At 38.4% G+C, this 60,948-nt stretch overlaps 5 protein-coding genes across 6 annotated transcripts; 3 read left to right on the top strand and 2 right to left on the bottom strand.

Moving 5' to 3' along the window:
* The first annotated feature begins 2,452 nt into the window (after positions 1–2,452).
* On the top strand, positions 2,453–28,335 carry LOC105040776 (uncharacterized). 2 transcript variants are annotated; one of them, XM_010917460.4, is made up of 17 exons: positions 2,453–2,789; positions 3,214–3,584; positions 6,316–6,437; positions 6,545–6,633; positions 6,705–6,740; positions 7,203–7,296; positions 19,989–20,031; positions 20,111–20,211; positions 22,019–22,083; positions 22,244–22,740; positions 22,833–22,920; positions 22,994–23,104; positions 24,910–25,478; positions 25,574–25,712; positions 25,789–25,857; positions 26,891–27,019; positions 27,798–28,335. In XM_010917460.4, the coding sequence occupies exons 2-17, from the start codon at positions 3,373–3,375 to the stop codon at positions 27,909–27,911; spliced, it is 2,478 nt and encodes an 825-aa protein (XP_010915762.1). In that variant the 5' UTR covers positions 2,453–2,789; positions 3,214–3,372; the 3' UTR covers positions 27,912–28,335. The 2 variants fall into 2 exon arrangements, with proteins under 2 accessions (XP_010915762.1, XP_010915761.1); XM_010917459.4 differs by having other exon boundaries at positions 2,461–2,789; positions 22,994–23,134.
* Positions 28,336–29,503: 1,168 nt separating this feature from the next.
* On the top strand, positions 29,504–31,176 carry LOC105040777 (probable methyltransferase At1g29790). The gene has a single exon (XM_010917462.3). It carries the CDS (start codon positions 29,610–29,612, stop codon positions 31,053–31,055), a length of 1,446 nt encoding a protein of 481 aa, XP_010915764.1. The 5' UTR covers positions 29,504–29,609; the 3' UTR covers positions 31,056–31,176.
* Positions 31,177–34,468: 3,292 nt separating this feature from the next.
* LOC105040778 (reticulon-like protein B3) lies at positions 34,469–36,373 on the bottom strand. The gene is made up of 5 exons (XM_010917463.2): positions 36,074–36,373; positions 35,395–35,575; positions 35,164–35,305; positions 35,000–35,069; positions 34,469–34,892 (listed from the first exon to the last, which is right to left on the bottom strand). Exons 1-5 carry the CDS (start codon positions 36,276–36,278, stop codon positions 34,726–34,728), a joined length of 765 nt encoding a protein of 254 aa, XP_010915765.1. The 5' UTR covers positions 36,279–36,373; the 3' UTR covers positions 34,469–34,725.
* Positions 36,374–47,389: 11,016 nt separating this feature from the next.
* LOC105040779 (probable membrane-associated kinase regulator 2) lies at positions 47,390–49,234 on the top strand. The gene is made up of 2 exons (XM_010917464.4): positions 47,390–48,819; positions 48,923–49,234. Exons 1-2 carry the CDS (start codon positions 47,583–47,585, stop codon positions 48,997–48,999), a joined length of 1,314 nt encoding a protein of 437 aa, XP_010915766.1. The 5' UTR covers positions 47,390–47,582; the 3' UTR covers positions 49,000–49,234.
* Positions 49,235–54,808: 5,574 nt separating this feature from the next.
* On the bottom strand, positions 54,809–55,989 carry LOC105040780 (late embryogenesis abundant protein At1g64065). The gene has a single exon (XM_010917465.3). The coding sequence runs from the start codon at positions 55,984–55,986 to the stop codon at positions 55,216–55,218; it is 771 nt and encodes a 256-aa protein (XP_010915767.2). The 5' UTR covers positions 55,987–55,989; the 3' UTR covers positions 54,809–55,215.
* Positions 55,990–60,948: the final 4,959 nt, after the last annotated feature.

The following is a 60,948-nucleotide window of genomic DNA, read 5'->3' as shown; positions in this document are numbered from 1 at the left end:
TTTTTTTAGTTTAATTAAAAAATTAACTTAAATCAAATCAATCTGCACATATATGCTACCTAACTTGGAACGAGTGAGGTAGTCCAATGCACATATCGTACCTAAATTCATAAGCAAATTTGATCTAAATTGATAACATGAGCCACTTACATGTCCCTATTTATCTTGCTTTCTTTAATAATTTTTTTTTTAAATGAGAAAATTTTGTATAAATAGGGGGACTGAATAGAACCAGTGCCTTTTGGCCTTTTTACATTCCATCCCTTTGATCAAATCAACGGCCATCGATCAATATACTCGATATATCTACTTTCACTCATTGATATAGTTTCATGTTCTCACGCTTGATGGTCATTAGACCACTTTATCTTTCGAAGCAATATCGGTCATTAGATGATGGAGCTTAGATTATTGAAATGTGTAACCATAGATGGATGAAAAAAAGAGAAGCTAATTTACTTAGACTTGAGCACAAATATAATACAAACCTAATAAGTAATAAAGTCCTCTTGTCGCTCCATCTCCTATCATCATTGGTCATTGTTGCCCCCTTGGCCATCCTATTCTCCTCCTATTAAAGTCCATCTTTCCATTTGCCGCCTCACCGAGGCCTCTGACACTATCAACCAATGCTTCCACTCTAGCAAATGTGTCGGAAAATTTATTTTTTCTCTTGCCCCATGCAACGCCAACTGCTGCCACCACTATCAATTGTCTATCTATCTCTCTCTATCAATTGTCATTGCTACCATCACCTTAGAACACCGGTCATCCATTTATTTCATGCTTGGTCCATAATCTTAGTAAGCTTTTTTTGTAGATCTCGAAGAAAATATATGGTATTCTTTTTTTTTTCTTGAGAAAAAAAAGAAGTACCTCATACAATTTCATCTTTCGATACCCACACCACCAATGGGCTTCTTTATCCTCTGTACAATTGCCTGTCAATGGCACCAATTGCAGCTTCGGTGTCAACGAGCCTAAGGTGATTCATTTCCTTGGAGAATGTTTGTTGTACAGTCGATTGATTTTCTTTATGGGCTGCGGAAGAGGGTTTTGACAAAGGTTTACTCAATTCAATAATCCAAATCAAACTTTTTTTTTTTTTTCGAGTTGGTTTAAATTAATTTTCGTATCAGGTCAGTTCGGTTTTGGTTTCCAAAAATTAATTTAATTCAATTTGGTTTCAAAAATACTCTTAAACCAACCGGATCCAAGCTGTGCATATCCCTAATAAGTCATCCATGACCAAAATCGTCCTATTTTTATTTTAGAACAATAACTAATTGTGAGGCTAATATGCTACCTAAGGTGAACACTATCTAAACTTCACCTCCGTTTATAAAAGGTGCAAAGGTCAGGGCACTCATAGATGCAGCAGTGCCGACAAACTGACATATGTGCACTTTCAAAGGACTGAGCCAAGCAATTAACGGTTGAGGGAGATTCCATGGTAGCAATTAACTAGGCCTCTCGGTCTCTTTTTTCTAAGCAGGTTAATCTCTTTGTTACAATATTCAATTGTGGATAAAATATGTTTCTTTTGTGGATAAAAAAATTATTTAAATTTTTATTTTTTAAAATAAATATTTTTTAATAATATTTAGATAAAAAATAATTTATTTATATTTTTTATATATAAAAAAATGATTTCAAAGTCTATTATTTTTTTTTTGAATAAATTGTTAAAATTTATCTATATTTTTTCTTAATATCTTTTATATTTTTTAAGTTCGAAAAAAATGGATAACTGAGTTATTGGATATTGAATGATGAAGATATTAGAAATGAAGATGAAATATTTTAAAAATAAAATTAAATATCCACTTTATTGATTGATGAAAAAATAATTTTTTCATCTTCAATATAAATATATTTTTTTTATTTTATATATAAATAAATATTATTCATGAAAAGATAATTTACTTTGAAAAATATGATAGTATAGATAAGTTGGTCTATAAAAAAATTGATTAATTTTTTATTATATTTATTTATAAAAAAAAGGACCAGCAGATTGATTGGCAGCTTAGGTTTGTCTTGATGGTTTTTTTCGTTCTAAAGATTGATGGGCTTCTCCAGATGTTTTATTTAGCACCATGGTTTTATTAGCGAAGTTTCCCATGCCAATAGGCATGGCATCTTTCCAGGAACGTTTGCATCCTCCCCCTCTATTAAAACAAAAAAAAAATTGAGCCGAGCCGTCAGAAAATCGTCGATAGGAGTGGCTCGGCGTTTCGGCTTCCCCAGCGACAGTTTCAGGTGATCCCACCCCTGGCCCTGGGCGGCTGGGCCCTCGTTTAAAATCCAAGCGTCAAATCCACGTCACGATCCCTACAAAATACCAACCGTATTCTCCGCAACTGATATGAAGCCAGAACCCGCTCTCGAAGGGAAGGCCTCCAAGAACCGAAACCGACTTCAAGGTCCCTACAAAATACCAACCGTATTCTTCGCGCAACTGATATAAAAGCCTGAACCCGCTCTCGAAGGGAAGGCCTCCAAGAACCGAAACCGACTTCATGGTTCCGGCCATATAGCCGTTGCTACCGCCGGGAAGTCGTTCTCCGACGCCCCCAATCCCTCCAATAATATTGTAGATAGCCCTCTTCTCCGCTTCTTTTTAGGGTTCGGATCCGGAAAAAACTGCTACTATAAATAGCAGTTTGCAGCGAGAGGGAGGAGAGGGTGAGAGAGAAGCGGTCGAGATCTCTTCGCAACCCTCGGAGGACAAGGAGAAAAGGGAAAAAAAAGTAAAGAACTCGTGTCCGGAGAAAAGGGAAAAACAAGTAAAGAACTCGTGTCCAAATCTCAGACATATTGGTTTATTCAAAAAAAAGCTTTCTTTTTATTTTTTTCCGTCCCCTAGTTTCGATTTATGGTTAGCATTCCTTTCCATTTCCACAAAAAGCTGAACCGATATTCGGAAAACTGACGTTTTGATGTTAATTTTGAATTAGAATCTTGCTGCGGTTTTTCTTTTATCCGTATATTTACTTTTTTTCAAGAAGATGATTTTTCTCATGCACTAGTTTCGATTTCTTGCGAATATATTTCTTCAGTTCTTTTCTTCCTCATGTTGAACAAATATTTGAAAATAGGGCGTTTGTGGTGGTGTTCGTTTGAATTGAAAACTCGCTGAAGTTCTTCTTTTTATCCGTTCTGATACGGGTTGGCGTTCAAGATCGCATCTCTTTTGTGTTCTTTCAACAGATTCCTCTGTTTCCTTCGGATTCTGGTGTTCATAGAGCGCGATGGAGGAGGAAAGATAGGTGCTACCTTTCTGAGGCCGGGATAGGGGGGAGGCGAAGTTCCGGAGCGGCACAAAGGGGTAGTCTTTAGGGTTTGCAGAGGAGTTGGTGGGTGCAGGAGATGGAGCAGAAGCATATTCTCATGTCAGCGGTCGGCCTTGGGCTAGGCGTGGGGCTCGGTTTGGCCTCTGGACAGACGGTTAGCCGGTGGACAGCGCCGGCCCGCTCCTCCTCTGGCATGCTGGCTGAGAAGATCGAACACGAACTCATGAGGTTGGTCGTCGATGGGAGGGACAGCAAAATTACCTTCAATGAGTTCCCTTTTTACCTCAGGTAAGAAAACTTTAAAAGTTACCATTTTTTAACCCTCAAATTTACAGTGGTAACCTAGTTTTTCATGGTGCAACTTATAGTTAAGGAATCAAGATCTCTTTGGAAAGGGAGTATATGTGGATCTCAGTGAAAAGATGAATATGTCTTGATCCCAAGATTCAGCTAGCATGCCGCTTTTAAGTATTTTATTCTCTATGAATCAAGTATCAGATCGAGCATTTAGTTATAGGGTTTCTGAAGCCGGTAAAGTTTAGGTACCATCATGATGCTATCCATTGTTTATGGAACTTATTTTGGAGTAAGCTGACTCCAATGAGGGACATCCGTCCCAGAAATTATCGGTTGATAACTATTAATTAGTTTTCTAATTTTCAACGAAATGTGTCAACAATCGAACTGATGCCTTGCCCAATTGGCAGCATTTGCATAAGGGTAGCATCGTCAAACCAGTGTGCCGAGCTAACTGCCATATCACTGATTGTCTTGTTCTGCTTTGAGGATTACAGTGATGGATTTCACATTACTTGTCTATAGTCTTTCCTTTTTTTTGTTAGATGGATTAGAACTTCTTCTCAATAGGTAAAGTATATTTGTTTAAGGCATACACAGCAAATCGCTCATCTTGTTCTAAGTGGGTTTGGAAATAATTGGAATTTGGAAAGCTAGAAAACTTGCTGCCATGCCTATTAGCAATGTGGACCATGGTCTTATTCGACCAGACAACCTGCACCCTGTCCCATCCAAACCCCAATTCCCTGCCCCTCTCACCTTCTCTTGTCCTTCAAAAGGGGCTGGATAAATTTTGGTATCTGATACCTTGGCGGAGATAAATTCCTGCAGAGGTTTAGGGTTGTCTTACACAATTTTCTGGTTACTCCTAACAGGACTTAGGCATGCTGGGTGTCACTCCTCGTCGTGGATACATGAGGGATATGTTATGGATTCAAACTTGGGAGGTGGCACTCCCATCATAGAGAGATGGTTACTGAAACTTTCTGGTATTTTCTTGGAAGACTGAGGTGTTGACCAACTGGAAAGCTGCTGATTTTTTCTTCCTGTTTGTTTGTCAGCAGGTTGGGAGTTTCAGTTTCAAATGATGGATTTGGATATGGGTTATAAAGTACCCAGAGTTTAGATAGGGTATTTTTTTTTCTTTTAGGGAAGACCGAAGGAATTTGATAAAGGAAATAAAAAACATACAAAATACTAGTTACTATTTGAAGAAAAGGATAACTACATAGGGTCATAAATATCCATGTCTGCATTTTTCATCATGTAGCTGTACCATGGAGAAAAATACAAGTAACATAGAGGAAAATCATTGAAATCTATTGAAAAATATAAATCAATGTCAGATACTTAAAAAGAGGAATTCTATACACACTCAAACGAAACTTCATTAGCCATATAAAGTTTTAAAACTTATGTAATAACTGAAATAGTCACGTGTCATCTTAAACATAGCATACTTGATATGATAAATAATTTCTTTTGAAGTGGATATGATAGACTTAATTGTTTTAATAAAATAAAATAAAAATTCCAAAACTATCCTTAGACTGCAAGAATGTATAACTGGAAATGGAATTATTAGTCAACAAACATGTTCCCCTTAATCTGACTATCAAAAGACAATCCTGTAATGAAATTTTGACAAACCAATATGTTATTCCCCTCGAGTTAGTTACATGATTACCCAAAAATGTGATGCAAATTGATCAAAAATATTTAAAAGTTTTAGGTTTTATTGCTTGATACTCATTTGGTAGGCAAATCCTAGATCTAATTCAACCTTTGACGCAGCATATTATATTGCAGACTAGTCTGGTTCACTATAGATTTTGCTGGCCAATATTTTGCTATGGTTCACAACAAGGAGCTCAAGATGCTCTTGAATACTAATAACACATGCTGTTGATTATTTTAGGATTCACTCCTGTATGTGGGATGCAACAAAATATATGTTTGTTTTATTTGTCACTCTGCAATGATGTGCAACCATCATATCCGTCAGTGCCATGATAATTATTTCTCAATGTACTTATGCGGGGGAAAAAGCACTTGGAACTTCTAGTTTGCTGAACTACATTATCTGAAAGTCAGGGTTCAGTGCTATGCCAATTTTTTCTTGAAACTATTTTTTTTTTTTTAAAAAAAACTTGAAACTTGTAGATTGCTGAACTACTTCTGAAAAATTGCTCCAGTATATCATTTTCTCCTTACAGTTTATCTTTCGATTTGAGGGTATGGACTGGGGTCAGATTTAACCGAGTCTAACTCAAATATACTGAGCACCTATACCTATAGATGGTAAGCAGTTTCCACATATTATAGGTCCATACTTGTCTGAATTGTGAACATTTGACAATCACTGGGATATAGATTTAGGGACCTATGGCATGGGTTGCTTCGGGAATCTAGCAAGGTATCTTATGATTGCAAACAATTGGATAGAAACGAGGTTGTTAAACAAAAAAAAAAAAAAAAAGAAGAAATATCGAGAGTGAGTTTATGTGTGAGCATTCAATCATTGTGCTTGAGACTAGAGGCAATCTAATGCTCTTTACTCACTGAACATCTTGGGAGCCTTAGCTCAGCCTTTTGTGGAATATACATATGAATATGGTCTTCTTTTTGATAAGGATACAGATGATCTTCTAACGTTTATTGTTTTTCCCCTCTTTTATCTTACTGTTTGTTTGATGGCTTAGCACTAGCATGTTGATGACAGTGAGCAGACTCGAGTGGTATTGACAAGTGCAGCTTATGTTCACTTGAAGCAAGCGGACTTTTCTAAGTACATGAGAAATCTCTCTCCTGCAAGTCAGGCTATTATACTCTCAGGCCCTGCAGGTAGTTTATTTCGAAAATATCATTTAACAGAACAGGCTACAAAGTGGTTAATGCCTAAATGTCCATTATGTGATTTATACTAATAAAAATAAATCTTCAATTTGAAGAGCTTTACCAGCAGATGCTTGCAAAGGCACTGGCGCACTATTTTGAGGCCAAATTACTCTTGCTAGATGTAACTGCTTTTTCACTTAAGGTGAGGATACTCAAATCACAGTTCTGTTTACATGTTTTTGTGCAACTGAAGAAATGAACATTGCTATGCAGATCCAGAGCAAATATGGCAGTGCCACCAAAGATGCTGTAAGATCTCTAAAACTGATAAGAATAGTTCATCTATAAATCCTGTTGAGTCAAAACTTCGATGTAAATGGTCATTGTGTTTTTATTTCTGCCAGATGTGATCAAAGAGTAGCACCAACTTTGTAACACAGCTCTCAGCAGGCAATATCTAGTTTTCATGGCGAAAAAAATGTGTGAATTGTCAATGTGCTTGTTATGTGTCTGCATGCATGTGATTGTTTTTACATGTTTCTAAATTGGTTGAGTTTTCTAATTCTGTTATATTTATTTGTTTCTGAAAAATCATTTACTGCCCATTTATCATTTTATGCAGTGATATTTTTTGGACAAATAAATTACTCTTGTTATAGATCTGCTTCTCATATTGGTGCACTTTTCTTTTGTTACAGTTTATGAGATTTTAAAATGTTGCATTGCATTCTTATGATCACAAGCATTCATGTGCATTTTTCTTTTCTGCAGTCTTTTAAAAGGTCCATATCTGAGACTACACTAGAAAGAATGTCCAGTTTGCTTGGATCCTTCTCGATTCTTCCCCAAAGAGAGGAACCAAAAGGTACTACCTTGTATATGTGAGGTATTGTGGTCATGAATTGGTATTAGATAACATCGTTAATTGAACATTTTGTCCCTATTCTTGATTTAAATATATAATGTACCTTTTTTTTAAGCCAACAATTTTCAAAGTCCTTTTATTGATTTTTCTGAATTGTGGCATGAAATGATGATACCATGAATATATTTTTGCACTACAATATGGTTAAGCATGTTTCTAGTGTATAAAATTTTTAGGAAAGGAGAAATTTAGATGTTTTTCTTTGGAGTAGACTGATTATTTCAAATCATCAAAGTTGAACTGACTCTATCTCTTTAAAAGGCTCCTATTTTTATGATAAAATTTGCGGAATAAGGCAAAACAAATTCTCATTCTAAGAAGAAGGGGCTAGCAGTTTGTAGATTAAATAACAATGAGTTAAGCTACAGGCTTTTGGTGCTTAGTGAATTTTTTTAAGCTGCCATACAATAAGGTGATATGTCTTAAATTTACCGCAAGCGCACGGTGTGCAATGTAGCACGTCCGACGAGTACGAGTCAATCCCACGAGGAAGTGGATTTTGAATTGTATTTAAATGCTTGCTCAGACGAGCTTTAGAGAAAAAGGGAAGAGATTGTTTGTTGAATTATGAACTACCAAAGCAATAAACTAATTAATTATAAAGGTAAATTATCTAAAAGATCTAGGGCTCTTGAATCCACTAGACCAATGAATTAGAGAGCCTTCCTATGATTTCTCTTATAATGTCCCTTGATCAAGGTATAAAATATGAACAAACATAGATCATGAAGAGATTTAACTCAACTATGATCCATCAAACATTTTGTTCTCACCCTAATTAAGAGATCCTTCCTTTCTTCACTTCTCTTGTGTTATCCAAGTATAGGCTATGAAGGGATTCTGACCCAACTATAACCCATCAAGATTTTCACATGAAAGGAGAAGAAATGATTTAGAAAATTGTGATCCTTCTATCAATCATCTCCTCTTACACCGAATCAAGCATGGACTATGAAGGAATTCTGATCCAACGATAGCCCATCAAGTCTCTTGGCGAGAAAGATGAAGGGAGAAAGATTCTAAAAATTTAAAAGCTCGAAAAGAGAAATTGAATAGAGCAGACTTCTATTCATGATCTAGCTTCATCGCAAACTCCAGATGGATTACTTAGCCAGACATAGTTGATTTGAAGTCAAAAATAAAATAAAGACTAATTCTACTTGCTGGAGTTGAACTTGCGAAAATTAAAAATTACAGAATTAAAAGATGCAAAAATTTAAACTATCCTATTGCGAAAATTAAAATTATAAAAATTAAATAGAAAGAAAATAACTAATTTATTTCTGAATAAAAATTCTGATACAAAAATTTTCAACTCCTAAGCCATTAACAAAGCTTGGAGTTTGAACAGAAAATAAAATCTCTTACAGAACCAGACTTCTCTCCTTCTCTTGGTTTGGTATCAACCTTCCCCTGACTGACTCTCCTTTTCGTGTGTTGGAAGGATGGAAGAAAGTGGGAACAAGATGGCTAAAAAGTTTTAAAGGTGGGTATGTCTGCCTGTCATATAGACCCCCTACAAAAATTATGGAGTGGAAAGAGATATCTCTAGAGTAAAGATATTAGCCTTTATTTATAGGTGTTAAAATGGGGGGAATTTTTTGTTTCGCCGATATGGGATTAAAATAGAAGGATGTCTCTCGTTCAAAATGTTGGAATCTCAATTGATTTTGATTTGAAATCCTTCTCAACTCGATAAGATCTGTTTCCTGCTTTTACGATCGTGCATCAAGCCGCATCAGCATCTGCATGCCGTTCACTTCACCAGGGAGTCCTGCATTGCACGTCCAGCCACGTCCACGTGCATCAAGAACCATAATCAATTGTTTGAAGACCCAGGCAACCATTCCGTTAGTGAAGCCTACCAAACACTCTCCCTGAGCCATTGCTTTTCACGTGGCTCACCCATTTTTTTTTATAGACCAAGTGGTCCATGCTGGACCACCAGCTTGTAAATTGGATCGGGTTTGCTTTCGGCTTAAAATTTAAATTCATTTTAACTCCGTTTTTTATCTCGTTTGATCTTTTTTATTGCATTGCTAAGAGACTAGCAATAAATAAGTTGAGGGGTGTGATAAGTGCATAAATTTGTTCATAGAAACATGAATTTATGGATCAAATTATCTTTATTCTTTTAAAATTGATACTTTTTCGTATATTTTGCAGGAAATAAGTGCACCAATACGAAGAGCCTGATCTACAGGCTTAAAAAGATCAAACGAGATAAAAAACGGAGTTAAAATGAATTTAAATTTTAAGCCGAAAGCAAACCCGATCCAATTTACAAGCTAGTGGTCCATAAAAAAAAATGGGTGAGCCACTTTGCTAAAATTGGCAATGAATCTTCTATAAAATCCAGCATGTCTTAGAAATGAACGGATTTCTTTGACAGATTTGGATGGTGGAAGACTTGCAATAAGATCTACTTTGGTCTTGTCCACTTCAATTCCTTTTTTCGAAACTACATGGCTAAGAACTATCCCTTCTCTAACCATGAATTGGCACTTTTCCCAGTTAAGAACTAAGTGCTTCTCCTTTCATTTTTCTAGCACTAATCTCAGATGATCTAAGTATTCGGAGAAAGTCGGACCAAAGATAGAAAAGTCATCCATAAAAATTTTTAGAAATCGTTCAACCATATCCGAAAAAATACTGATCATGCATCTCTGAAAGGTTGCCGGCGCATTACATAATCCAAAGGGCATACGCCTATAAGCAAAGGTTCCAAATGGACAAGTGAATGTAGTCTTTTTCTGATCTTCGGGGGCTATAGGGATCTGATTGTAGTCGGAATATCCATCGAGAAAACAGTAGAACTCTTGTCCGGCTAATTTTTCTACCATTTGATCAATAAACGGTAATGAAAAGTGATCTTTTCTTATTGCAGCATTCAATTTTTTATAGTCTATACAGACCCTCCACCCCATTTGTGTCCTGGTTGGAATGAGTTCGTTTGCTTCATTCTGGACCACTGTTACCCCAGACTTTTTAGGTACCACTTGTACAGGGCTTACCTACGAGCTATCAGAGATGGGATAGATGATTTCATTATCAAGTAACTTTAGAATTTCCTTTTTGACTACATCCTTCATGGCTGGGTTAAGTCTTCTCTGAGCATCTGTAGTTGGTTTGGCCTCTTCCTCTAGGTGAATCCTGTGTTGAACTATGGAAGGACTTATTCCCTTAATATCAGCCATGGTCCGGCCTATTGCTTCACGATTCTTTTTCAGAATTTCTAGCAACTCCTCTTCTTGTTGAGAATTTAGGTCAAATGCGATAATTACAGGCAAGGTTTCTTCTATAGACCTAAATATGCATATTTAAGATGTTGGGGAGGGGTTTCAATTCTAATTTGGTTGCCTTCTCTATTGATGATTTGGATGATGGACTAATCATTTTTATGATTGGTTCAATAGAAGGCTCTTGTCTCTGGCTATTCCTATTATCTACAAGAATTTTATTGATTTCTTCAGATTTATTGATTGGCCAGAGACTAGACTCGAAATCGATTTCTTCATCGCTAATGTCAATGGGTTCATAAATTTTCTCTTGAATTACATTTACATCAGCATGCTGGGAGGATTCTTGTTCTAGGTTGAATATATTTAGCTCAATTGTCATATTTCCAAAAGATAGCTTCATAAGTCCATTCCAACAGTTAATTTCAGCATTTGCAGTAGCTAAGAATGGTCTTCCTAAAATAACTGGGATATGACCCTTGAGGTTCGCAACTGGTTCGGTCTCTAAAATGATAAAGTCTACAGGAAAGATAAAATTATCAATTTTGATTAAAACATCTTCTACCATTCCTTTAGGGATCCTAAGAGATCTATCTGCTAATTATAATGTGATTTTTATCGGTAGAAGTTTTCCTAATCCTAATTACTTATAAACTGAAAATAGAAGAATATTTACACTAGCTCCTAAATCTAGCAAGGCCTTTTTAATATGGGTTTCTCCAATATCACATGAAATTGTTAGAGATCCTGGATCCTTATATTTTATTGGCACATGACTAGATAAGTATGAGCTCACACTTGCTACCAAAAATGCTCTCTTAGGTACATTGGTGGCTCTTTTCTTGGTACAAAGGTCTTTTAAAAATTTAGCATAGATTGGAACTTGTTTAACCATGTCTAAAAGAGGGATATTTACTTGGACTTGCTTAAACACTTCTAAAATTTTATCCAATTGTTCCGATTTTTTATTGGGCTTTAGTTGATTTGGAAAAGGAGCTTTAGGAATTTTGGATTTTGGACTTGGTGTACTATCAATTTCAGGAGCTTGAGTTTGTAAGGTAGGTTTTTCATAAGGTAACTCAATTGAATTTTCTCTATCATCAGATGTACCTATCTTATTGTCCACTTGTTTTCCAGATCTTAAGGTGTGAATAGCATTCACATGACTGACTTGGTTCCCTTGTTGGGGTCGTAGACCATTTTGGTTTCTCGGATTAGGTTCAGGTTGGCTTGGTAGCTTACCTCATTCTCGCTAGCTCATAGCAGAAGCTAGTTGACCCACTTGCATTTCCAAACGGGCAATGGCTTAGGAGTTAGTGTTTATGAGTTGATCCGTGGTTTGTATGAAATTGCTCAATGTGGCATTGGTGTCAGTATTGGATTTGGCCAGGACTTCTAAACTTTTTTCTAGAGAATTAAGTTTCTTTTCATTGTTATTGAAGCCTGGTGGGTTGTTTATCACAGGGTTAGGCCTTGGATTTTGCTGGTTGTAGCTAGGACCACCTACATTTGGGTTTTGTGACCAAAAAAAGTTAGGATGATTCCTCCAACCTGGGTTATATATGGGTGCATAGGGATTATTCACTAGTTTCTGGTATGTGGCATTTACCTGTGCACATCTATTTTCTATTGGATTCACATGTAGTGCACCCGATCATGTCCCTCAAGGACATGATCGGGTGCACTACATGCATTGCACATGGGTGCAGAAACTTGGTTCACACTGGCTGGTCTTTGTAGCTCTGAGGCCTCTAACCTACGTGTTAATATTGATATTTTGGCCTCTGCAGCTAGGGAAGTTTGAATTTGATGCATTCCTTTGGAAGGTGTTGGTTTCTCAGGTTCCCTAGTTGTTTCCCATTGTAAATTTTTCTCAGTTAGGTCTTCTAGAAATTGCCAAGCTTCAGTGGGTTCTTTGTACATGAATTGACTTTGGCACATGGACTCTAGCATAGTAATAGAATTTGAATCTAGCCCTTCATAAATTATCTGGTATAGCCTCCAGATTTCTATTCCATGGTGTGGGCATTGGGTCAAGAGGTTCTTAAAGCGATTGAAGTATTTCCAGAATGATTCCCCAGCTAGTTGGTAAAATTAGTTTATCTCATTCCTAATCCTAGCTGTTTTGTGATGGGGGAAGAACTTCTTTAGGAACACTCTTACAAAATCCTCCTAAGTTGTGACAGATTGATTTGGAAGACTATAGAGCCACTTTTTAGTATTGTCCTTAAGGGCAAAATTGATCAGTCTTAGTTTCACCTCGTCCTCTGACAGTTGTTGCAGCCTCATGGTTGCACAAACATCTTCAAACTCTCTAATGAATATGTATGCTTCCTTTATTCTCGTGAATTTTGAAAGCATGTTAATGATTTGAGATTTAATTTTAAAGTTGTTTGCAGTGGGTTGGGGCATCCTGATGCAAGAAGGTTGGACGGAACCAACTGGATAACATAAATCCTTAAGGGTTTGGGGTTGATTGGGTTCTCCCATTGTAGAAGTTGTTGGGTTTGAAACAGGAATCCAATTAATTCTTACTAGTCGACCCGACACCCTTTTCCACGAAAGAAGTGAAGAAAGTATTTTTTCTTCTATTTTTTTTATTTTAATTTTTTTTTTCAATCAAAAGAAGAGAAAAGAAAAGAAAAGGAGTACTGACTAAGATTTTCCTAATTCTAGACAGCTCCTAACTGTCAAGGTTGTCTTCGAGCACTCCAAGTTCGAAATCGGCTAACCGAATCAGCCAGGTAAGTGTAAGATTGGTGAGAGATTCTCCGTGCTTTCACAATAGACCTAATTAGATAACCATCTTTTTTCGGAACGTAGTTCCTAAACCACTTTCCTAGACACTGACAGGCTAACCCACTTGAACCCGGTCCAACTCTTAGGTTTTCTTGTCCTAATGAGCTTGAATGTCCCTAAGGCTGGCATCTAATTAATTTTATTTAAGGATTAGGTTATGTAGATGCAAGGAGGTGATTTGTGGGCTAAGGAAGGGTGATCAAATCCCCACTTTATTTGATTAATGGGTGATGCCCTTAAGATATATTATGAAAATGCAATGCAAAGAAAGCAAGGTGACCAAATAAAGTGAAAGATTTTTAAAGTTTAGTTGTTTCTTTATATTATTTAAATCTTATGCGATTAGTGTTTTTTTTATGTTAATCTAATTACAGAACTAAAGTAAATGTTAATTTTTGGATTAGTGAGTTATGAAAGAAATAAAAAAAATTAAATCAGTTAATAAGAAAATGAAACTTATGCAATCTAAATATAATGAGATAATTCTAATCTAAAAGTGAAAAATTAACTAAGCAAATAAGCAGCACTTAAAAGAAAAATCTAAGAATTAATGGTAACAATTTTTTTTTATGTAAATCAAAATATGTCCTAGGACAACCATACAACGTTACTTCCAGTACGTCAGGGTAACCTTATGTCAGGACAGATTTTGATTAAACTCAAAAGATAGAAAGAAATTACTAAAACTAAAACTAAAAGCACGAAGAACAAGAATCTGAAATACAATTTAAATACGCCAATTCTCCGGCAATGGCGCCAAAAACTTGATATGTCTTAAATTTACCTCAAGCGCACGGTGTGCAATGTAGCACGTCCGACGAGTATGAGTCGATCCCACGAGGAATTGGATTTTGAATTGTATTTAAATGCTTGCTCAGGCGAGCTTTAGAAAAAAAGGGAAGAGATTGTTTGTTGAATTATGAACTACCAAAGTAATAAACTAATTAATTATAAAGATAAATTATCTAAAAGATCTAGGGCTCTTGAATCCACTAGACCAATGAATTAGAGAGCCTTTCTATGATTTCTCTTATAATGTCCCTTGATCAAGGTGTAAAATATGAACAAGCATGGATCATGAAGAGATTTAACTCAACTATGATCCATCAAATATTTTGTTCTCACCCTAATTAAGAGACCCTTCTTTTCTTCACTTCTCTTGTGTTATCCAAGTATAGGCTATGAAGGGATTCTGACCCAACTAATCCATCAAGATTTCCATATAGAAAGTGAAGAAATGATTCAGAAAATTGTGATCCTTCTATCAATTATCCTCTCTTACATCGAATCAAGCATGGACTATGAAGGGATTCTGATCCAACGATAGCCCATCAAGTCTCTTAGCGAGAGAGATGAAGGGAGAAAGATTCTAAAAATTTAAAAGCTCGAAAAGAGAAATTGAATAGAGCAGACTTCTATTCATGATCTAGCTTCATCGCAAACCTCAGAAGGATTACTTAGCCAGACATAGTTGATTTGAAGTCAAAAATAAAATAAAGACTAATTCTACTTGCTGGAGTTGAACTTGCGAAAATTAAAAATTACAGAATTAAAAGATGTAGAAATTTAAACTATCCTATTGCAGAGATTAAAATTACAAAAATTAAATAGAAAGAAAATAACTAATTTATTTTTGAATAAAAATTCTGATACAAAAATTTTCAACTCCTAAGCCATTAACAAGGCTTGGAGTTTGAACAGAAAATAAAATCTCTTACAGAACCAGACTTCTCTCCTTCTCTTGGCTTGGGATCAACCTTCCCCTGGCTGACTCTCCTTCTCGTGTGTTGGAAGGGTGAAAGAAAGTGGAAACAAGGTGGCTAAAAAGTTTTAAAGGTGGGTATGTCTGCCTGTCACACAGACCCCCTCCAAGAATTATGGAGTGGAGAGAGATATCTCTAGAGTAAATATATTAGCCTTTATTTATAGGTGTTAAAATGGGGGGAATTTTCTGTTTTGCCGATATGGGATTAAAATAGAAGGATGTCTCTCGTTCAAAACATTGGAATCTCAATTCATTTTGATTTGAAATCCTTCTCAACTCGATAAGATCTGTTTCCTGCTTTTACGATCGTGCATCAAGCCGCATCAGCATCCGCACGCCGTTCACTTCACCAGGGAGTCCTGCATAGCACGTCCAGCCACGTCCACGTGCATCAAGGACCATAATCAATTGTTTGAAGACCCAGGCAACCATTCCGGCAGTGAAGCCCACCAAATACTCTCCCTGAGCCATTGCTTTTCACGTGGCTCACCCATTTTTTTTATGGACCAAGTGGTCCATGGTGGACCACTAGCTTGTAAATTGGATCGGGTTTACTTTCGGCTTAAAATTTAAATTCATTTTAACTCCGTTTTTTATCTCGTTTGATCTTTTTAAGCATGTAGATTGGGCTCTTCATATTGGTGCACTTATTTCCTGCAAAATATACGAAGAAGTATCAATTTTAAAAGAATAAAGATAATTTGATCCATAAATTAATATTTCTATGGACAAATTTATGCACTTATCACAAGGCTTGTAGTAGGATTCCATTATTTCAAGTTGCCTCCGGTGAGAAATGTATTCTTGATGGATGATGGTTAGTTATCAACATGTAGATTCAAGACATGAAAGTCATGAGCCTGCATACACTTGCATATTCTAGAAGATATTTTATCATGGTGTGCCTTGGGCATTTTAAATGACATGTTTCCTAATTTCCTTATGGTTTCATGATTTTAATGGTTAGCATAGTGGCTTTATGTTATGTTTTCCTATTGAACAACTCATTTTCTTTCTGACTTCTTGCTAATGGGAGAGGTAACAATCAGAGTTCTATATGCTTATTAGCAATATCTGTAATTTGCATAACCTATGACTTTCCCGTTTAGTTCTCGCTTATGGCAGAGTAGGAATGATCTTTTTATGAAGGTATAGAGCTTGGTCCTTCTAGATGATCTAAGGCATTGAAGGGCTGTTTTTTTACCTTCCATTATAAGTGTGGAAACAAGGCGACATAGGTAACTTAAATTTTTTTTTTCCTCTTCTTTTTGACATGTGGATGTACTGCCTTATGGTACTTTCTCATATTTTTTGACATTGGATTTAAGTTATAACTAGAGAGCTAAATTGAACTAGTCATTTATGCATGTCTAGATCATGGCTTAAAAATGTGGTCACCTAGGCTGCCTAGGTAGACCTCTAGGTAATACCTGGCCACTATTCTTAAACTCTGGGCCCATTAGATAGTGACTTGGCCCTTAGGCCAGTGCCTGCACTCCATGATCCCTTGGGAAAGAAATTTGACGAAACAGGTATTTCTCCTCTCCTTCTGGCAATAGCTACAAGATCATGTCCAAAGGTTGTAGCTGTGGCCACAACATCTTTCGTGGAAATATGCATGAAGAAGCTAGAGGAGATTTAGATGAAAAATTGAGCAGTGGAGGATGAAAGGTGAAGGTGAAAATAATAAAAAGAGAATTTTTAGTAGTTATTTAGAAGTTTTCATCAGCCAACACCTAGTTCATGGCCTTATGTTATTTGCAGCTAATTTCAAATCCTTATGAAAAATTGTAACTTTTCCTTCGTCATTGTTTAGTATTCTTTTAATGAACTTTTCCATAGTTTATGATTTTCTGACTCCTTTTTTTTTAGTAACAGGCATTTACTGCTAGCTTAGTGACTAAACCATTTAAAACATACGTGCAGTTACTGATACAGTTGGATGTAATCAGCTGTGTGATGCATCTATGTGGGATGGATGACCTTGATGTTTCAAACTATTACTGTTTGGGTGCGGTAAATGTTGGGTTTTTGGCATCTCGAATTCGATCCACAGTAGAGAAGCCCACAAGCAGCGAGACCTAAGGCAGAAGCCCATGGCATGTAGGCTTAGAAACGCATCCCAGAGGTGCGGCCTGCGGGCGCATGGGGCCTGCCACATGCGCAGCCCAGCACGGGCGGCCTGGTGCAGTCCAACGTGTGGTCCACCGCACGGGAGTTGTGGTCCACGATGAGGCATGAACCACTGCGGTCCAGGGGCCATTTGTCATGGTCCACGCATGTGATCGCGCGATCCGACAGTCGAGGGGAGCGATCTAGAGCTGTTTTGCGCGATCCAACGGCCAGGAAAGCATGTGGGCCCGATCTAACGGTTTGGGGGGTTCTGAGTCATAACAGAAATTGATTTTAGGATTTTTTAAGGGCCTGATGGCCGTGGAACATAGGGAACGTCCTGAGAACGGCTCATGGAGCAGAGAGAGCGGTAGAGAGGGTTTTCCTTGGGTTTTTTGAGAGCTTTATTAGGGAGGGCCGAGTGCTTCTTGTTGAGAGAGAGAGAGAGATTGATGTATGAGAGTTGAGAGGATGTGATCTCCTCTTGTATTTGTTCTTTTTTTCATAGTGAAGCTTGCATGCCCCATGGAGGTAAGCCTTGGGCTGATCCACATATTTGATTGTCTTTTTTATCTCTCTTCTTCCTTCCTGTTGCGGTATCGATATCGTCACCTGGGTTAGCGATTTTGGATGGGGGATCCGTATTCCGCACTCGTAAGGGATCCTTCCCAACAGTAAATCCTAGGAATCAATTGTTACGAAGCAGAATAATGATTTGTTTACTGTAGATAATTTCTGGATCTTTATTGTTCGTAAGTCGGTCCATGTTATAGTGACCTTTTTTGTTTGAATATAATTTTTTGATTTTAAGAAAAAAAACTTATGAGAATCCAGGCTTTGAGAGGAGAGAGGAGGAATTAAGTGAAAGAGAAAATAGACATTTAAGGAAATCTGTGGTGAGACAATCTTTCTGGTACAATATATTTTTAATTACTATGGCAAACAATGATGTTAGATCACTGTGGATGCACTTCTACACAAGCTTAACAATGCTCATTATTTTTGAACAATGGTGCAGTCAGTTATGTCTTCAAATCCACTGCAGTAATTAGGTGTTTTATTTATTTGGTCTTCATTTCTAAGGCATCATAAGGCAGAAAGATTCGCCATTAGAAGATCAAATCAGCAAGATGGTGGGGTTGGTGGGGCCCAGCTGTTTGGTTGGAGGGAATCCCATTCCTACTTTGATTTTTGGGGGAAATAGGAATGTTCTAATCCCCCAAAATCTAATCTAGACTCTCATCTAGTATTCAAATCACATTCCAATTCCGATTCCAATTCCAGTCACGAATCAAACATGTTGGAGAATATGACCATTCCAATTCCAATTCCGGTCGCAAACCAAACGCAAAAAGGGAATAAGGGTGAACTAAGTGGACTCATGTAAGAAAATCTGAAGTCTTTTTATCCATTAGTGGGTATTCTAAGTATGACAAGAGCAACAGTGTCCCTGATGGACAGCATGGAGCTGCACACATCTTGAAGAATTTACTAATTCAAGGAGGAGAGATTGGGCAATAGTATTGCTTTTTCTCAAATTTAGTAATTGCATCTAAGGGATCTGGCATAAAGGCAAGAAATGGAGCTAAAATGATCAAAGTACTTTGTAGTTAAAGGGTGTAAAATAGGGTGTGAGGGAATGGATCTGGTTGCTATGAAGTTAACATTGCAGAATAGGATGTCTTCTAGACTTTTCTAATAGGATGCCTTCTAGAATTTTTTAGTGTTTGTCATTTACTATTGCTGGCATGTGTAGTTTCCAAGACAAGAACTTCCAATTTAGCCAATATAAATCCTTTATGTAAAATCAAGGGCATTTACATGAGAAAAATTGTTAGAGATTGGTCAGCTAAATTGGTTGTTGGTGACTGGTCGGTGTATATGTAAGCATCCATAAAATTATCATGATTATGCAAATTTAAGGCCTGTCCTGTTGCAAGACACTACAATCAGAATCTAGATTGGATTGCGAAGTTAAATTTAGTTAATGGATAGGAGCTTGTTGGTTAATGAAGTCGGTTCTTCCATATTTTCTTGTCACTTTCTTTGGCACAAGCTTATTGTTAAAAAACTGAAATGTTAAATGGTGGTTTAAGACTGATTCTGTTGATGTGTCATGTTCCAAGTTTTTGTTTGCATCAGAGGCATGTTATGATAATTAGAAAGTTAGAATTGCAAGTTGCTGCTTCATTGTTATTTGAGGGAGGATTGGAAATTATTTGAAGCTTCATTGTTATGAAAACACATACCAAGTTGCTGCTGTTGCACAAGGGAGATTTTCTGTAGAATTGGGAGATTGTTTTCAAATGCCATAGGTGGAACTTTTCATTTGAATATAAACTATAACCACTTCATCATCTGCTTATAGTAGCTGCACTTTCTTAATATGTGTAATGTGACTTGTAAAGCCATTTCTTATAATGCTTAATCCCAGATGGCTGAACTAGCTGGTTGGCTTATATACAAATGTTATACTTTGTTCAGATTATCTCGGTGAGCAAAACCAAAATTTTTTGTAATGATAAAATATGTTTTGCATGGTTTGATTTAATCAGTTGGTAATACAGTGTAATTGTTATGGTTGTATAAATTTGGATTGCTAACCTGCAGAAATATCACCCATCTATTTTGGTACATTTTTTGTAGATTCTGGAGTAATTTACTTTTATTTGCCGACCTGCCTTTTCCTTTTTATCAATTTGAGAGGTTTGTTGCAGGATCTCTGCACAGACAGACCAGTAGTCTGGAGATAAGGTCAAGGTATATTGAGCACAGATATATTTTAATCTTTTACATGAGTAATTACTTTTTAAATATCCATGTATTCATGTACATTTAGGGGATCAGAAAGTACTAGTGACATACCAAAACTTCGAAGGAATGCCTCTGCTTCAGCTGATATGAGTAGTCTCTTGTCACAGTGCCCTCCTGTGAATCCAGGTTGTTGTTCTAAATCGATGTTTGGTAGGATACATCTTTGTATAATTGGCAGAATTTTTTTCTTGTATCAATTATACAACTTTTTGTGCCAATCTATGACTTGCTTGGTAGTCAGCAGCAATGCAAATCTTAATCAGCATCATTTAATATTTTTTTTTTTAGATACATTTTGGATGCATCTGTGTCTACTTGATTCTTCAAGTCAGTCATTGCTGGATGCTTTGTTGATCTCTGGAGCAATTTAGGGTTGTGGTGCAATTTGTTATCATGATGAGAGCCACTTTGTTTAATTTTATCTAGGAATTTTGCATCTCAAGATCTAGCCTATGATGTTGACTTTGCTTTTTGTTGTCAAATTTAGGCTTAGAGATATTTGGCAGAGGCAGAAATCAAAGTTATAAAGGCATCATGAAGGTACAAACCCAGAACAAGGCCACCACAGGAGGATGAACAAGCCTATAGAACTCCAATATGAAGTCATCCTTTAACTTTAAGATATCCAAAATCCACGATCTTATTGTGGCATTATTGTCATCCTCCTTGTGAAATTTACTCTTTAAGACATACACTGTACTGGTCAAAGCATACAATAGGATTGGGGAAGTGTAATCTATCATTCCACCTTTTATTCAAATTAGATGGGCTGGTATTATGTATTTATTGAAAATCTTGTTCTATCTGAGCATGGTAAAATATTCTTACATTAAGAGTGAAGAATGGATCCCTTGGCTATGAGTGACAGACTTAGTCTCAATGGTTGAAAATATCAAATCATCATTTCCCTCAATGGTATAATTTTTCAAGCCTTTCGTATCATGTTGTGGTTGGCTAAGGTATAAAAATTGTTAGAATTATCCACATAAGGATTGATTTAGAACAGTTCAATTACTGGGATCGTATTCCTTCAGTGCTTTTCTCTTAATGAGCAACAGCGGATGCTGCTGCATACTTGCATTTATAGATTCAAAGTTTGGTTTGGCTGGAATTGATTGCCAGCACATAGATGGAGGACCTTTATCCTAGAAGTCAACCAAATGGATTAGATTGAGCTATACCTAGGATGTGATTTTTCGTATCAAACTATTTCATTAGGATTCATGGGTGCTTTTTTAAATAATGTGTCCAGTTAGAGTAGAACAAGCTCCAGTATTTAATACCCTGAGGCCTGAACAGTTGTAGAAGCTTTTTTAATATTTGAATTCTTTAAAAGATAGGTTGCTTTAGCCAAATATGTATTTATGGAGGAAGATATGCTGGCCCGACAATGTAGGCTGATTTACATTTTCTGGGGCATGTTTGTCATAATTTGAAGAGGTTTCATATTATCCTTTACTATGCTTTGATACACTGATTCTTTGTTGGAAACTTATGAAAGGATGATGCATTGGTGGACTGAATTGAGAACCTTTTATATCATGTTGTTGATGCATGTGGGGGGTATTTCTGCTGTATTTCAAAAGAAAGATCAAAGGAAGTGGTAATTTAGCCTTCCACCCAGAACCAGTTCTCAAACATGTGGTATATCTGAGTGGAACATCTGAACACCTACCTCCAAAATTCCCTTCAGATCTGCTATGGCCATGCTCGCATAGATTGAGACAAATTATAATTATAATGTAGCTGGAATGCTAGATGCCAATCATATAGAAATTTTGATAATCTTTTTACCAGAAATTATTACAGTAACTTGAATTGAATCATACAGTCTTCTAAATTGATTCCTTCATTATTCATGCATCTTTGTGGTCAAGAATTCATAATCCAAATTATTCCTTGTAGTTCCTTACAAGCTTCTGCCTCATTGCAGTAACTCTAAAACGTAGTGGCAGCTGGTCCTTCGATGAGAAACTTCTAATCCAGGCCCTTTATAAGGTATTTCTTTCCTTTTTACTTTTACTCCTGGTCTGGTAAAAAATACCATATGTCTGATACGTGATGCAATGTGTAAGTTAGCCTGCTTTAAATGTCAATAATCATGCAATTTTTTTTTTTAAAGTACATATAGAGCACTGATCTTGGGATTGCTCTCCAGGTTCTGCTTTCAGTATCCAAGAGTGATCCAATCATCCTCTACATAAGGGATATTGAGAACCTTCTGTTTAGATCCCAAAGGATGTACTCCTTGTTCCGGAAAATGTTGAAAAAGTTAACAGGCCCTGTGTTGATACTTGGTTCAAGGGTGATAGAAGTGGACAGTGACTACAGAGAAGTGGATGAAAGGCTTACTCTTTTATTTCCTTACAATATAGAGATTAAGCAACCAGAAGATGAGACCAAACTTGTCAGCTGGAAGTCCCAGATAGAAGAAGACATGAAGATACTTCGGTTTCAGGATAACAGAAACCACATAACTGAGGTGCTTGCAGCAAATGATCTCGATTGTGATGATTTGGGCTCAATCTGCCTTGCAGACACCATGGTTCTTAGTAAGTATATAGAAGAAATTGTGGTGTCCGCAGTTTCTTATCACCTGATGAATAACAAGGATCCTGAATATAGAAATGAAAAACTTGTCATATCTTCAAAGAGGTTAGATAATATTTAATGATTTTTTTTTTTAATTTCTGTCTTCATCTTATGTTTATTTGCTCATTATATTTTCCATATGTTACATGGAGTAGTTTATCTCACGCATTAAATATATTCCAAGAGAACGAGCTTAGTGGCAAGGATACTCTAAAGCTAGAGGCAAATGTTGAGCCTATGAAGGTTTGTTATAGTGATGGAGTTAAATTCTATTTTTTTTATGCTGTCATATCTGACAATATATATATATTTCTAGAAAGCTGGAAAAGAAGAAGATACAGCAGTTTCCACAAAATCCGAGACAAAATCTGAAGCTCTGCCTCCAGAAAACAAAAGTGAATCTGAGAAATCAGTTCAGAAGGATGGTGTAGGTTCATGTCCACCACCAAAAGCACCAGTAAGCTTATTACTCTTTCCACACCTTTATCTTTAACTGATTGATATGCTGACATCTGATACTTTAACAGTTTAACTAACCTGTATTATTAGAAAATTTCAGTTGAAACCCTGATAATTTCATGTGGATATTTTTGTCCATGCCTTAGTAAGGGGCTCTACTTCTATTAAGGGCAAAGAGTAAGCCCGAGAAGAAAACCTGGCTGTTGATGGAGAGGATCTGTCAGGGCTTGCAATGCTAAGGATGTGATGCTAAATTGGAAAGAATTAATGGGATCCAGTTAAGCTGGATGCGATAATGTTTTACATTGTTCTCTTTTGAAGTTCACCAACCTTTTCTTGATTTCCTGTTTAGTTCGGTCTGTATTGTTTTTCCTTTTCCCAAATTTTAGCACTACCATTGCTTTCTACCATCAATTTCCTTTATATTTATAGTAGGTGCTCAAGGTGCATGGCGATGATTGCATAGTCAGTATAGTCTAGTAATGTGAACTAGAAATCATTATATTTGCGTTGAATATAACACAATAGACTCTACTGTTATGAGTAAGTGGCTCGTGTTGGTCCATATTGGAATATATGACTGAAAAAAATTGAAGCAGCTGAGGTAAACTAAACAAAATGTACTCTGATCTTTCAAAGGTCAATTTGTAGAGATCATAGATTGTTTGATGAAATTTTTACTCACAATCCATAATTTATCAGTATATTTTTGGCTTTCTGGATTAATGTATGGTTCATTAGTTTGACTACTGATGACCAGCTGTCAATCCAAGATCCTCCAAACCCCACCACCCACTCAATATATTGGTGTCAAACTCCTGGCTAACACAATTTTGGATATTGGAGGGGCTTGCGTTGAATGCCATTATGAAAAAGTAAACCTATGCTATTGATGCAGTTCAAGATTGTGGAATCATGGGGCAACCGTTCGAGATTCATGTAAATCATGTAAGATAGGAAAAAAAAGATGAAGATTGCATCAAATTGGTAGTAGGCAAGTTAAAGTTTGCACTCTGTACTAAATTCTGTATCATTGCCCAACCGGTACACCTATACTGAGATTTGGTATAGTATGTGCATTGGTACCAACACTTGGTACAAGGGGTGTACCGAGTCTGGGTACTCTACCAGTACCGTATAGTATGTCTTGTACCGGGTGGCATAGTCAGATACAGCAAACTGGGGTACAGATGAAATGTGAAAATTCTTTTGATGGTAATATTGAGACTTTGAGTAACCAAATAATGCCAAATTTAATTATTTTAATTATTTTGTGTTAAATATAGTTAAATGACTTAATGGGCCCAAAAGTAGTTAGTTTTATTTTTTGCTCAAGCATTCAGGAAATGCAACCATGCAAATGAAGGAAGAATTGAAATATATCCTATGGTACTATATTTTTATATGAAATGCATGCATAATTTAAATTCATATTTTTAAATGAAACAAGATTAGATTATGTTGTATTGTAAGAGATATCAAAAGTTATATATATATTTTTTTGACTTTATATGCAATTTTTGGTTAAACTGTACTCTTTGCTGATGTTTAAGAAGTAGATGGTTTCCATGTTTGTCCCTTGTTTTGGCTTATGCTATGTAGTCTGTTTGGTCAGAATTTTATCATGATATATCTACAAGTCCTCTGTATGTAAAATGTAATTATTTGCTTTCCTTTGAATTTCAATTCTTTTTTGAAAAAATCATTTGGATTGTAAAGTGTTGATGGAAGTTTGCTGGACAATTTATCCAACTATTATGCTCCTGCTTCTAGGAAGTTGCCCCGGACAATGAATTCGAAAAGCGGATTAGACCAGAGGTTATCCCAGCTAATGAAATTGGAGTAACATTTGATGATATAGGTGCTTTAGATGACATCAAAGAATCCCTTCAAGAGCTTGTCATGCTTCCCCTTCGAAGGCCAGACCTCTTTAAAGGTGGTCTCCTAAAGCCTTGCAGAGGAATATTACTGTTTGGGCCACCTGGAACTGGGAAAACTATGCTGGCCAAGGCTATAGCAAATGAAGCTGGAGCAAGTTTCATCAATGTTTCAATGTCCACCATCACGTCAAAATGGTTTGGGGAGGATGAGAAGAATGTTAGAGCTTTGTTTACACTAGCCGCGAAGGTCTCCCCTACTATCATTTTTGTGGATGAGGTTGATAGTATGCTTGGGCAGCGAAATAGGGCTGGAGAACATGAGGCAATGAGGAAGATTAAGAATGAGTTTATGACACATTGGGATGGACTCTTAACAAAGCCTGAGGTAAGAATCCTTGTTCTTGCAGCGACAAACAGACCTTTTGACCTTGATGAGGCAATCATTAGGAGGTTCGAACGCAGGTTGGTTGCTTCTCTCTCTCTTTTTTCCTTTTCGGTTCCATTATAAAAAGGGCAAACATATTTGTTTGCTTGCTAATGTCTCCTTTGCTGAACAGAATAATGGTTGGTCTACCATCATTAGAAAGCAGGGAATTAATTCTGAGAACACTTTTGTCAAAGGAGAAGGTGAAGGAAGGACTTGACTACAAGGAGCTTGCAACTATGACAGAGGGGTATAGTGGTAGCGATCTCAAGGTATGTATGTGTCTCATGGAATTCTGGCATAATTAAACGATCATTTAGCTTACTAAAGGGTAACTGTTGAGAGCAGAACTTGTGCACAACAGCAGCATATCGTCCTGTGAGGGAGCTAATTCAAAAAGAAAGACTGAAAGAACTGGTATGACTATTTACTTTTTTAAAAAAATATTATAGTTTCAAAAAATCTGATTCTCAGATATGGAATTTTACTATATATATGTATTTCATGACATAGTGAGAAGATAATTGTGATTTTGTACTTGTCACGGTGTTTTACATTTTCCAACATGCTGTTAGGAAGTCTTTTATACCATAAATATTACTAATCAAATCACTTTCCAAAAATTTCATTCATTCCCATTGTCTTGGGAATGGCTGTTCCTCTCATTCAAAAGTGGAATCAGCATTCTTTCAGTTAAAAAAATGATGATTCCAAGGGAAATCTTGATTCCTAGTTTGTTGCCATACCAAAGCTGTAATTCCCATTCTATTCCAGTGTTCGTTCCAATGAAACATAGCATTAAAGCCATAACCAGTTCAGCTGCGAGAGTAATAAATTGTTGAACACCACTATTTTAAAAGGCTGATGTACTTATAAAGCTTCAACTTCTGTTTAATGAGTAAGGCCTCATTAAATAGCTTTAGGTATTTGATTCCAAGACCCATTTGGGACTCTCCTTGCACAATAGTTTTGGGACTCTCTTTGCACAATAGTTTTACTATCTGCAGTAGTTTACCCATCTTCTTAAATTCTATCCTTTTGTTTCAATCATATAATCCATCTGTCCGGTTGTTCTCTTTTTCATACCAACCTTCAATAAAGAAGAATGGCTCTCTCTTCCCTCTTTCTCTAAATGTTTAGTGCTATTTTACAGTTATTAAGTAATTAGTGCACCTTCATTTACATTGAGCTCCGTCAAACTTTGCCATTATCCTCATTTCAATTTTTTAAAATACTGATTCTCGTTTTACATCACTTTATAGTTTATGATGGTCACTTTTTGGTTGATGATTATGCTTTACCTAAAATATATCCAGTTCTGTGTCATTATTTTGATTTCAGTAAACCTTAGAGTAATGTTTATGTGACTGCTTCAATTTAGGAAAGCTGGTCATTCACATATTTCTTAATGGTTTCAAGTTATATAACAGCATTTAGTTTTTTGTCGCAGGAGACTAAGCAGAAGGCTGGAGGAGGAGAGAATCCATCAGACACCTCAGAAACGAAGGTAGAAGACGGGGAAATATCGATTACCCTGAGACCATTAAATATGGAAGACATGAGGCAGGCAAAGAGTCAAGTAAGTTTGTCTATTTACTGATTTTGTTTTCAAGCATTAATTATATAAACCACAGAATTGTCATGTATAATATAGCCTACTAGTTTAACTTGAATGGGTTTCATTCAACTTGAACTGGAGAGTGATTGCTTCTTTTAGATGAATTATCAATTTAAAGTGAGTTTACGTGTTATTCTGAAAGCATGTGTAGATACATGGTGTTTCATGATTGATGAGTGATGATTTTTGAGAACAGTATGTAGAATATGATGTCTTTCTCTAATCCTTTTGGAATGCCTTCTTTTGTCGGGAATATGGTTCATAATACCGGTGCTTACTGCCCATTATCGGGCATACCATACCATACTGAGAGTCAGTACAAGAGGTAGGGTAACTGAGTCTTAGTATGCCAAGCCTGTATCAGGCAATACCTATACTGTACCAGTGTGGTGCTGCCGTGCCTGTACAGTTTACAGTTCCGAAACAATGAACCTCGGTCAGAAAGGTTTTCATATAGGCTTTCCTAGAGCAGCTTAGTTCCCCTGAGTCTCTAGAAGTCTCACTTATCCTGGTTCAGAAATAGCACTGCTACACACTGTTTCGGTCTCTAGCTATGATATGGTGCAAACTTTTGTTCCTTCTGTTTTGGTCTTATGCTCAAATTGATATGATTATGTTGGATAGACATCAAGATAAGGTTTTTTCCGCTTATCCTATTTCAATCTTGGTGTCAAAAAAAAAAAATCTATATCAGACATGCTGGATATGCCATTTCCCCTGCCTAAAATTCTTCATGCAGGTGGCGGCAAGTTTTGCTCCAGAGGGTTCTATAATGAGTGAACTGAAGCAATGGAACGAATTATACGGGGAAGGAGGCTCAAGAAAGAAACAACAGCTAACTTACTTCCTATAGAAGTGCTCATGCATACAAACATTAATATAATATGCATGGAATCAACATGTTGCTACAAAATGAACTCCCTTGCTCATAAGAAGCCTGCAGGAGGAGAGTTAAGAATAGCTTCAAGCTCATGAGAAGATGGTAAGAGTTTAGGGAAGCGGGACAAATCGAACTTTTATGAAGCCTATGATCAGATTCTATTAGTGTTGGAGCATAGAAATAGATGTAGTTTAGTAGGTTGTCTGCATCGTCTATATTTAGGTTCCACTGGAATGTAATATTTCTTTGTGATGATATTGGTACTCAGCATTATGCCTGCGCTCATGCTTCCCTTGAATGTTTGGTTGTGGCTGATAATATATATTTAAAAAACTAGTATGAGATGATGATATGTTGTATCGGTCATAAGTTAATGTAGCATTTCATGATTCATCGTTCCTCTGCATGGTTGTTTATAAATGTTCAACTGTTCAGGCCTTGGAAGGTCACCGGAAATAACACTTGAGATGCATGCCTTTATTTATTTATTTTGGTTTGTGAAGTATTACGAGAATATTTCTTACAAAACATAGCAAAAGAGTACTCTCAATTTTCAGGGTCTTATTAGGCGATGAATAATTTACAATGGATTGTAAGCATCGGCATATGTATTCTGTGCATTAATCACTAAAATTCGCATGCATTCATAACATGTATGAGATGTATATATGAATGGATGAATAGATAGATGTATGGATGCACGTCTATGCGGACTTATTTTATGTGTAGGTGGACGCCAATAGTATTAGTGAAGTCTTAGTTTAATTAAAGAGGGCGTGCCTTTCAAAACTTACTATATATTTAGACGGTCCTACTAGTTGAGATAGCGGAAGGAGCGGATTCTAATATTTGCTTCACGTTGGGGCATGGTTTTGGTAGTCACATGGATGATTCTTGGGAGAGTTGCCATCTATTTGAAGCCGTAGTGTTCGTGCATGCCATTTGGTAGGGCAAAAGAGGCAGGAGAAAGGGTGGCCAGTCCACGTAGGATTTTCCAAATGTGGAGTTAGGATCTTCTCCAGTCTGGACGTGGAATGGGAAGCTCCGGTTCTTCCAAATCCAATCGGAGCTAATTATGCAATTGAGAGATTTGTTTCTTCACAAATTTCTTATTTTTGATTTTATGATGTGTTAGTTTCTACACACATTTTTTATGGCAAGCAGCGAAACGAATGGCTCTACAGCTGTGCTTGAGACGCCTGGTCCTTTGGGGAACTTGGACCAACCCACGTGAGCTCAGTATTCTCCGTCTCTCCGAGTCAGCGGTAAACCAATACAAAACCATCATGGCTCAGAAAAAAGTATGGGAAACCCAGCCAAGAAGGCAAGTCATTCGAAAACGGTTAACTGGTGATATAAAAATCCCAGTCACCGATCTCCACGAACTCCATTGTCCTCCTCGCGCTTCCCAATACGTCTGGGTCTCTCAGATGAGCAGCACTCTTCCCTGCTCTTCGTCAACTTTCCGGACCTCCTCTCCAACCTTGACCATCACTCCAGTCCCATGATTAGTTTTTATATCCCATTTCTGACCCTGTTTTGTTGAGTTGATGGGTTATCGGCTGTTATAGAAGTTGAAGATCTAGAATATTTTCCATTATTATATGATTTATAGCGCTGCTCACAGTTCTCCTCAGCACTGTATTGGAAACCTCAGTAGTGAAGTTGGACATGAGAAGCCCAACTAACCTGTTCCTGAGGTTTGGATTAAAGAGAAGGGTATACGTCTTCACCCTTCTCTTGGCTGCGTTTGCAACTCTACTCAGTATAGCCACGCTATGCAAATTCTATTCTCAGGGATCTCTTTTTGTCACCAATACCTTTGGTGACCATGTATTGGCTGATGATAGGGTAGCCGAAGTAGAGATGGACAAGATCATGGATAGCATCATCAGAAAGATCGTCAAAGAGATGGAACAGCTGAAAGAGCTAGCAGCAAATTCAGAGGAGGATCAATCTGAATGGAAGAATGAGAGACTCAGATATAGTTCTTTCCTTGCTGATATCTTGGGAAAACTGGCATCCGTCAAGGTGCTCCTCCCTCGCATCGAAGCCAATGTTCGACGGCAAGAAACTGAGACAGGGATGGCTCATCCATTGTCAACAAGCAGCCAGCCATACGATAAAGTCATCGAGCACTTCCTGGTGGAAGAGATACGAAAGTATATTAGAATTAAGCCCAACAGGCTGGGGAGACGGAACTTTTTTGGAGCCAATGGAACATTCACAAGCATCGGACATGCCTGTTTCTCCATGAAGGAAGAGCTGGAAGAGTACATGGACTACGATGTGGGGGACTTGTGCAAGGATGACTGGAAGCAGGCTCAGAGGCTAATGGTTCATGGTTGCGATCCACTTCCGAGAAGGAGGTGCTTTGCGAGGGCCCCGAAGCTATACACAAAGCCTCTCCCCATCAACGAGTCCATGTGGAAGCTCCCGGACGACCAGAACGTCCGGTGGAGCCACTACAGATGCAGCACTTTTGCTTGCCTTGCGAAGAACAGCACCGGAAAGGGCTTCTTCAAGTGTGCAGATTGCTTCAATCTCACCCACCATGAAATGCCCAGATGGATGAAAGCAGTCTACGTCGACCCAGCTTCGAATTTGACTGCGGATTTCCTTATAGAAGAGGTTCTGCAGATCAAGCCAGGGGAGATGAGGATTGGACTGGATTTCAGCGTCGGCACCGGGACTTTTGCTGCGAGGATGAGAGAGTTTGATGTGACGATAGTATCGGCAATGATCAATCTAGGGGCTCCTTTCAATGAGATGATTGCACTCAGAGGACTTCTGCCTCTGTACTTGACTGTAAACCAGAGGCTTCCCTTCTTTGATAACACACTTGACATCATCCATACTACAAGATTCCTTGACGGCTGGATCGATTTCATACTCTTGGACTTTGTTCTGTATGACTGGGATAGGGTTCTGAGGCCTGGTGGTCTACTATGGATTGATAGCTTCTTCTGTCAGGAGGAGGATCTGGATGATTACTTGCATGCATTTGGTATGCTGAGGTACAAGAAGCACAAGTGGGTTGTGGTGCCAAAGCTGGATAAAGACGATCAAGAAGTATTCTTTTCTGCAGTGCTGGAAAAACCACCCAGGCCTTTTTGAGGTCACATCCACAAACAACTGAGGGTTCATATCTGTAATATTGTCATACCTCTTAATTTTAGCATTAGGGAGCGGGGCTTCACCCTTTCATGCAGGAAGAAGGGTTCTGCCTGCTTATTTTCAGTATTTAGTCAGAAGGGTTGCTGAAGAATCTCCCATAAATGAAGTTCTGTCGATATATTGGTCTGCAATTGTTTCGAAACCAACTGGACAAGAGAAATCTTAGGCGTTGTACACCTTGAAGGTAAGATGCGCTTCTATTACTACAGATTGAAGTATTTCAGGATGAGCATGTTCTCACTTAGGTACTTTCTGTCTTGTATTTTTCATGTCAACCTCTCAGTGAAATAAGAAGATGTGGTTAACAACTGTAAGCTCAGCTGGTCGGCATGCCCCTCCTACGATCTTGTCTTTGGAGAAGTTACAGAATTCAAACCTGATGGTGGCACATCATCATCGTATTGGTCAAAAATAGAAAAATAAGATCAACGTATTTTCTACTCTAAAAACAGCTCATTTTTAGCCAAAGAAGTATTTAGATGAGTACAAAATTTGGAACTTGGACAAATAATAAAAATAAAGGCCTTTTGAAATTTAAGGCGCTGATGATATAATATCCAGCGGTTTTTTGATGCATTTCCAAGTGCTTCAGCAGCTTCATGATGCACTTCTAAGGTCTTTCATTTAGATACATTAATTATCATCTGCATCAACCTCTGCTATAATGAGTGGCAATAGTTCTCCTCACAGAGTAGCATATGGCAGCAAAAGCATGGGGTGTTAAGGAGCTGTGGATGGAAATGGCTTAGATGTGAGTTAGATCCACGCAAAATCCAAATCCAAACCAAATCAACATAATCAAGTTCAAATTGGGTTTAAAATTCCCTTGCCTTGTTCAATTTGACTTAAAAATCTATAATTGTATATTTAACAACTACAATAAATTTAAGAATATCTCTTTATGGATATTTTTCCAATAGTTTTTGCTTTCAGTCGAGACAATCCTATGATAATGGAGTCATCAATTCAAAAACTGAAATTTTGACATTTGACAATATTGATCATTTACATTAGATTCTAAATTGTACCAGTTAAACGTATGATATCTTAATCCAAAGGATAATATGTTCATGATAGATTAACATGAAGGATGTGAAATATGAAGTGCCATACACTGACATCTATGAAATTTCTTTTTAGTACATAAACGTCTTCACAATATATGAATCGATTGGGGTACTGTTGGGCTACTTATATCGCGTTACAGTTGATAACCAGCATGGCATGCTTATAGTTCCGTATGATGGACATTTGGAACCCACCCTATTGAAATCTCAACTGTCTTGAGAGAGAAAGTTAAGGGTTGCAGACCTCAGATACCCCATGACACCATCGGACATTAGTTTGGATGGTACCCGCATTGCTCTGTGTAGCAGGAAAAGATTTAAAAGTCCAATCTCCTTCGATCCCTGTACGTATATATAAATCCTCGGTTCCACGAGTAGTAACTCAATCTACACCATACAAAGATGGGTATAGGGTGGAGTAAGTTGGGATTAGCAAATAAAATCCCTCAAGAATGTTATTTCTTAATGACAATTGATGAGGCAGAATGACAAAACATGAAGCTCCAATTTCAAGTAAAGAATTCCCACTTTGAATAACAAACATAGAGCAAAGAATAGTTCTTCATACCAAGGCATGGTCCAAATCTAAATAATCCGATTCTAATCCACCATCCCTAGCACATACACTTATATCAAGGTATGGTGGCTTCGCCATGATCCCCTGATCCTTATCCCAGAATGTCAGAAGACAGGATTGTCGCTCCAATCCACACATCCAATACTTGACCCAAACCCGCCACAACCCAAACCCTATTCAAATTGGAAGATGAATTAGTTTGAGGTTTGAGACTTTCCACCCAACCTGAACCTGGATAAATTACCTAGTTTATTACATACATGCACATATACATATACATGTACACATATAAATACCTTCCGACCTACTTTCATACATACATATATAATTTTAGTTTTATTCATATAGCCTTTAACTTGAAAAAATAAAAAACATTTAGACATTTATGCTTGCCTTTAAATAAAGTGCATCTTTCAATTTTTAGTCTATTGGTATATAGTTAACCATCGAGCGCTTGTTACTCATATTAATTTTTGTAGCATGTATTGAATACTCCATTGACAAACCTCTCACTGAATGGATTGTTTAGCTCTTTAAAAATAATAATTGATACTTAAATCTAATACACATTATTAATATCCAGACCCAACCTGATCACTCAATAAACTGAGAATGAAATATAAGTTAGACCTAAAACCTAAGCAGGTACAGACCTCAATTTAGTTAAACCCAGACCTATCAAACACATAACACCCCTACCCACAATGTCCACAATGCAAGCAATATAAAATCGATCAACAACAGCTGCATGGGTTCATAACTCATCTGTCCACTGCACATCAGCTATACAGTTCATCATAAAGTTCAGTACCATGAACAAATAACCTTGTCAGCAACCAAGGATCCGTTCAAAAAGTTGATTTAGGGATTGAACTACAAGTTTAACGAAGACCAATTTTAGGAGTAGATTTGCTGTTTCTAGATCCAAAGGGAACACATGGCACAGAGGTAGGGTTGGAGTTGCCGACGCTTCAAAGTTGAACTCTTAAATCGAAGGTAAAAGAAGATAAGAAATGGAAGAAGGTATCTTCCAGGCAGTCCTCATTCTCAGCTTTTTTTCAAATTAGACTAATGCTCAAATCAACAAGCCTTTATCCTATGTATATTAGAAACCTAGGTAATGACACAGGCAGATATGTGAAATACTTTTAGTTTTTCTAAAACAAGAGTTCAATAATCTAAAATCCAGCAAAAGATTGATTACATATGAATTCAAAGAAAAAGAATGAAAACAGAGTTGTAACCATGAACAAGATACTCCATGCATATATGGACATAAGTTGCCAAGCTGCAGCTCTCATAACTATGTCCTAATTTTTACGTCCTTTACAAGAATATGAATACCAGTTTCTTATGACAAATCAAATTATTTTGTATAGCCTGTACCAAGAGGAGGCTACAGAAAGAGAGAGGGGTTTGGGATATGCAATAGGAGAGTTTTCACTCAGTTTCACTTACAGCTCAACATCAGTGTGTATTCATCCGCATATATGTATGATTTCTTCTATTTCCATGACAAGAACATTTGACAACACTATTTTGATTATAAATTTTACCGCAAAAGCATATGCAGAAAAATCACAAGTTATTGAACTAAATCACCTCATATTGTTGCTATATCAATGTCAGAATACAGATTTTGAAATCAAGAACATGGAAGCATACTTAAAACATGACAATGGTGGAAGTAGTTGGTATGAAACCCATAATTTGTCAACAAAAGACGTGTGCAGGCAAGGGCACACACTCCATGCATATATAATAACAATCCAAAACACAAAAACTTGGAATCAGTACAATTTAGACATGCCAGATTCATCCAAATTGAGAACCCAAACACTTCATAAAATAAGATGTAAAGAAATGTCCTAACCGACAAAGGATTAACAGTCACAACATTGCCCAGAAAAACCACATCTGACCGCAGAGTGCAAACCTTCTACAACCTCAGATTGCCTTCTTCGTTCTACTGCTTCTTATCTTTCAATGGGCCCCTGGGAATCTTACTTAGAACCTTTGCATCAAACACGACATACTGCTTCTTGATTTCTGCCATTGCCTTCTCTGCAAATGAGTCAACCTTGTCCTCATACTTCTCATACAGAACTGGCACGGTGTGCAACGTCACAAACACTGTTTTGTTCCATTCACAAAAAAACTTTAGAACTTCAATATTAAAAACCAAAAACGAGATAGCAAATTAAATTCAGAAAGACTGGGAAGTTGAAAGATAAAATTACAGATATAGAACAAGGTCAAGAAATTGCAGCAGCTCCCAAGGATTGAAAGAACCCAAAGTCCAGCAATCACCTGAGAAACCATGTGTATCATCCGTCAAAAAATAAACCAAAAGCTCTGAAAATCTCATTAGCATTGAAAAAGGGCGCAAGTCAGGTCAACATACAGCAAGGAACTTCTTCAGGTCCCTCCCTGATGCAATGTCTCTCAGAACAGCAAAGGCCCTGTTAATCTCATACCTCAGAGAAAGCGCAACATTGATAGCCACGTCTTCAGGAATGCTCACCTCAGGTATGTGTGGCGGAATCCTGAAAGGAAAAGGAAAATTAGCTAAAGATCTAATCTTGTCCACAAATTTTCATCAATCCAAATTTATATTTTTAAAAGGACGACCCACTTGTTGATGAAGGTGCTTGCATTGGACCAGAGGAAGAGGATGGCCAGCGAGAGAACGAGGCAGTGGCCGACCAGAGTCAGCAGATGGTAGTCGAGCAGCTCGAACAGAACCCAGACGGCGGTGGCCCCGCCAAGCACGCCGGCGGAGATCTTCTTGTTCCTCCAGAGGAAGACATCAGCAGCTGCAACAGTGATATGTCTCAAAATAGTAAATTTAAGGGGAAAAATCAAGTTTTCAAAGATAATATTTTGTAATAAAGATAGATGCAAAATTATCGAGGTAAAATATTTGAAAAAACAGGAAGTGGCCTGGAAAACAAGATAGGGTTTATAATTTTAAATCCACAATAATCGATAGAAATGAACAAGATACAGATCAACAGTGCTCAAAATGGCATGATATGTGTTTCCTTCATTGTTTCCGAAAGCCCGAAAATCTAAGCTGTTTCTAATAGTAGAAAGTGAGCAACCCTATTAGGCGATCGAGATAAATAAATAAACAAATAATTCACGCCATAGATCCCAGTTCGATGCAACTCAGTAAACTCAGAAGCATTGGATCCGATCTATACATTTATAAACAAAAATAATACTGATAAAAATATAAATTTTTCTCAACCTAGATGAAGGAATGAATGGAAAAGAAAAAAAGGGAAATGGGAAAGAGGGGAGATCCGTACGCTTGCCGCCGCCAAGCACCTTGTGGACGGGCTCCTCCCGCCCGAAGAGGCGGTAGATCTTGGCCTTCACGGAGGACGCGGACGACTCCGATTTCTCGTTGTCGGAATCGGACGACGACGACGAGTCATCGCCGTGAAGCTTCTCGGCGATCTTCTCCATCAGAGACTCCGGCTTCGAGCTCGCCTCCTCCGAGTGCTCCGCCATCGTCCTGACGAAACCCTAATCCTCCTCCGCAGGGACACCGGAACGGCTACAACCAAAGGATCGCTCCCCCTCGCCCTACTTTGGGAGAAATCTCTTCGACGATCGGGGGATTATAGATGGCGAATGGGGCCTCTGAGATGCGATCCCGACCGTCGGATCGGTGCAGGATCCAGCCCCCTCTCTCTCGAAAAGCGGGACGGCGCAGGGTGTCCGAAATGGATCAAAGTTCGTCTCTAAGTTAGACTCGTCCGTCAAGAGTTGACGGCGGTTCCTTCGAGGCGCTACATCTTTTCTTCAGCAAGGCTGGAAGGGGTCCAAAGCGCCGTCAACGTTTATCTGCCGTTTTCGACAATATGACGTGGTCAGCACATTCCGCTTCTACCTGCCGATATGTTGTTGGAGGGTTTTGGTGTGCGGTATCTGATCGAACAGCTGGTTGAATACTCGTTGCATATGCTTGTGGGACTTGGATCCACCAAGAGAATCTTCTTTGCCGCACGTATCTCAGTGTTAAGCGTTACCACAGGATTTTAAATAAAACGCCTGACGCACCTACTTGTCCGGATCCTCGAATTGCACCCTACGGGTAATGGCTGAGTTCAGGGACCTGTGGGACCCACATGCATTTCGAGTCTGGTCGTTGGTTTGACGGGTGGGTGCGTGTACGCTGCCCGGCAGGGGATGGACGGGTTGTTTTTGTGGAGAAATTATTGTCTGGACCGCGCCCGGACCACCCAAATCCCACGGTGGATAACACGCCACATTATTCCTTGTATTTCACGAATTCCCGATTGCGCGTTATTCATCGTGTACATACTTCGAGATTTGCGCTGGTCTATCTAGACGTGGTCCGGACAATAATTTCTCGTGTTTGTGGCATGTGCAGGTTGAGCGGTAAAGACACGTCACTCACACTATTTGGGCCCAAGATTTCGGCCAGCTGGGCCAAGATTTCGGGCATCGGGCCATTTCGGGTCAAATCCAGCCTTTTGGCCTAAGCAGGCCCATTCCTAGTGGATCCGATCGTGCTTTGAACCAGGTTCAGGCTTGGGATGCGACATGAAAATTGTGGACTTAAAGGAAATTTTTTGTGCACCGCAGGTTGCATAGAAAATCCAACGTGAAGTGTATCATTTTATGTGATTGATTTACATAACTATTTTTTTTCAATACATATTTAATACTTACAGTTTCACTTTTTCGTTTGAAAAATTTGAATGATAAAAATATTTTTGTTCTTTGAAAAAAATTTGGACATCTTATGTCTATATTATGACATCCTGCATATAAGAAATCATAATTTTGATGCAGCATATCATAATATACTATAGGATATCATAATTTTTTTCAAGGAGCGGAGGTATTTTCGTCATTTCAAATTTTCAAACATAAGAGCAGAACTATAGACATTAAATATGCATTGAAAATTGGTTGGACAAAAATATCCCTTCTATATTATGACATTTTGTATGCAGGAAGCCATAATTTAATGCAGCATGCCATAATTTTTAAGGCCATATTATGATATCCTGTGTGTAGGAAGTCATAATATACCACACGATGTCATAATTTTTATCAAAGAATAAGAGTATTTTCATCATACAAAATTTTTAAATAAAAAAAATAAAACTATAAGTATTAAATATATATTAAAAAGTGATAACTACATAGATCAATTATATAAAATGATGTATTCCACGTCGAATTTTCTACCATGTGGTGCACAAAGAAGTTCTGCATGGACTTATGATATGCTTTGGATTGGGCCCCATTTTACTTCTGTACTGGGCAAAACTTTGGATGCGCTTTGGGTTGGGCCTCATTTTAAGTATCTGTCCACTCTTCGTAAATCCATCAATGGTAAAACTCCTCACCTCCTAAATGGCGAATTCACCATCTCTCATTTCTCTACGTTCGACAGGTGATCAGCTCTTACTTGTGTTCATTGCGGCGAGGTGGGCTAGTGAGGTTTCATTCAGTCAGATTCTTGGGCCTAGCTCCAATTTGTTTCCTCCCCTTCTTTGAGCTTTCCCTTTCATTCTTTTGGAGTTGTTAGAGATTCCCTATTCTTGTTGTTTCTTCAAACTTGAAAAGAAATGAATAGAATTCAGCAATTGGAGTTGCAGCATAGTTGACACTTGTGGAGCTGAATGCTATACAGATACATCTCTGCAAATTGTATATTTCCTAGTTGACAGAGTCCCTCTATCTTCAATAGAACTGGATGAATCTCTAAATTTATGTATCTCTTGGTGCTTCTTAATTCCATTTTTCCCAAGTGACAATTACAAATAACCATTTACTGAATTTTGCTTTAATTGCTCAAAATAACGCAGGCTTTACTTCTATGCGACTGCCATTTCTCATGGAGGAGGAATTGAACATCCACGGAACAGTATGGAACCCCGTGATGGTCATCTTACCTTCCCTAGTGTTGGTTTTAGTAATAGCAACATAAATGTGGGACACTGTAGTTGTGCACATACAAAGCAATTGGTATTTGTTTGCCTTCCCCTATACGTGAGTCATGTCTACAGTGGCTAAGCACATTCGAAGTCAGAAGGACAAAGGGGGCTCAGACCCGCGGTCCCAGAGCCAGATTCAAACCTACATCACAGGAGATGATCGAATGCTCCTTGTATGGCAATATACCAGTGTCCATTTTGGTTGGTTTTGATTCGGACTACGTGATCCATGTTTGTCAATCAAAATTTGTTGGAATATTAAACAAGGACATATCCAAAATGCTGCAACTGAAGTATGAGCAGGATCCTGTTTGTTTTCTTCGGAGGAGGACTTCTCTTATTTCAGTATACCCTCAAGAATGGATATTTTGGTGAGATGATGGTTTAGCATCCATATCTTGCTTGGTTGTCTTGATGACCTGGTGTAAGATGGAAGTGGTCTATCCCTAAAATGAATCGGGTTTGAGATTTCGACCTTCTTCCTAAGCCATTATATGAGTTGCTACCACTGTAGATCTTGCATTTGTGAAGTATTAGTTTGTTGATCATTTGAGAAGTCTTTTGAATGTTCAAGTTGCAGGATGTGGTTCAAGCTACTTGTGCGAAAATTTATGTACTACCTTGAGTGGGACTATTGATGGTTGCATGTTTAACTACTACATACATATACATAGCTGTTCTATGTGTTTCAGTTTATGAAGAATAATTTATCTTGCATGAACTTTTCATTCATTTTTGGCCTTTCCAACTTAATGGATGTAACTTTAGCAGCAGATCACCTTGAGGCATTTTAACTATGTCCACAAGTGATTGGCTGGCCTTGTAAAGGGGTGCATGGACTGATCACCAAGTTCATTCACCACTTTCCTTTCCTTTGCACCTTTTACTTTTCTTTGCCAATATGCTATTTATTCCCATTTCCTTCTTATACTAATTTCATGTATTTCTTCATATACCCACTCTGTTTTCTCTTTGAGCGATCACTTGATGGCTGCTGTAGGTCTGAACATAAGATCAGTGAGTTATTCCCGTCAGAGATCAAAGAATCCCACAGATGTTACGCTATTGTTTGAAGTTTTCTGATGGTTAGTCCCCAATTTTAAAGTACTCAGTCCTAGTTTTCTCCATCAATCCAGTGGATGTTTGAATATTGATAACAAGGAACACTCAGCTGCAGAAGGAACTTCTAACGCTATCTATCTTCTGATTCTTCTACATGATTGTGGCATGCTGGAGCTTAGAAGCAGGTACAAATGATGCCTTGCTATACGTGGTTCCTTTTTGGGTTACTACTTGTCAAGGCAAGATCTTTAAGGTTGTTTTTCCCTTCCTTTTCATGGCCATTCAACTAACTCTGTATAGAGCTTCCATATCCTGAATGGGCTTGCTTATATCATCTTATGGTATCTCACACTCAGTTAATTGCAGCTGGTTTCCAACTACTATGCTTCCTATATCATTTTTTCTAGCCAGTTTCTGCTTGGCTTTGATTATCATCCATTTCTTTTTTTTTTTTTTGATGAATACGATTATCATCTATTTCAATAATGGCATTGTTGCAATGTTCATTTTTTGTTGGATGAGTTGACCCTCATTACATGCTCATTCACTGTGCTTTCATATTGTTGAACTCTTTCTCTCCCTTCCTCTCCCTCTCCATTCTATATTATATATAATTGATTGAATAGAGTTTTAATGATCTGACAGGAGTCATAACTCGGCCATCAGATCTTATGATCTCATTCTTGTTCCAGTTTACAGTACTCGATCTTGTTCATTTTTGTTACAACATGCATCTCACTGAATGTTAATTTTAGGTCTTCAGACAATCTTCTTGATCCAAGTCTAATCAAAATGACAATCTTACCAATCCAAGTCTCCATTGCATGAAGCTGACAAGATCATAACATTATTAGATCTCTTAGCTGGTGTATGGGAATTTGCAGTAATTATTTACATAAGCTTTTACACTTGGAAATCGATTCAGTGATGCAACATTCTGCACTTTGTTTTTACTCTTCTATTGCGAGATCAACAGTCTAATAATGCTGGATAACTGCTGTACATCCATATATACCTGTTCTCAGTGCTTCAGATTAAGGAAAGACCAATTTTGAAATATTTGACCCGACATTTTACCCATAAAATGGGTGGCTGAGCCTCCCTTCAATCAAAAAAGGAAAAAGAAGAAATATTTGATCCAATATAGAAGTTAATCTGGTCTGGAATTCCTTAGTATGGAAGCTAGCCTTACATGGAATTTCTCGACCACTCAATATGGAATTCCTTGCCGTACTATATCTAATTCTTAGTTTGTGAGATTTGGTTCTAATTGTATATGGACTATATATACTAGTGAATACCATGATGGATATATGCAACGGCCTTTGCAAAACTTCACATGGTACCAAGCCATGGGTGGGAACTAAGATGCACTTCTTATTTGCTCCTTCTCTCTCCCACACTATATTTAAGTGATCTTTCATCATGGCCAATGAATCTTCCTCTGATAACCTGCATGATGCCACTTTGATCGATCGATTATATGTCACAGGGAACAAGCAATGCATCGATTTTCTTACACAGTGATCTTGTGATTTGTGATTTGATCCATGATCAGATCCAGTCTAAGCATGTGCATGTTTTGCTACTTGAACCTAACTTTGGCAACACTGAATGCAGCCTGCTTTTATTGAACTTTGTCATCTTTCCTCTTTGTTCTTTTGTTGAGTGAGCTTCAACAATAATTTTTAAGCGAGGTCCCCTCAGCTCACCAACTAGGTTTTTAGGGTTAATGGCATGACCCTCATGCTTATAGTTGCCTTAACCCAGATATGACCCCAAGATTAGAGGTTGGCACCAAGTTGGTATTTAGTTGTAAAAATCTGCTTCCTCTTTCCGTCAGAAAGTTCTGCTTAATCTTTTGATGGAGCCTTTTGAACTTAGAGCTATGCCCCAATTCTGAACCTAGTTTTTATAGGTTCCATTCCTGAACCTAATTTGTTGACTGCAGAAGTTGGGGAAAGGCTTGGAGTAAATTGATGATAAGGAGGATGACTAATGGTCTTTCAGATATGAAATGGACAAATATTTCAGTCATAAAATCCAAACAGTACATGTAAGTAGTTCTTAACCATGAACAAAAAGACATAATTCTTATTGTGATATCAGGACAGCCTATGATATGTAGAAATATTTAAATGAAACTAGAGAATGAGTCTGGGTTTGCACTCTCTACAGAGATCTAGGATCGCTAACTTTATATATAGAAAGTGTACATATTATTCACCATTTTTGTGGTATAGGAGGGAGGGTATTATTAGTCTTACATTGGTTATGAGTCAAGAAAGACTCTGGCTTATATGAGATGAGATCTTTTTTCTCGTGAGGCACCTTTTGAAAGGCAAAACCGTAAGGCCCTATGCCATAGCGGCCTCTGAATGTTGAGAAGTATCTTACTTGGCTTTCCAACTGCTTGAGTACATCATAACTCAATAGTCCTCCAACCATGAAACTTTTTCTGATCTTTACAGGTTCAATCATCTGCTTGTAGATGGTTGAAAGCTAATCAATGTCCCCATTAGCAAGTCCTAAATATATTCTTAGGCAACTCTATCATGAATGTCTTTGGACTTAAATTAAAAGTTATCCGCCATTACTCACTTGTGCATCTCGAGTCCCAAGTTATGTGGATCATATTAAAATGCATCTTTTTTCATATGACATTTCGTGTGCATCTCACAGGATGATGCGCTGAAATTATTTTATGCCAAGATGAACTGATGATAAGACATGGATGCTGGTTTGGGATGCCGGAGGCACTATGGAGCTCACAAGATTAAAAGCAGCTCATGAAGAATTACACTACTGTGGTAAAACTTTTTTTACCCTTTCCCTGCGCCCCTTATGTACGAGTGTGTCAGTGATTGAACTGGTCCAACATGTAGAGCAATTCAATTGATAGGCCCGCTTGTCTTAGTAGAAAATAGATGCATTAAGTTAATAATTCACTCTTCTATACTTTCAGAAAGCACCAACTTGGTCCAGAAGTGATATGGATTTCAAGTGGTGGCAGTCCTTAAATACGCTCTCAGGTATATGTCCTGCATTACTGGTTTCAACTTAATGGCAGTCTCTGGCAAGGCCTCTGACTGTCCCTATGCTGGTGGTTGTGGCAGTGTCCTTCCCCTGAGAGGTTCTTAGATGGGTTTGCATTAAGGCCCTTTTGTCTTACGCAACACCTTAGCGTGCCATTTCACAGCTAGAAATACTTCACAGCCTAAGCTGCAGTTTTGTGTTTGTATGATTAGCTACAGCTGCTCTACAGGTACAAAATTATCATTCTTGTAATCCTAATGAAGTGTGCTATTTAAAGAATTAGGCATTAAGTTAGATGATTTTCTTTTGATGTTAAGCTCACTATTTTTTTTTTGCATAATTAAAAGAGCAGATGTCTTAGGCTATAATCCAGCTTATTCTGTTGCAGATTGTTGTCAAACTAACATCATTGGTGACCTTGGTGACTTGGGGTCTGATGAGGACATTGTTGATAAAGATTTGGATGCTTACTAGGAATCGACTCAAAGGCATTAAACAAGTATATTCAATAAGTTGAAGCAGTGCAGGTTTGCAGATGGTAACCTTTAGTGTTATGATTTGAGAGGATTTTGGCATGCAGTCATTGGTGGGAAGAAGATGCTTGGAATTGCTCTTTGGTGATTGTCTAGGTAGTGCTGACTGCTGAGGGATATGGTGATATGGAGACATGTCACCTGCGACTGAATTCAGCCACTCACTTCCATCAAAAAGAATTCATCCACCAACAGCAGAGTCCACTATGAGTGGTAGAAACTAGAAACTTTCTCAAATGGCTGATACAAAAGTTAAAAGAGGTCAGGTACTATAAAGTTATTGGCCATGTTTTGTTCTCCCCAGCAATGACTCTATGCCAAAATGAAACTTAGAAATTCTGAGTATATTTTAAAAGTTGCTAATGGATTTTCAAGAGTGACCATATTGTGACCTGTGAACCACCCTGAAAATTGTGGATCTTTTGTTCTCGACATTAAAAAAGTCGAAAAAAGTATGTGTCACTACTCTCAAATGGAAGCTGAGATGTGCTAGTGATGTCAGTTATACTGTCACCTATATGGAGACTATCTTGACTATAAGATATTCATCCTCGGCTTTAAAGAAGAACACTGCTCAAATGCTGAACAATGATCGTTGAAAGCTTTGCAATGATGAGCAGTCTGGATTCTGATTTCCACCAGCATATTGTGAGAGATTTGGAAACTACAGACTATAATTTCTTGAAACTTTTGCAAGGGAAGAATCATGCGAAACTTCTTTACGGATAATGCATTTTTTTGTTTGGAAAAATTAGAAGAAAACAATTGAGCTTGCTACTGAGACATACATTAAAATCCACATGAGGCTGGCAGGGAACTAACTCTGATAGTTTATGTGTGAGTTGAGAGCTGGAGCATGATGGTCATTCAGAAATCAAGGCAAACCATGCTGGTCTGCAATAGATGTGATACCTCTGGGCTTGGTGGAATCAAAATTCTGGAGGTAATGATCGTAGTGTGTCATTGCTGATATGGTTGGCTTGTCAGAACATTGAGAGTGTGACATAGGAACAATAGCTGTACTGCCTCGTTACTCGGGACACAGACTCCATATTCTTATTGGCTGTTTTGCATCAGGTGAGCTGGTCACTGCTGTTATAAGTCAATATTTGCGAACTTCATTTCAGAGGTAATGGTTTGGTGAAGGGTTTATTAGAAGGTAAGTTAGGAAAGAGGTTCCTATCTGGATGCGAACTTGAAATTTGTTATCATGCGTAAGAGCCAAGTCCTAAGACCTTGTAGGTGATCTGAAAAATTCCACATACCTCCAAATTGGTGTGGGGAGGTTCAATTTTTGAATTTGCACACTATATATGCCATCCTATGCAGTGCATAATTTCTATCATGCACAGTTGCCTGGGAGCTTGCATGGTTTGGTTTGATCTTATGTGATGTGGATTGGTTAGTGCGACGGTTTGAACTGCAGTTGTGCAGAATTTATCATGAATTGATTTTGTTCAACATAGTCCACATGAACCAATCTAGGTTTAATTTAGGATAGCTCAATTAAGACAATAACATGTGAAGAGTAACTGGCCTTTGGTCTCTTTTGATGAATGAGTTCATTACAGAAGAAAAAGAACTTACGATAAAGCCGTAAAAAGAGAGTGGAATGATTTTTATTATCATGTTGCACGAATTCTTAGGATATATCTTTTTCTGTTTTCTGACAAAGGTGATCGATGTCTTTAGGATGGTGGTATGTGCCTGCATTGCGGCATGGATATATTTTCTTTTATTGAATGAGGTAATAAAACTTAATATTTTACAATGCCATAAATTGTAGCATCAATATCCCTTGTTACACTGATACCTGTTACAAAATCCAACATCAAATTTAAAAGTTTGACAGTATCCAAAACCAATCTCTGCTTGATAGAGTGTAGCACTTGGCCCAAACCAATGTTTGTGTTAACTCTAGAACTTTCCTTTGACCATAGGTGTCCAGATGGTAATGTATCACAACACCTGGTTGGTTGTGCGAGTGGATCGGGAGTGACTTCCTCTTTCTGAAAGTGAGCAACTTTTGCTAGTTGGTTTGCTGGGAATTAAAGATAGTGGAAGTGCATTTTTATGACTTATGGGTGTTTGGTTGCATGGTGTACAAAGTTAGCTTTCAACTATTTTGGATATTTGCTTAGCATAAGAGTGGGAAGATATGGTCGACCCGAAGTGGGTGGCAAGATCACCCTATTTTAGTAACTTAGTATGTAGTATGTATCATGCATCTTTTATTAATAATAAAATAAAGGGCAGTGATTACCATATTATCAATAATATTGTAATTGTGAGTTTGAAATCTAAATACATACACTATCATCCAATACAAGCATGTGTTTAATAAGTTAATTATTGTTATCGTTCTATTGTAATTGGGGGTATTAAATCTAAATACACACACTATCATCCTATACAAGCATGTGTTTAATAAATTAATTATTGTTAGCATATTGTTTTCGCTCTATCTATATTTAGTAATATTATTTGTCATAATCATGCATTCGTTGAATAAAATAATATTGTTTAAAATAGCTACTTCCTTAATGCCTAATTAATATAAATTAATGTGTATTATAGAATTATGGAAATAATCATGTGTTCCATAATAAAATAATATTATTTTACTATAAATATACTTAATACTATTCAGATAATACCAGTAACTTGCAATAATAAAATAAGGAATCTGTGCAGGTTTATCTATTAAATATATTACTGGTTATTTCAATAATTAGTTCAAGTGAATCAACACATGAATCCATGGATTCAACAAAAAATCTTGAAAAAAAAAAAGAAAAAAAGAAACTTGGATCACAAATATGAAATAAAGCTTACTTCGAGTGGAATAGGAAAAAATACTCGTAAGCTCTCACCATCATTGAGGCAATCGTAGATCAACTGTCCAGGAGGAGTTTGTCGGCTAAGCTAACCCATTAGGGTTAAGAATCGCTACTAGAGATCAGCGAAACATTAGGAAAGTTAAAGAGATTGTCGATTCAAATTATTTCTTTTGTATGAAAGAATGATTTTTTTTTTGTTATATTAACTATTGGATTGCATCTTACATATTTTAAAGCACTCTAAACTTTTTTATCCACCATTTGCATAGATTTTAAAGTGATCATTACGTGAACCAATGGTAATCCGTACGAACAAAGATAAATCCTTCTTTGGAGAAAAAGATACAACTCTTTCCCCTCAAGAGACAAGTAAAGCCGAGACATGAGGGCAAGTGGATTAGAGGGCTACCGCTTGCAAGTGGTAATAGGGTTTGAAGTGGTGAAAGTGAAAAAGAGTCTTAAAACCCGGGAGTGGCTGGGGTGACTTCCAGATGCCCACTTCCATACTCCATAAAATCGCTTGCAAAATATGACCCGAATTCACCCAGCAAAATATGACCCGTAAGCCGGGCCAAATATAATATCCGCAGCACCAAGCATCCCTCGATAAATGAAAACGGGGAAGCGTCCCCGTCTGATACCCCGCCTACAGCTTTCTCAATATGCGCCCCCCTCCGCCAGTAAAAAGTTAAACTAGGATAAAAGAAAAACCCAGCTTTACCAAAATGTCTTTTCCTTTCCAGGGCATCGTACCAATCAGACGGTGCGCGACAGCATTCCACCATCACTCGCGGCCAAGATCCATCAATCACAACCCAAACCCTGGCACACATGTACCTCTCAAACAACACTTCCTTTCCCTCCTCACGTGACCCATCCGTAACTAGGTATTTGGAGACCGACTTCAGCTCGCCATTGATTGGGGTGAGTGGCATCATATTTGTGATCACGAACTGCAAAAGTCCAGCTGTATGGGATGGGATTGATTGGAAGGTGCGGTTCAGCCGATATGCTTTGCAGCAAGGCCACCGGGCGGACTCGAAAAAAATATCGCAGTAAGTTTAAATTTCTCTCCCTTTCGTCCGTTCTGTGAAGAAGCCTTAGTTGTTCTACTGAGACTGCATCCACTGCTGACTTCTGACCCATCACACGGCCTTGGCAGCGTCTGCTGCTCTCCGGATTTACTCTCCTCCCCTTCCCGCTCTCTTCCTCCCCTTTTCTTTTTTTTATCTCCTTTCTCTTCTCTTCTCCATATCCCTCTATTTCTAAAACGTAGTAAATAGAGAGAGAGAGAGAGAGGAGGAGAAAAGACTCAAAAACTGAGAGCAAAATAGCTGAGAGCTAGCTCTGCCTCTGGTTCACCCAACTATGGAATCATTCAACTTGCTCAAGTACTGGAGGGGCGGTGGTGGAGCGGCTCTAGCCGCAGCAGCCGCCGCTAGCATGCAGAGCACCGCCGCTTCCGCCACCACAACTACCGTCGCCACCTGTGTCCTCGACCCATCTGCCGAGACCGACGACGAAGACGGCGGTGACGGCGACGATGGCCCCTTCTTCGATCTGGAGTTCGCCGTGCCGGAAGAAGACGGCGAGGGGGAGGAGGAGGAGGAAGGTGCAGAAGAGAAGGATGGCTCTGCAGTGGCGGTGGAGGCGGAGGTAGACGAGGAGGAGGAGGAGAGGGAGTTCAATTTCGCGGTGTCTTCAGAGGGTAGCTGTGGTGGCGACGGCGGCCTCCGGTCCGATACCCTCTCGCCCTCCGACGATCTCTTCTTCAAAGGCGAGCTCGTGCCGCTGGAGCCATCCTCGATCGTGATCACCTCCTCCGAGGCCGATCCCAAGCCCCAGTTCGCCGTCTCCCTTCTCAGGTCCGCCACCAAGTTACGGGTCTTCATGTTAGGCCTACGGAAGGCTAAATCTACACTGGTGGAGCCAAATGGGGCTCCCGCCTCCCCGACCACCGCCGTGGCCGCGGAGGCGGTGGTGGCGTCGCCGAAGCAGCATTCTCAGCCGCAGCAGAGCAGGTTCTTCATTAAATTTAAGGTGGAGGAGGTGCCGATCATCTCGCTCTTCACCCGCGACAACAGCTCCCGAAACTCCAGCAGTAGTAAAGCGGCGAAACCCCAATTGGACTCCGCGGCGCCGCCGTCCTCTGCAGCAGCGGAGGACAAGAAGTTCTCCAAGGAAGTGGTACAGAAGTACCTTAACAAAATCAAGCCGCTCTACATTAGAGTATCGAAGAGGTATGCAGAGAAGCTGAGGTTCTCCGGGCAGCTGACTTCCGGTGGGGCAGCGGCGAAGAACGAAGGGGAGGAGACGGACGCAGAGCCGGAAGTGGCCGAGCCGGGGCCGCCACCGCCGGCGCCGCCTGCGGCGGTGGCCGTGGTGGCAACGGGAACGTCGAGCGGCGTTAAGGGCCAGAAGGTGAACGTGCCGGCGGGGTTGAAGGTGGTGTGCAAGCGGCTGGGAAAGAGCCGGTCGGCGTCGGCCGCCGTCGCAGCGGTCCCGTCACCGCCCCCTAAGAGGCGGGACGACTCGCTGCTCCAGCTGCAGGACGGGATCCAGAGCGCCATCGCGCACTGCAAGAAGTCGTTCAATGCGGCCAAAGGTACGAACGATCCGGATCCGGTCACCACCTCTCAGTAGCGGTTGGTGGTGGTTTTAAAATTTATGTATCGCTCTCTCATGCTGGCTTTGGGCCCGTTTGGCAGGGTCCGAGTCGCCGCTGGTGCGGTCCAAGAGCGATCCGAGCGATGGGAGGTCCGATAAGAGCGACCGTGCTTGTTGATTTTATCCTCACCGTTGGAGTTTTGGCCAGGGACGCGAGAGGAAAAAAAAAAAAAAAAGGTCAGATGTCTTTAGATCTGTGCTTCTGTAGTCAATAGTTAGAGCGGCGAAACATCTCTTTTGGCCGCAGTGAAGTTGTGTTTCTTTCTCCTGGTTTCAAGATTTTAAATGGTGGTGCTTGTGTAATTATATATCTTCTATTCTATAATCTATTCGAACTTTTATCTTGTGATGTATGTAGTCGTCTTTTGTCGTGTTGGTAACACGGAAGATGAGGGGAGGGGAGGAAGGCAGTTTCTTTTTTTCTTTCTCGTTCTCATGCGGAGAAGACAATAACATAGATGTGAAAGATTCCACGGCATAGGGAACTCTGCTGCTCTCTCTTTAACCATCAACATCTAAGATATATTTTTGAGCATATATATGCAATACTGCAGCAGCCCTGGCGCAGTCCTATATTTCTTTAGCTCTTTCTCTTTTTCCCGTCTTTCTTAGCGTGGTTGGTTGGGTCGTCAGTAACCTGAAAATCCGGGCCTTTCGTAGTTTGTGGGAAAGTAAGTGAAAGCAGCTGCTCAAGGCCCGAAAGGAAACCTGAAAAGCTTTGACGTGCCACCTGTGAGCTTAGAAAAAAGCAAGAGCATAGGCCAAGCCGTCCTCTCTTTCTCCCTCTCTATCCTTCTCACCTTTTTCTTGTTTCAAAAGTTGAAGCTTGCAGAGGAGCTCTATCTAATCCTTCTTTTGGATTCATCTCTCCTCGTTTGCTGCGACTCTCATCTCTCTACCCTAAGTGACTGCAAAGAAGGTACGACCCGGATGCAATTTGTCTGCTTGCTTGTGGCGCATGGAACGAGCTGCACGCCAACTCGAAAGGCGCACCGGTGGAAGGTATGAGGCCAAAACACCACCCAACGCGTCCTGTTGTGCATTCAATTCGGTTGTCCCGCGCGGGCGTCAACGAATCCTATGCTCTGGTTTTAAATGGGGGTGTCAATGTGATTCCTACACACCAGAAGAGAAAGGAACGGTCCCCTCACACGAGGTCCGTGGACTGGACTGCCGATTCTCGACGGCTCGTAGACGTGGCAGCCATTCCCATTTGATTTCTATTGTTATTATTATTATTATTATTATTATTATTTTCGAGTCATTTTGGGCTTCTCGAGCAACGTGGTGGTATGATAGAGGGATCACGTAGTGTACCTGTGGATGGGTGTGATTTTGTTTCATGCTGAAGTTGAGCACTGTGGGTGGTATCACCAATACGGGATGATGGTGGGTGTGATGCTGCTATCATTCTAAATGGAAGGGATGATATATATTTGTCTTTACCGGACATACTGGACTGAATTATGTATCATAATAGTTTTTGTATTGGCTTATTAGTGGAAGGGTCCCAAACCCAATTAATCTTGCCATTATAAGGTTAGCCGGAACTTCCGGCCTTTTCACTGTGCTTGGAGGCCGAATTGATCATAGGGCACACAGATCTAAAAAAGTTAAGAGACTATTTTTTTATTTTTGGGTAAGAATTAGAGACTGACAAAATGAGCAATCTGAAACTGTGACAAAGACGGGGAATCCATAGAAGTAGTTGGATATCAAATTTTGGAGAAAAATGAATTGAATAATGGGACATGCAACACTTTAACGCTCCTCTTCTGCCACTGCAGATTCTACTACTAGAGGTCTCATCATCCAAAATTGGATATGGAGCTACGTGGATATGAACAAGTTTTCTTTTAACCCTTTCAATTCTCTACAGGCGGATGATAAGGGCCACGGTGCTAGAGGTTTCATATCTGGATGTACTAATTATGTCTTTAGTGCACGTCGCCAATGACAGCCGCATGGATGTGTAGCGGTACATTGAGAAAAGTTTTTGATAAATAAAGTTTATAGAAATGAGTAATTGTGAGTAGAGATATAAAAAATTTTGGTTAAACTGTCTAAACCGTCCAATCCGATTCGAATCAAATCAAATACGACAGTTTGATGATTTAATCTATTCGGTTGGGATGAATAAAATAAAAAAAAATCAATATTTTTGTTTGCTTATTAATTTATTAATTTATATGATACACTGAAATCTAACCGGCAAATCAAATTTAAATTATTGTTGTTTCATATATTTATATATATATCTATGTTACATATTTTATATATTTATATATATATATATATATGCTTATGTTACATGTATATTCAAAGTTGGATCATATATTTTATATAAATTAAAAATTTAAAATATTAATTTGATTCTATTTTAATTGATCAATTTATTTAAATCAAAAAATTATTTAAATATTTGAGAAAGTTAACTATATGAACAAATCAAACAGATACAAAACGGACTGAAAGAATTGATTGTGTTTAGTCAAATATTTAATTTTAAAAATATCTTAAACTTAAATATCAGTTTGGTTTAAAAAAATTATTTAAAATTGAATCGATTGAACTGTTTTTAGTTCTAATTGTGATTGGTATTATGTACCGTCGTATAATGTATGTTGTGTAGGATATAACTTTTCAAAGAGAGGAGGGTGGCTCAATCCAAGCAGGAAAGCTGGGGTACAGGAAAACTTGATTTGATCCAATTCACTCACAACCTACATGAGTTGGGCACCGCTCGGTGCAGGTGATTGTGATCTGGATGCTAAGATTATTTTATTGATGACAGAGTCAACCTACGTTTTCATGTACCTCGTGTATGCTACAAATATTTTTGTTAAACGGGGGCATCAACTTGATCCTTTTGACTTAATAAATTTGTGGGCAGACTTGTCATCAAGATGGACCAGGGAATAGGTTATGCTATGGTACTTGTGTGATGCTAGAGGAAACAAGATAGAGGTGGGGCATGTGAAGGCCTTGAATGAGATCACATGCCACTGGCATCTTCACCATCCTTGCTCAGAAGGTGACCAAGAGCCAGTTCCCTGAAATAATTTAGACCGGACAGTGGTGGAGGGGGAATGATTTACTTGCATGGGACCAGCGGTACTGAAGTATATAAAAAGCCTGAGTTCTTTTTTTTTTTTTTTGGTTTTCATCACAGTAAACACATCGAGGAATTTTATATGTCTCATACTTTCTCACAATTCGTAGGAAGATTTCAAAATTCGCAAATTTGTAATTTGTTGGAGTTCAGTAGGAAAATTCTAAGAGATGAAACAACAATCAAGGACAGTTCACTTAGAAATCAGTGAATTAGCTGGGTTGGTAGATGTTGTCATATTTTAAGGAAAATATCATGACAATATAAATCTTATATTGTTTGAATTGTTCTCTAAAATCCAATCGTTTTGCTGCAATGATGGAGGAATTACCCTGTTCAAATCCGTGCTTAAACTTGCGAAGATTAAATGGATTTATTGTACATTTGTTCATATAGACTCAAGTGCCCAGGCATAGACCAGATTCTTCAATAAAAGCCAGGTTACAATCGAACATAATTATACCTGATTTTGTCCAATTGGTACCAGCAAAAAATTGCTTCAAAATGTCAAGTTTAGGCTTTCAGCCTATAAAAATAAGACTTGATAGATCTGAAATGCAACCAAATCTAAACAAATAAGACTAAGCACAAAGTCTTGTCCATATGGTCCTAAAAAAAATAATTTTAATTATATTCGACACGCTCACTCCACCACCAAGTCCAAATGAGCACCTAATGTGAAACTCAATCAATTATAATGTCATGGACCATCCACCAGATCCTAAAAGACCTGTCACATGAAGTGTTTATGTAACTCGATTTCCCCAAGAGGTTTAAGAATCATGAACATTTCTTTTGATGGAGACAGAACATGAATGATTAGCGAAATCCAGCTAAATCATGGAACAAGCACAGGACCGCAAGAAAAATTGTCTGTGAACCCAACACATGATCTGTTGTGTCACGTAGGGGACATTAGGAGGTTTCAAAGGGAGCGTTCATGCGGCCTGTTGACAGTTATCTGTTAGAATGCAAAGCATTGCGTAAATTAAAGCTCAGTACGTGGTTCTTTGACTTTGAAAAAGCCATGGGATCACTCAATTGTTTGCTTCTCTTTAACAGCTGGTAATCTTCATTCTAGTGTTCATGGTGGGTTGTCTCATCTCTGATTTCAACCTTATAATTAGAGTGGTACCATCGAAATAGAGGGGTTCCACAGCAAATGGGCAAGGCATTTGTAGTAAACAAAGATGTATGCTAGTTCGTTTGTTTCTTTCTGTGACAGGTATTATAAATTACAGTACGTGCTTGGCAATGGGTGGTCCATGTGTCCAGGGACTACTATATATATTAGTTGCAATGGGGTTTTCAACGGATATGGACATATTATTTGTTTCATGGTAAAGCTTGCCTCTTGTGGCTTGTCCTTTTCTCGGTCCTTGTGGCTGGTTAAGTGGTGTTGGTAAAATTGAGCATTTTCATACGGTCTCCACATTGAGCCTTTCACTGAAACATGGCATGCTGGAGATCTAAATGTTTTATTTTTCAGTCTTGGTTTTTTTTTTTTTTTCTAATTTTCGATAACAGAGAGAGGAAATCCCAATGTCTGGGGAATGTCCCCTACATTAGCAACAATGATTTGAGCTAGAATAGAAGAAAAATCGTGGTGCCAGACTTGTTGACCATGATCGAAGCTTGTTGAATGTGCCAGATAATCCGCCAGATGATTCAGTTCTCTGAAAACATGACAACCTGAGAAGTTGGATAATGTGGAAAAAAAACAATTTAGTCTTTTTCCCCAGACTTAGTTGGCACAGGATGCTTGGGTGTAGCCCAAATTTAAAGGAACAAACTTGAACTCGTCAGTCCAGGCCCAACAAGTCATTGTTAAGTGTGCCTTCATTTAACCTTAAAACTCACAGCTCGGAGTCCAATTTCTGTCTTCCCTAAAGGGGAAGCATGATGTAGTTCGGACACATGCATGCCTGTGTCCAAGCACAATCCACTCATCTATGTCCTTTTTGCCAATAAATTTTATCCAAGATGGGCAGAGCAAAGAACAAATGATTTTTCTTTTAGTCAGATTTTTTTTTTCTTTTTTCGGTTTTGGAAACAAGAATTTTTTGGCCTGCAGTTAAGCAGCTCTGCGTGCAATTCAAAGTGGGTTGGATGTATCCATTGCGGCCAACATTAGAATATATGAGTCCCAGACATAACTGTAGTCTCTTTATTAAATGATTTAAAAAAAAAAAAAATGCAAATGCCACCACGAAATCGTCAAAGAAGGTAAATAGCTTCGAATCTATAAACTATTATTGTATATAATATGAAAAAAAAAAATCAAATTTTAATCCTGCAAGATTGATCACCAGTATCCCTTTAGGAGATGGCACAGGGGATTAGTCCAACTCCTGATTTGATACAGGGTGGCTGATGGTGGAGTTGAAAAAACAGCAGCAAGTGGTTCCTCTTTTTTTTTTTTGCATTTTAGTTTATCATATAAAATATGATTTGGTATATGAAATGACATAAATAATTAAAAAAATTATAATATATTTTAAATGATAATTTTTATTTATCTCTTAAAGTGAGAAATATGTATATACCCTTCTATGGGTCGAACACTTTTATCCTTATAAAATCAATGCAAATTGGATGTGCATGAAGATCACTGCGATGGATTTGAAAATAATATAATGTATGGCATACTTTAAATTAATCGATATATTGCTATTATTCATTTTGTGCTTGCTGGATGTATAGGCAATATATCTCTAAAGAAATATTCTTTATTCTCCATACATACATACATACATACATACATACATATATATATATATATATATATATTTCATACACCATATACCATGATCCATGATCAACGGTGCCAGTTTTTATTTTGAAAGGAAAATCACTGATTTCCACTATAATGTATTTAAGACCAAATGTACCGACCTGACACACGCAATCTCTCTCTCTCTCTCTCTCTCTATGCATATCATAAGAGCAGTAATTTGTCCGTTTACATACCAAATATCTTTAAAATAAGTCTGCAGCAATCACCAATAAGATCTTGTGCTTCTTTTCAACGTCACCTAACTGCCCAATAACAATTGTACACAGTCCCTGTGAAGATATCATGCACCAAGAATAAATATAATTGTGCGCCCAGCAATGTTCTACACGGTTTGATCTTCCTCCCTTGAATTGAAACCAGCCAACGCACACACAGGGGATCCCGGTACTCTCCACCAAAAACGCAGCATGATAAATTCTTCCTACTCACATGACCGTAGCTTGGCATGCTTTATTTGCCACCTCTTGGTCGATCAAAGACAAATCCAAAGTCATGGTGCAGTTGATCATCACGTCCATGTCCCGTCTGTAGATCCCCAGCACGTTCACGCTTCCCTTCACGTCCGTGTAGCTCGTCAGGTTGACCGTCTCGCCGATTAGAATATTGCTCGTGAAGTTGGACAGCTTCGCCACCCTGTCGGCCAGAACGTCCACCGTCACGTTCATCCTCACCATCCGGCGAGGCGACACGTGCCCGCCGGGGGCGTACGCGACCGCCATCGTCTTCCCCTCGTAGTAGAACTCGGTGACGCTGCTGCCGTAGCCGAAGGCGGCCACGTTGGGGTTCTTGATGGAGACGTCGGCGGTGAGGGTGGCGTTGATGGAGAGCGGGTGGTCGGTGCCCCAGCCGACGTCGAAGCCGTGGATGTGGATGGCGTTCATGGTGAGGATGGGGTCTTTGATCTTGAAGACGGTGAGGGAGAGGACGAGGATGGTGACGCCGAGGAGGATGACGGCGGCGCTGCAGCACCCGCAGCAGAAGAGGAGGCAGCGGCGCTTCCGGAGGTACTGGGACGAGTTCCACCTGCTGGATTCCTCTTCGTCGGCGATGGGTCCGTTGAAGTGGGTGGCTGGGGGCGACGGATAGGCTGGGGGCGACGGGTAGGCTAGGGGCTTGGCCTGATCCTTTTCCATGTCCCCCATTGAAGGCTGAGGAGGGGATTCTTTAGTTTGTGTCCGTAATTGATATTGTTTCATGGATTCCATTGATATAAAAAAGGAGGGTGAGGAGAATGTAATTTGGTTTTGGTTTATTTATTATTGTGTTAACTGAGATGGCACGTCCGATTGTTGACTGTGGAACGTCATGAGTCTGAGGCACGGTTTGGTGAATTCCGACTAGCGTGTGGGAGCAGGAGAGGCCACGGCTTGTGGAAAACGGGAAGTCATTTGTTGCGAAGTTGCGTGGTCAATGGATGAGAATTTTGAAGACCTAAGATAGGTACTTCATGAACAAGAAAAAAAGGGATTCATAATGTATACCAACACCCGTATATTGTTGCACCCTAGTCTGCCTTGTTTTATTATCTGTCAATATAATAACTTTACTAGTATTTGCTTTGTCTTCTCATTTTTGTTTTAATTGATTAACCGGACGGCTTCTAGAGACAGGTTTATATAATTGTATTGGATAGAAAGAACCAAAAAGAATTTTCATTCAACATAGTTCTAAGATGACGATTTGGGATTTGGGACAAAATTAACGAGTTTACAACTATATTTGTATTCCATGAATCCTAGAAGGGGACTCAAGCCTGTCATCTCGCAGGTTAATGAAGCTGCTTATTGATCTCTCAAAGTAAAAATGATGAATTGGATAATCCTCTATTTCTCACAGTAAAAGTGCACTGGCTAACCCGGTACTCCTCTAAAATGTTTTTTGTTTTCGAGGAAGCTTCTTATGTGATTTCCTCCTAATCATGGGATATTTTCCGGAGTTAGAGGGTCAAATCAAGTCCATCGTTTTCCAAAATTGAACCCTTCTTTCCTGTGAGATGAACGTAAGCAGCACTCTGAGTCCATGGACTTTAGGACTTGTCATCTCCAGGACTCAGTCAAAGACTCCTAAAGAAGCTCCAAACGAGAAAGCCTTATTTTGAAGTCAAGAAGTCTCAGCTTTGACGCATGGAGCCAAATCCTGGTCTGACCGGTCAATGACCTTATTTCCTCCACTAATGTGGAAAAGGAAAAGGGCGAGAAGGAAAAATCAATAGCCAAGTATATACAACTGCAGCAGCTCGAGCAACTTATTAACAGTTTAACACCATAATTAAGATTTAGTGGCTGTGGAAATCATTATATACTCCTCAAATAGTACTGTATTGGATTAGATTATAAGAAAAATCTATGAAATCGTTAGGTATTACTAACATCATATATATGCTTGGAACGGATAGAAATGTCAGATAACGGCTATTCTATATAAGGCGTTATAGATCTTGCCAAGGAATGTCATCAAGCAGGTTAGAATTATGATTAACTACTACAGAAACCTTAACAATATGACATAATCGTTCATTAATTAGTGCCCAAGCACAAGAGCCTTTCGACGGAGGGACTTGGAGGATAACTTGTCAAGGCAGGCTGCGATTAATATTGTTTTAGGAACTCCTAACAGCAGACATTATAGTATTTACAACTAATGATTATCTTGCTATCTCAAATTTATGCCGTAGAATGTCTATGCTGTTATCAAGTCCCGGATTGGTGCAGGACAATTAGTGACCCACCCAGCCTGGGTTTCAAAGAGCTAAAAAAGTCTGGCTACCGGTCATTTCAGCCTCATGGACATACTAGTACTGAATGGTTGATGATATATGAGGAAGCTGGAGAATTTAGGACATGAATTAGGTCTCAGGCACGCATATTGGCACAAAAATTCTCGCACTAATATAAGTCTATGCACCATGTATCAGATAAAAGTTTGGATCAACGGTTGAGATGTTCATTGGGCTAGCCAGCCCGTGGCATGTGTAACTGAACCCAAACATGAGATGGCCTAGGCCCTACTGTGGGTAGCGTTCATCTTGGGTCTCGAAAATATGCTCGGGGTGGTAATCTGTCAGCATTAGACCGGACCTAACCCATAAGGATGAAGATGCCTGTGCTTATAGTTAATTTCCTTCTCTCTGAACTCTCCTATCTAAAGAGGAAGAAAACTTTTAGTGGCTGAACCCCCTCCTTTGTAGCTCGATTGCACGCCTTTACAACTGAACATTTTCAGAGTCTTATTAGCGCAAAAGAGAGACTTTAATGTTTCATAGCACACTTTTGTAGACTATTCTATTGCTTTAGTCTTGATGCATCTTTTTCTCTATAGCTGTGTTTTTAACGTGATAGAGACTGCCTGAGACGTCATTAGCCATCCATGCTTCTGAATACGTGTGTTACGAGTGCCCACTACTAGTATATGTTTAATTAGCTTAGATTTTTGAGAGAAGGTAGACTTAGTAGAGATTGTAGCACAACAAAATTTTGAAAGAGTTCTTAAATTTCCTGCATAAGAAGAGTACATACAAGGCAACCATCCTAGGATGTTAATGGACTCAAATTCACCCATTCTATCTGATTAATATTGTCACGCTCCAAATCTGGAATATAACACGGCCATGCTACCGAAAAGATGGAGCCCACGATAACACGGAGCTAAATTCATTTTCTTAATTATAAAAACAAATATATCATAAATAAAAAAATAAAAAGATTCAATTCAAATTCTTAATTAAACCAAAATTGATTCAGAGCATCTAAATCCAAAATCAAATACAAATCCATATCTCAAGATTCATAATTATTTACTATAAGTTCGTAATCATCAAATAACTAAACTTCAGCTACAAAATTTTCAAGCTTGCTTAGTAGATCCCCAAGCTTGGATTTTCTTTGCGGGTCCTAATCTTATTTCTCTGTATAAGAAAAAGAAAACAAAAAGAATATGAGCTATACTAGTCCAGTAAGTAGAACTTATACTTTCTTACCGGATCAAGCATAAGTTTTCTATGATAATGCAATATTTAGAAAGTAACAGATATTACAAAAATAAATATTTCATAGAGCATATAACAAAATAAGTTATAAATTCATCGTGCATGCATAAATTATGTATATTTCACAATCATGAATCATAAATCATTTTTGCCATGTATTTGTGTCATGCTTCAAACATTACTCACAGATATTCGTATTAAGATCACTATTATATCCGTGACAGAGTCATGTTTCTTAATCGATAGAGTTCTCATTTCGTATGCCAACTTTATACCCGTTAGCGGGGTCATATTTCGTGTGGATGCTAGCTCCGGACGTCGACCTTCCCGAAGAGATTCGTTCATAGTTATCTGAGAGCCTTTGAAATCTTTATATCTTTTTCTTAAAATATACATATACATAGATAGAAAAAATAATGAAATTCATGCTTCATAATTATGCTATTTTCATAAAATATATTCATGAAATTAATATTCATAATAAAATATACTTTTTCATATCACATATGTTGATTCTTATTTTATGAAAAATATGATTTTATCAAAAATAGTTCTTTGCATAAAAATTATAATTATTTAAAAAAATAAATAAGGAGCGTAAGATCCACTTACCTCAATCGTTATAGATTTTTAATCTTTCTTAAATGAATTAGATAATCTTATTTAAAATATTAAAGCATGATCAATTTTTATTTCATATATTCAATAAAATTAAATAATAAAAAAAAATGATTGATTGGATGACCAGTCCGATAAACCATATGGGCACTAAATTGATTCGGGGTCATAGATCCTTAGAAGAAGAAAAGATGGCTCGATACATGATTTACAAATCTTTCTTAGAGAGAGAAAGGAGGAGACATAAAATTTTTAGAGAGAAAAAGTAGAGAGAAAGGAGAGGAAAAGAGGGAGAAAGACAGGGAGAGAGGAGAGAGAAAATCCTCTCTCTTCTTTTTTTTTCTTCTTTTTCCTTTTTTTTTCTTCTTCTTCTTTTCTTCTTTCTTTCCTCTTCTTCTTTCTTTTCCTGGCCAAACAGAGGGACACGAGGAGGGGGGACTTGGTGGCTCGTGCTCTGGTGAGGTGCGGCGGCATGATCGGAGGTCCGACGGCAAGTGGAGGCAACGACGGAGCTAGAGATGATTGACGGCATGGTTCAATCGGCGGGAAATTAGAAAAAAAATAAAAAACAGGAGACCCATCCCTTTTTTTTTATTTTTTAGATCATTGGCCGGTTACCGACGGCCAAGGCCTCCGGATAAGATGGCTATCAGGTGGGGGTCATGACTCATGGGTGTGACACCATGGGCGGCAGTGCAGGTGGTTGGAAAAAGGGAGAGAAAAGGCTCGGTCAAACAGGGCAGAATAGGGTCATGGTGTTTTATGAATTTTCCAACGATCCTGACTGCCGACGAGGATACACGAAGCCATGGAAAGGAGGGAAAGGAAGAGAAGAAGGAGAGTCGGGACTTATCTTCGACTCTGGTGAGGTCTCCGGTAAAAATTTGAGACAAAAATGAGGAGGGTGCCGACGGCTTCAATGGAAAAATCCAAGAGAAAGAAGAGGGAGAATTCGATGTTTGTTGTGCCTGGCTATGGAGGAGGAAGGGAAGATTTTATAGAGCTCTTCCTAGGGTTCTAGTTGCCTTAGGAGTCCTAGATCGAGTCGAGCAAGAGGAGGAAGAAGAAGACTCCCGTTGCGAGTCTTCGTTCAAATTTTTTTTTCTATGGACTTTGATGGGCCAACTTGGGGTGGGCTTGATTTTTAAAAATAGGGTATCACATTCTATCCTTCTTAAAAAAAAGTTTTGTCCTCGAAACTTGGCATACTTGAGATTTTGAAAATATATAACTCTCGTACTGTTCTTAAGTTTTCAAGTTATTTACATCTCAAAGTACTTGTTCCATGAGTTTTCAACATAAATAATTATATAGTATTTCGAAACTAGATTATTTCTATTTGCAAGATAATAAATTTCTTTGATCTCTTAATCTTAGATTGAAATTTCATAATTTCATATCTATGAAATTATTTACTTTTGATTAATTTTACATGAGAATCATAATCGACCCTATCTATTCTTCATAAACATAAAAAAGTCTAGAGCATTAGATGCTCAAAATTCTTCTAACCATTGCTGTAATAAAAGAATCAATTATCAAAGACAGTATTGTA

The sequence above is a fragment of the Elaeis guineensis genome, chromosome 3, assembly GCF_000442705.2.
Source record: "Elaeis guineensis isolate ETL-2024a chromosome 3, EG11, whole genome shotgun sequence".
NCBI classification, from domain to species: Eukaryota; Viridiplantae; Streptophyta; class Magnoliopsida; order Arecales; family Arecaceae; genus Elaeis; species Elaeis guineensis.
Note: the sequence above shows the minus strand (reverse complement) of the source record. Positions and strands in the feature narration are given on the sequence as shown.

What these genes read in the sequence shown, in the direction of transcription:
- LOC105040776 (XM_010917459.4), top strand. Translation starts at nt 3,373, where the DNA reads ATGGAGCAGAAGCATATTCTCATGTCAGCGGTCGGCCTTGGGCTAGGC. An exon ending in GAGTTCCCTTTTTACCTCAG is followed by an intron (nt 3,585 to 6,315) that starts GTAAGAAAACTT and finishes TGTTGATGACAG; the next exon opens with TGAGCAGACTCGAGTGGTAT. An exon ending in GTCCACCACCAAAAGCACCA is followed by an intron (nt 23,135 to 24,909) that starts GTAAGCTTATTA and finishes TCCTGCTTCTAG; the next exon opens with GAAGTTGCCCCGGACAATGA.
- LOC105040777 (XM_010917462.3), top strand. Translation starts at nt 29,610, where the DNA reads ATGAGAAGCCCAACTAACCTGTTCCTGAGGTTTGGATTAAAGAGAAGG.
- LOC105040778 (XM_010917463.2), bottom strand. Translation starts at nt 36,278, where the DNA reads ATGGCGGAGCACTCGGAGGAGGCGAGCTCGAAGCCGGAGTCTCTGATG. An exon ending in GGTGCTTGGCGGCGGCAAGC is followed by an intron (nt 35,576 to 36,073) that starts GTACGGATCTCC and finishes TCACTGTTGCAG; the next exon opens with CTGCTGATGTCTTCCTCTGG. An exon ending in CTTGACCTTGTTCTATATCT is followed by an intron (nt 34,893 to 34,999) that starts GTAATTTTATCT and finishes GGAACAAAACAG; the next exon opens with TGTTTGTGACGTTGCACACC.
- LOC105040779 (XM_010917464.4), top strand. Translation starts at nt 47,583, where the DNA reads ATGGAATCATTCAACTTGCTCAAGTACTGGAGGGGCGGTGGTGGAGCG. An exon ending in GTCGTTCAATGCGGCCAAAG is followed by an intron (nt 48,820 to 48,922) that starts GTACGAACGATC and finishes CCCGTTTGGCAG; the next exon opens with GGTCCGAGTCGCCGCTGGTG.
- LOC105040780 (XM_010917465.3), bottom strand. Translation starts at nt 55,986, where the DNA reads ATGAAACAATATCAATTACGGACACAAACTAAAGAATCCCCTCCTCAG.